This window comes from Triturus cristatus, chromosome 9 (assembly GCF_964204655.1).
Source record: "Triturus cristatus chromosome 9, aTriCri1.1, whole genome shotgun sequence".
Lineage (NCBI taxonomy): Eukaryota > Metazoa > Chordata > Amphibia > Caudata > Salamandridae > Triturus > Triturus cristatus.
In genome coordinates, this window is record NC_140592.1 from 395,393,158 (window position 1) to 395,465,246 (window position 72,089).

Below are 72,089 nucleotides of genomic sequence, written 5' to 3' on the forward strand. Positions count from 1 at the left end.
GTCAGTCGGTCAGTGTCAGTCAGTCACTGTCAGTCAATCAGTGTCAGTCATTGTCAGTCAGTCAGTGTCAGTCAATCAGTGTCAGTTAGTGTCAGTGTCAGTCAGTGTCAGTCAATCAGTGTCAGTCAGTGTCAATCAGTCAGTGTCAGTCAGTCAGTGTCAGTCAGTCTGCTGACCTGGTTCTCTCCCTCTAAAGCAGCTCTCCTGACCTGGTTTCTCTGGCTCTACAGCAGGTCTGCTGACCTGGTTCTCTAGCCCTAGAGCAGCTCTGCTGACCTAGTTCTTAGGCTACAGAGCAGCACTGCTGATCTGGTTCTCTGGCTCTACAACAGCTCTACTGACCTGGTTCTCTGGCTCTAAAGCAGCTCTGCTGACCCGGTTCTATGACTCTAAATCAGTTATGCTGACATGGTTCTCTGGCTCTAGAGCAGCTCTGCTGACCTGGTTCTCTCTCTCTAGAGCAGCTCTGCTGACCTGGTTCTCTCCCTCTAAAGCAGCTCTACTGACCTGGTTTCTCTGGCTCTACAGCAGCTCTGCTGACCTGGTTCTCTGGCTCTAGAGCAGCTCTGCTGACCTGGTTCTTAGGCTCTAGAGCAGCTCTGCAGACCTGGTTCTATGGCTCTAAAGCAGCTCTGCTGACTTGGTTCTCTGTCTCTAGAGCAGCTCTGCTGACCTGGTTCTCTGGCTCTAAAGCAGCTCTGCTGGCCTGGTTCTCTGGCTCTAAAGCAGCTCTGCTGGCCGGGTTCTCTGGCTCTAAAGCAGCTCTGCTGACCTGGTTCTCTCCCTCTAAAGCAGCTCTGCTGAACTGGTTTCTCTGGCTCTACAGCAACTCTGCTGACCTGGTTCTCTGGCTCTAGAGCAGCTCTGCTGACCTAGTTCTTAGGCTCTAGAGCAGCTCTGCTGACCTGGTTCTCTGGCTCTACAACGGCTCTGCTGACCTGGTTCTCTGGCTCTAAAGCAGCTCTACTGACCTGGTTCTCTCGCTCTAAAGCAGCTCTACTGGCCTGGTCCCTTGGCTCTAAAGCAGCTCTACTGACCTGGTTCTCTCGCTCTAAAGCAGCTCTACTGGCCTGGTTTCTCTGGCTCTACAGCAGCTCTGCTGACCTAGTTCTTAGGCTACAGAGCAGCACTGCTGATCTGGTTCTCTGGCTCTACAACAGCTCTGCTGACCTGGTTCTCTGGCTCTAAAGCAGCTCTGCTGACCCGGTTCTATGACTCTAAATCAGTTCTGCTGACATGGTTCTCTGGCTCTAGAGCAGCTCTGCTGACCTGGTTCTCTCTCTCTAGAGCAGCTCTGCTGACCTGGTTCTCTCCCTCTAAAGCAGCTCTACTGACCTGGTTTCTCTGGCTCTACAGCAGCTTTGCTGACCTGGTTCTCTGGCTCTAGAGCAGCTCTGCTGACCTGGTTCTTAGGCTCTATAGCAGCTCTGCTGACCTGGTTGTCTGGCTCTAAAGCAGCTCTGCTGGCCTGGTTGCATGGCTCTAAAGCAGCTCTGCTGACTTGGTTCTCTGGCTCTAGAGCAGCTCTGCTGACCTGGTTCTCTGGCTCTAAAGCAGCTCTGCTGGCCTGGTTCTCTGGCTCTAAAGCAGCTCTGCTGACCTGGTTCTCTCCCTCTAAAGCAGCTCTGTTGACCTAGTTCTTAGGCTCTAGAGCAGCTCTGCTGACCTGGTTCTCTGGCTCTACAACAGCTCTGCTGACCTGGTTCTCTGGCTCTAAAGCAGCTCTGCTGACCCGGTTCTATGGCTCTAAAGCAGTTCTGCTGACCTGGTTCTCTGGCTCTAGAGCAGCTCTGCTGACCTGGTCCCTTTGCTCTAAAGCAGCTCTACTGACCTGGTTCTCTCCCTCTAAAGCAGCTCTGCTGACCTGGTTCTCTCGCTCTAAAGCAGCTCTACTGACCTGGTTTCTCTGGCTCTACAGCAGCTCTGCTGACCTGGTATCTGGCTCTACAGCAGCTCTGCTGACCTGGTTCACTGGCTCTAAAGCAGCTCTGCTGACCTGGTTCTATGTCTCTAAAGCAGCTCTGCTGACCTGGTTCTCTGGCTCTAAAGCAGCTCTGCTGACCTGGTTCTTTGGCTCTAAAGCAGCTCTGCTGACCTGGTTCTCTGGCTCTAAAGCACCACTGCTGACCTCGTTCTCTCCCTCTGAAGCAGCTCTGCTGACCTGGTTTCTCTGACTCTACAGCAGCTCTGCTGACCTGGTTCTCTGGCTCTAGAATAGCTCTGCTGACCTAGTTCTTAGGCTCTAGAGCAGCTCTGCTGACCTCGTTCTCTGGCTCTACAACAGCTCTGCTGACCTGGTTCTCTCACTCTAGAGCAGCTCTGCTGACCAGGTTCTATGGCTCTAAAGCAGTTCTGCTGAACTGGTTATCTGGCTCTAGAGCAGCTCTACTGACCTGGCCCCTTGGCTCTAAAGCAGGTCTGCTGACATGGTTCTCTGCTTCTAAAGCAGCTCTGCTGATCTGGTTCTCTCGCTCTAAAGCAGCTCTGCTGACCTGGTTCTCTGGCTCTAAAGCAGGTCTGCTGACCTGATTCTCTGTCTCTAGAGCAGCTCTGCTGACCTGGTTCTCTGGCTCTAAAGCAGCTCTGCTGACTTGGTTCTCTCGCTCTAAATTAGCTCTACTGACCTGGTTCTCCGCGTCTAGAGCAGCTCTGCTGACCTGGTTCTGTGGCTCTAAAGCAGCTCTGCTGACCTGGTTCTCTGGCTCTAGAGCAGCTCTGCTGACCTGGTTCTCTGGCTCTAAAGCAGCTCTGCTGACCTGGTTCTCTGGCTCTAATACAGCTCTGCTGACCTGGTTTCTCTGGCTCTAGAGCAGCTCTGCTGACCTGGTTCTCTGGCTCTAAAGCAGCTCTGCTGACCTGGTTCTCTCTCTCTAAAGCAGCTCTCCTGACCTGGTTCTCTGCCTCTAGAGCAGCTCTGCTGACCTGGATCTCTGGCTCTAAATCAGCTCTGCTGACCTGGTTCTCTGGCTCTAGAGCTGGTCTGCTGACCTGGTTCTCTGGCTCTAAAACAGCTCTGCTGACTTGGTTCTCTCCCTCTAAAGAGCTCTGCTGGCCTGGCTCTCTGGCTCTAGAGCAGCTCTGCTGACCTGGTTCTCTGGCTCTAGAGCAGCTCTGCTGACCTGGTTTATCTGGCTCTAGAGCAGCTCTGCTGACCTGGTTCTCTGGCTCTAAAGCAGCTCTGCTGACCTGGTTCTCTCCCTCTAAAGCAGTTCTGCTGACCTGGTTCTCTGCCTCTAGAGCAGCTCTGCTGACCTGGTTCTCTGGCTCTAAAGCAGCTCTGCTGACCTGGTTCTATGGCTCTAAAGCAGCTCTGCTGACCTGGTTCTATGGCTCTAACGCAGCTCTGCTGACCTGGTTCTCTGGCTCTAGAGCAGCTCTGCTGACCTGGTTCTCTGGCTCTAAAGCAGTTCTGCTGACCTGGTTCTCTCCCTCTAAAGCAGCTCTGCTGACCTGGTTTCTCTGGCTCTACAGCAGCTCTACTGACCTGGTTCCAGGCCTCTAGAGCAGCTCTGCTGACATGGGTCTCTAGCTCTAGAGCAGCTCTGCTGACCTGGGTCCCTGGTTCTAGAGCAGCTCTGCTGACCTGCTTCTTAGGCTCTACAACAGCTCTGCTGACCTGGTTTCTCTGGCTCTACAGCAGCTCTGCTGACCTGGTTCTCTGCACTCACGATGCACGCACCCGACTTCGCGAAAATATATTTAAAAATAATATAAGTTTATTATAAGTACAAATATATAATTTTTATGAATATCTTAGATAATCTCTTGCCCTAATATGTATATTAAAGACACATACATATCAATTTGGAACATAAATGTTTTTTGCGGGAGTCGCGCACCCAGCGTACCCCAGCACGTATAGGACGTCACACAGGACCGGCAACCGCGCAAGCATCTCGTACCGTAATGTGCATGTGTCACTAATGCACGGGAGCAGGAGTCGCGGACTGGTCGCATACCAATTGCGCACATCACGTAATACTAAATGTATATGATGTAACTGAAAAACACGCAGCCGTCGCACACCGTACGCGGATCCTTCACGACTTTTCCTAAATGGTGGCTAGAATGCGCGCACCCACCATGATGTGTACGCTTTGAGTGCGCGAGAAAATAATATAAATCTATTAAAATATAAAATGAAAACAAGAAAATTAATCAATACTGCAGTTTCAATTTTAAATTTTTTTTTTTTTGCAATTTTCAGAAAAATATATAATGTTATTTAATGAATAAAACATTTATAAATAAACAGTTTAAAAACTGTAGAAAATCAGTACAAAAGAATAGGTATAACTACTATCACACTTAAAAATTAGCATTTAAAAAACCTTGGAAATTCACTGAAAAAAAACATAGGTTTCAGATACGTTATACTTAGAAATTAGCATTTAAAAAAGCTTTGAAATTCACTGAAAAAACCATAGCTTTCAGAGACGTTATAGTTAGAAATTAGCATTTAAAAAACCTTAGAAATTCAAAGAAAAAACCATAGGTTTCAGGGGTGTTATAGTTAGCTGGCCATTTCACTCGTACAAAACCATAGAAATTCCTCCGTTATAGTTAGTTCTGCTAACTATAACTCGCGTGCCCGGAATGCACTGCTGATGATGTCACATACTGCATCATTCATGACATGGTCAGTGATATCACTAATGACATCTCAAATGACATCACTGATGACATCATCCACGTGACAATCTGATACACCTCATCACACACTAGTATAACCTCTCATCACTCACTGTAAAATACATTGTACCATATTTGAAACCATTGACACACCAAAACCAGTTACTACATACTGACTCACTGATTCCTAAGTCTACACACACAACTACCCATTCAACAACAGAATCATTTATACATGCAGTCACTAATTAATAGAACACTATCAAATGCACTTATACACATATATAGACATTGACACATCAGCAGTCATCTTAGTCGGTTATGCAGTCATCCTACTCACTCATGAAAAAAATTATTCACACTTACATTTACTCACTAACACAATTATCCAACAACACCTCATTTAATTCAAACACATAGTAACTCATAGTTAATATGTTAAAAAATCACCATTACAATTATACACTCATTCATATAGTTACTCTCACAATCACTGACTCTTACACATACTTATTTATATACACCAACTCTCACATACAATGCCTTTTATTTTTTTACTGTGTTGAAAATTCGCTCACCAACACACAAATAAATACATTCATTCACCCAAACAACTGTTTCAACATGCACTCTTAAACCTATACACCTAGTCAATCAACCATTCACACATCTATGCATAGAGTTACACACACACCATCCAACCACACACAAACTCAGTGTCCCATACAAATACTCACCCAACCAATCAATAACTAATATACACACTCATGTAGTTAGTGACCAACTGATGCAGCATGTTACAACAACAGAGACAGTGATGCACACATTCACATAGTTTAGTTACTAATCCATGTATTAAGTGAGACACTTTTAATTACTCGCTTAAACAGACAGTTAGACAGCTACTAAATCCTCCATCCAGACAGTTATATATCCACTCAATCTTCAATGCAGATTGGTATATATATATATAATACATATTTACATTTCAAACTAAACCACATTCACTGGATGATGTCATCAGTGATGTCATCAGTGATGTCATTTGAGATGTCATCAGTGATGTCACTGACCATGTCATGAATGATGCAATATGTGACATCATCAGCAGTGCATTGCGGGCGTGCGAGTTATAGTTAGCAGAACTAACTATAACGGAGGAATTTCTATGGTTTTGTACAAGTGAAATGGCCAGCTAACTATAACACCCCTGAAACCTATGTTTTTTTCTGTGAATTTATATATATATATATATATATTACCTACTGGCGGTCGCCAGTAGGTAGTTATAGTTAGGACCCCTTTTCCATAGGAAATCCGCAACATTCTATTTTGAATAACTTTGGCGCCGGTCAATGAATCCTCGCGAATTTCTCAAAATAGGTGGGGCGCTACGCTCCGCTCCTACCCTGAAAGTCTCGGGGGGATCCGTCAAGCGGGGGCTGAGATAAAAGGGGGGTCCCAAAACACGTTTTTCCCATGCATTTTTCCATAGGACCTTTAGAACGAGCTACAGCCCGAACGGCTGAACAGAATTACTCGAAATTTGGCAGAGAGGTAGTCCCTAGGTCAAGGAAGTGCCTTTTGTAGGTTTGGTGTAAATCTGTTCAGTAGATTCTGAGAAAATAGCCTTTAAATCAATATATATATCTGAGCCCGCTTACGGTACGCTTACCGTACGCTTACCGTAAGCGTACGGTGGCGTGCGCGAGCGCGATTCTGATTGGCTCTTAGATCTTAGTAAACATTCGAATCGGCCGAAACCAGGAAGCGGCGGCCGCCATTTTGTGTATTTCACTCTGAAAAAAAAGAGTGAAAACAAGAAAAGGGGGCAATGAGGAGAGTTACAGACCCCCTAACATTTGTAAGGGGGTAAAAGAAGGACAGAAAAGTACAAAAAAAACATTTATTGATTTTTTAAAAAATCACGGGGTACGCGTACGGTAAGCTTACGGTAAGCGTACGGTAAAAAAAAAAAATAAATAAATAAATGAAATGCAGAATTAAGAGTTTAGATATTAGGGAGCTCTAAAAAGAGCTGTTGTGTTTATGAAGTCATTTTTTTTAGTGGTACCTACAAGTAAGTACCGATGCAGAGTCTAAGGTTCAAGAGGAAGACTCTGTTCCCTTCATCATTGAAGTGCACACCATCTCCTCTATAAATGTCTTGCATGTCATAACGCAAGTTGTTGTGGTAAATGGCACCCATACCATAGTCACGGAGGAAAGCAGAAACAGATTTGTTGACGTGCTTTCTTGCTTTGTCAATCTGTGGACAGAAATGATTGGACCAGTTCCATTTTTGCCTTTGGCATATGTTAGAAAACACAAAGGCAGTTTTAGGGAAAAGTGAAAACAGTTGTGCAAAGGTGTCCTTCATAAGCATTTCCAGACCTACCCCAGTCAAAGTGCCTAGGTCATTGCCACCACAGTGCACTATTATGAGGTCAGGGTGTTGGATTTGCATGAAGGATTTCACCAATGGCATCAACTGGTGCCACTTTAACCCTCTCTGACCAATCCATTTAATGTCTACATTTGGCAAAGCAAGGACATAGCTGTGCCCAACAATCCACACTGTGAACATCTTCAAAGGAGATCTGGATGCACTCAGGAGGTGTCTTTCAGTAGAATGGCAATATGAAAAGAAAGACAGTTTGGAAATGGAGGCATACATATTTTTTTCAAAACAAAAAGAACTGATTGGCTGTTTCATACCATTCTAGAATAAAAACTAGGCTGTATGTGTAAATTAATAGAAGCATGTTTTGTATTGGTACAAAAAAATGTGTAACCAAAGAACAGTACTATGGATTTGCTGTTAGGTTTGAAAAGTCAAGCACTCTTGCTCTGTGGAATTGAAACATTGTTTGGCGAACTTCTGACCTAACTCAACACAGCAGTGTTCCATGAGCTGTTGCTATGGTAGCAGGCAGAAGTCAAGTTGGGGGAAGGGTACTAGGCAGAAGTCAAGTTGGGGGAAGGGTACTTTTGGAAAAGGGTTGGTTTTCAACCAATAGAAATGTGTGATTACATTTGAAAAAAAGGGGGAAGCACTGAGATTTGAAACTTACATGTATATGTGTGGAAAAATAGAGGGAAAGTTTGCCATTATCTGGTTCTGCTGAGAGGAGAGAGGTGAACACAACAGAGATCCTGGCTCTGATAATCTGCTGTTTGAGTGTCACATTTCTTTCACAACTAACTAATTTTAAAGGTGAGTTTACAGTTCGAGAGGGGATGTATGTGGTAACTTAAGAAATGAATAATAGAAATGGAAATTGTTTTTGTTGTAGTTGCGTTTATCATTTTCTGTTTTGGGAGAAAATAAAATGTGAGGAACATGTAAAATAATATGGAGTATGTTTTCACAATAAATTAAGGTGTACTGGAAAAAAAAAGAATAGTTTAAGGGTTTGAGGTTGGACTCAGTAATGCAAATACATTCAGCATCACTAAGGCTGGTTGCCCTTGCTGGAGTGTAGGCAGCCACCCAGGTTACACATGGAGGTGGTCTGAAAAAGAAGTTTGGACATGTGCATTTAAGAAAATCGAAAAAAGTGGTTTCATAATGTGTCAGTCTGTAAAAGTGATTTTCACTTGCCCAAAAAAAAAAGAGCAGTAAGTGTGCTTTCAAATTGGCAAAGAAATTTCGTTTTGGGACTAATGTGAAAACATGACTCTGTGTGCAGAGAGGAATTATAGGCAGAGATTTATTGCGTATTGCTCTGGTGATTTCACAGTTGCATTAGATGGAAAGGGGGAGCGAATTTTTGGGGGAAGAAGCAGACTCTTAGCACACACCCATGTGCGCAGAGATTTATTGCGTATTGCTCTGGTGATTTCACAGTTGCATTAGATGGAAAGGGGGAGCGAATTTTTGGGGGAAGAGGCAGACTCTTAGCACACACCCATGTGCTTGCCATGTATAATCATGCACAGTATTTACAAGCGAGTGGGGGTTTCAGGTTTCAGTCTGTAATGCAAATACATTCAGCATCACTAAGGCTGGTTGCCCTTGCTGGAGTGTAGGCAGTCACCGAGAATACACATGGTGGTGGTCTGAAAAAACAGTTTGGACATGTGCATTTAAATAAATCCAAAAAAGTGGTTTCATAATGTGTCAGTCTGTAAAAGTGATTTTCACTTGCCCCGAAAAAAAAAAGAGCAGTAAGTGTGCTTTCAAATTGGCAAAGAAATTTCGTTTTGGGACTAATGTGAAAACATGACTCTGTGTGCAGAGAGGAATTATAGGCAGAGATTTATTGCGTATTGCTCTGGTGATTTCACAGTTGCATTAGATGGAAAGGGGGAGCGAATTTTTGGGGGAAGAAGCAGACTCTTAGCACACACCCATGTGCTTGCCATGTATAATCATGCACAGTATTTACAAGCGAGTGGGGTTTTCAGGTTACAGTCTGTAATGCAAATACATTCAGCATCACTAAGGCTGGTTGCCCTTGCTGGAGTGTAGGCAGTCACCGTGAATACACATGGTGGTGGTCTGAAAAAACAGTTTGGACATGTGCATTTAAATAAATCAAAAAAAGTGGTTTCATAATGTGTCAGTCTGTAAAAGTGATTTTCACTTGCCCCGAAAAAAAAAGAGCAGTAAGTGTGCTTTCAAATTGGCAAAGAAATTTCGTTTTGGGACTAATGTGAAAACATGACTCTGTGTGCAGAGAGGAATTATAGGCAGAGATTAATTGCGTATTGCTCTGGTGATTTCACAGTTGCATTAGATGGAAAGGGGGAGCGAATTTTTGGGGGAAGAAGCAGACTCTTAGCACACACCCATGTGCTTGCCATGTATAATCATGCACAGTATTTACAAGCGAGTGGGGTTTTCAGGTTTCAGTCTGTAATGCAAATACATTCAGCATCACTAAGGCTGGTTGCCCTTGCTGGAGTGTAGGCAGTCACCGAGAATACACATGGTGGTGGTCTGAAAAAACAGTTTGGACATGTGCATTTAAATAAATCAAAAAAAGTGGTTTCATAATGTGTCAGTCTGTAAAAGTGATTTTCACTTGCCCCGAAAAAAAAAAGAGCAGTAAGTGTGCTTTCAAATTGGCAAAGAAATTTCGTTTTGGGACTAATGTGAAAACATGACTCTGTGTGCAGAGAGGAATTATAGGCAGAGATTTATTGCGTATTGCTCTGGTGATTTCACAGTTGCATTAGATGGAAAGGGGGAGCGAATTTTTTGGGGAAGAAGCAGACTCTTAGCACACACCCATGTGCTTGCCATGTATAATCATGCACAGTATTTACAAGCGAGTGGGGTTTTCAGGTTTCAGTCTGTAATGCAAATACATTCAGCATCACTAAGGCTGGTTGCCCTTGCTGGAGTGTAGGCAGTCACCGAGAATACACATGGTGGTGGTCTGAAAAAACAGTTTGGACATGTGCATTTAAATAAATCAAAAAAAGTGGTTTCATAATGTGTCAGTCTGTAAAAGTGATTTTCACTTGCCCCGAAAAAAAAAAGAGCAGTAAGTGTGCTTTCAAATTGGCAAAGAAATTTCGTTTTGGGACTAATGTGAAAACATGACTCTGTGTGCAGAGAGGAATTATAGGCAGAGATTTATTGCGTATTGCTCTGGTGATTTCACAGTTGCATTAGATGGAAAGGGGGAGCGAATTTTTGGGGGAAGAAGCAGACTCTTAGCACACACCCATGTGCTTGCCATGTATAATCATGCACAGTATTTACAAGCGAGTGGGGTTTTCAGGTTTCAGTCTGTAATGCAAATACATTCAGCATCACTAAGGCTGGTTGCCCTTGCTGGAGTGTAGGCAGTCATCGAGAATACACATGGTGGTGGTCTGAAAAAACAGAGAATTATTGCGTATTGCTCTGGTGATTTCACAGTTGCATTAGATGGAAAGGGGGAGCGAATTTTTGGGGGAAGAAGCAGACTCTTAGCACACACCCATGTGCGCAGAGATTTATTGCGTATTGCTCTGGTGATTTCACAGTTGCATTAGATGGAAAGGGGGAGCGAATTTTTGGGGGAAGAGGCAGACTCTTAGCACACACCCATGTGCTTGCCATGTATAATCATGCACAGTATTTACAAGCGAGTGGGGTTTTCAGGTTTCAGTCTGTAATGCAAATACATTCAGCATCACTAAGGCTGGTTGCCCTTGCTGGAGTGTAGGCAGTCACCGAGAATACACATGGTGGTGGTCTGAAAAAACAGAGATTTATTGCGTATTGCTCTGGTGATTTCACAGTTGCATTAGATGGAAAGGGGGAGCGAATTTTTGGGGGAAGAAGCAGACTCTTAGCACACACCCATGTGCGCAGAGATTTATTGCGTATTGCTCTGGTGATTTCACAGTTGCATTAGATGGAAAGGGGGAGCGAATTTTTGGGGGAAGAGGCAGACTCTTAGCACACACCCATGTGCTTGCCATGTATAATCATGCACAGTATTTACAAGCGAGTGGGGTTTTCAGGTTTCAGTCTGTAATGCAAATACATTCAGCATCACTAAGGCTGGTTGCCCTTGCTGGAGTGTAGGCAGTCACCGAGAATACACATGGTGGTGGTCTGAAAAAACAGTTTGGACATGTGCATTTAAATAAATCAAAAAAAGTGGTTTCATAATGTGTCAGTCTGTAAAAGTGATTTTCACTTGCCCCGAAAAAAAAAAGAGCAGTAAGTGTGCTTTCAAATTGGCAAAGAAATTTCGTTTTGGGACTAATGTGAAAACATGACTCTGTGTGCAGAGAGGAATTATAGGCAGAGATTTATTGCGTATTGCTCTGGTGATTTCACAGTTGCATTAGATGGAAAGGGGGAGCGAATTTTTGGGGGAAGAAGCAGACTCTTAGCACACACCCATGTGCTTGCCATGTATAATCATGCACAGTATTTACAAGCGAGTGGGGTTTTCAGGTTACAGTCTGTAATGCAAATACATTCAGCATCACTAAGGCTGGTTGCCCTTGCTGGAGTGTAGGCAGTCACCGAGAATACACATGGTGGTGGTCTGAAAAAACAGTTTGGACATGTGCATTTAAATAAATCAAAAAAAGTGGTTTCATAATGTGTCAGTCTGTAAAAGTGATTTTCACTTGCCCCGAAAAAAAAAGAGCAGTAAGTGTGCTTTCAAATTGGCAAAGAAATTTCGTTTTGGGACTAATGTGAAAACATGACTCTGTGTGCAGAGAGGAATTATAGGCAGAGATTAATTGCGTATTGCTCTGGTGATTTCACAGTTGCATTAGATGGAAAGGGGGAGCGAATTTTTGGGGGAAGAAGCAGACTCTTAGCACACACCCATGTGCTTGCCATGTATAATCATGCACAGTATTTACAAGCGAGTGGGGTTTTCAGGTTTCAGTCTGTAATGCAAATACATTCAGCATCACTAAGGCTGGTTGCCCTTGCTGGAGTGTAGGCAGTCACCGAGAATACACATGGTGGTGGTCTGAAAAAACAGTTTGGACATGTGCATTTAAATAAATCAAAAAAAGTGGTTTCATAATGTGTCAGTCTGTAAAAGTGATTTTCACTTGCCCCGAAAAAAAAAAGAGCAGTAAGTGTGCTTTCAAATTGGCAAAGAAATTTCGTTTTGGGACTAATGTGAAAACATGACTCTGTGTGCAGAGAGGAATTATAGGCAGAGATTTATTGCGTATTGCTCTGGTGATTTCACAGTTGCATTAGATGGAAAGGGGGAGCGAATTTTTTGGGGAAGAAGCAGACTCTTAGCACACACCCATGTGCTTGCCATGTATAATCATGCACAGTATTTACAAGCGAGTGGGGTTTTCAGGTTTCAGTCTGTAATGCAAATACATTCAGCATCACTAAGGCTGGTTGCCCTTGCTGGAGTGTAGGCAGTCACCGAGAATACACATGGTGGTGGTCTGAAAAAACAGTTTGGACATGTGCATTTAAATAAATCAAAAAAAGTGGTTTCATAATGTGTCAGTCTGTAAAAGTGATTTTCACTTGCCCCGAAAAAAAAAAGAGCAGTAAGTGTGCTTTCAAATTGGCAAAGAAATTTCGTTTTGGGACTAATGTGAAAACATGACTCTGTGTGCAGAGAGGAATTATAGGCAGAGATTTATTGCGTATTGCTCTGGTGATTTCACAGTTGCATTAGATGGAAAGGGGGAGCGAATTTTTGGGGGAAGAAGCAGACTCTTAGCACACACCCATGTGCTTGCCATGTATAATCATGCACAGTATTTACAAGCGAGTGGGGTTTTCAGGTTTCAGTCTGTAATGCAAATACATTCAGCATCACTAAGGCTGGTTGCCCTTGTTGGAGTGTAGGCAGTCATCGAGAATACACATGGTGGTGGTCTGAAAAAACAGATATTTATTGCGTATTGCTCTGGTGATTTCACAGTTGCATTAGATGGAAAGGGGGAGCGAATTTTTGGGGGAAGAAGCAGACTCTTAGCACACACCCATGTGCGCAGAGATTTATTGCGTATTGCTCTGGTGATTTCACAGTTGCATTAGATGGAAAGGGGGAGCGAATTTTTGGGGGAAGAGGCAGACTCTTAGCACACACCCATGTGCTTGCCATGTATAATCATGCACAGTATTTACAAGCGAGTGGGGTTTTCAGGTTTCAGTCTGTAATGCAAATACATTCAGCATCACTAAGGCTGGTTGCCCTTGCTGGAGTGTAGGCAGTCACCGAGAATACACATGGTGGTGGTCTGAAAAAACAGAGATTTATTGCGTATTGCTCTGGTGATTTCACAGTTGCATTAGATGGAAAGGGGGAGCGAATTTTTGGGGGAAGAAGCAGACTCTTAGCACACACCCATGTGCGCAGAGATTTATTGCATATTGCTCTGGTGATTTCACAGTTGCATTAGATGGAAAGGGGGAGCGAATTTTTGGGGGAAGAGGCAGACTCTTAGCACACACCCATGTGCTTGCCATGTATAATCATGCACAGTATTTACAAGCGAGTGGGGGTTTCAGGTTTCAGTCTGTAATGCAAATACATTCAGCATCACTAAGGCTGGTTGCCCTTGCTGGAGTGTAGGCAGTCACCGAGAATACACATGGTGGTGGTCTGAAAAAACAGTTTGGACATGTGCATTTAAATAAATCAAAAAAAGTGGTTTCATAATGTGTCAGTCTGTAAAAGTGATTTTCACTTGCCCCGAAAAAAAAAAGAGCAGTAAGTGTGCTTTCAAATTGGCAAAGAAATTTCGTTTTGGGACTAATGTGAAAACATGACTCTGTGTGCAGAGAGGAATTATAGGCAGAGATTTATTGCGTATTGCTCTGGTGATTTCACAGTTGCATTAGATGGAAAGGGGGAGCGAATTTTTGGGGGAAGAAGCAGACTCTTAGCACACACCCATGTGCTTGCCATGTATAATCATGCACAGTATTTACAAGCGAGTGGGGTTTTCAGGTTACAGTCTGTAATGCAAATACATTCAGCATCACTAAGGCTGGTTGCCCTTGCTGGAGTGTAGGCAGTCACCGAGAATACACATGGTGGTGGTCTGAAAAAACAGTTTGGACATGTGCATTTAAATAAATCAATAAAAGTGGTTTCATAATGTGTCAGTCTGTAAAAGTGATTTTCACTTGCCCCGAAAAAAAAAGAGCAGTAAGTGTGCTTTCAAATTGGCAAAGAAATTTCGTTTTGGGACTAATGTGAAAACATGACTCTGTGTGCAGAGAGGAATTATAGGCAGAGATTTATTGCGTATTGCTCTGGTGATTTCACAGTTGCATTAGATGGAAAGGGGGAGCGAATTTTTGGGGGAAGAAGCAGACTCTTAGCACACACCCATGTGCTTGCCATGTATAATCATGCACAGTATTTACAAGCGAGTGGGGTTTTCAGGTTACAGTCTGTAATGCAAATACATTCAGCATCACTAAGGCTGGTTGCCCTTGCTGGAGTGTAGGCAGTCACCGAGAATACACATGGTGGTGGTCTGAAAAAACAGTTTGGACATGTGCATTTAAATAAATCAAAAAAAGTGGTTTCATAATGTGTCAGTCTGTAAAAGTGATTTTCACTTGCCCCGAAAAAAAAGAGCAGTAAGTGTGCTTTCAAATTGGCAAAGAAATTTCGTTTTGGGACTAATGTGAAAACATGACTCTGTGTGCAGAGAGGAATTATAGGCAGAGATTAATTGCGTATTGCTCTGGTGATTTCACAGTTGCATTAGATGGAAAGGGGGAGCGAATTTTTGGGGGAAGAAGCAGACTCTTAGCACACACCCATGTGCTTGCCATGTATAATCATGCACAGTATTTACAAGCGAGTGGGGTTTTCAGGTTTCAGTCTGTAATGAAAATACATTCAGCATCACTAAGGCTGGTTGCCCTTGCTGGAGTGTAGGCAGTCACCGAGAATACACATGGTGGTGGTCTGAAAAAACAGTTTGGACATGTGCATTTAAATAAATCAAAAAAAGTGGTTTCATAATGTGTCAGTCTGTAAAAGTGATTTTCACTTGCCCCGAAAAAAAAAAGAGCAGTAAGTGTGCTTTCAAATTGGCAAAGAAATTTCGTTTTGGGACTAATGTGAAAACATGACTCTGTGTGCAGAGAGGAATTATAGGCAGAGATTTATTGCGTATTGCTCTGGTGATTTCACAGTTGCATTAGATGGAAAGGGGGAGCGAATTTTTTGGGGAAGAAGCAGACTCTTAGCACACACCCATGTGCTTGCCATGTATAATCATGCACAGTATTTACAAGCGAGTGGGGTTTTCAGGTTTCAGTCTGTAATGCAAATACATTCAGCATCACTAAGGCTGGTTGCCCTTGCTGGAGTGTAGGCAGTCACCGAGAATACACATGGTGGTGGTCTGAAAAAACAGTTTGGACATGTGCATTTAAATAAATCAAAAAAAGTGGTTTCATAATGTGTCAGTCTGTAAAAGTGATTTTCACTTGCCCCGAAAAAAAAAAGAGCAGTAAGTGTGCTTTCAAATTGGCAAAGAAATTTCGTTTTGGGACTAATGTGAAAACATGACTCTGTGTGCAGAGAGGAATTATAGGCAGAGATTTATTGCGTATTGCTCTGGTGATTTCACAGTTGCATTAGATGGAAAGGGGGAGCGAATTTTTGGGGGAAGAAGCAGACTCTTAGCACACACCCATGTGCTTGCCATGTATAATCATGCACAGTATTTACAAGCGAGTGGGGTTTTCAGGTTTCAGTCTGTAATGCAAATACATTCAGCATCACTAAGGCTGGTTGCCCTTGCTGGAGTGTAGGCAGTCACCGAGAATACACATGGTGGTGGTCTGAAAAAACAGTTTGGACATGTGCATTTAAATAAATCAAAAAAAGTGGTTTCATAATGTGTCAGTCTGTAAAAGTGATTTTCACTTGCCCCGAAAAAAAAAAGAGCAGTAAGTGTGCTTTCAAATTGGCAAAGAAATTTCGTTTTGGGACTAATGTGAAAACATGACTCTGTGTGCAGAGAGGAATTATAGGCAGAGATTTATTGCGTATTGCTCTGGTGATTTCACAGTTGCATTAGATGGAAAGGGGGAGCGAATTTTTTGGGGAAGAAGCAGACTCTTAGCACACACCCATGTGCTTGCCATGTATAATCATGCACAGTATTTACAAGCGAGTGGGGTTTTCAGGTTTCAGTCTGTAATGCAAATACATTCAGCATCACTAAGGCTGGTTGCCCTTGCTGGAGTGTAGACAGTCACCGAGAATACACATGGTGGTGGTCTGAAAAAACAGTTTGGACATGTGCATTTAAATAAATCAAAAAAAGTGGTTTCATAATGTGTCAGTCTGTAAAAGTGATTTTCACTTGCCCCGAAAAAAAAAAGAGCAGTAAGTGTGCTTTCAAATTGGCAAAGAAATTTCGTTTTGGGACTAATGTGAAAACATGACTCTGTGTGCAGAGAGGAATTATAGGCAGAGATTTATTGCGTATTGCTCTGGTGATTTCACAGTTGCATTAGATGGAAAGGGGGAGCGAATTTTTGGGGGAAGAAGCAGACTCTTAGCACACACCCATGTGCTTGCCATGTATAATCATGCACAGTATTTACAAGCGAGTGGGGTTTTCAGGTTTCAGTCTGTAATGCAAATACATTCAGCATCACTAAGGCTGGTTGCCCTTGCTGGAGTGTAGGCAGTCATCGAGAATACACATGGTGTTGGTCTGAAAAAACAGAGATTTATTGCGTATTGCTCTGGTGATTTCACAGTTGCATTAGATGGAAAGGGGGAGCGAATTTTTGGGGGAAGAAGCAGACTCTTAGCACACACCCATGTGCGCAGAGATTTATTGCGTATTGCTCTGGTGATTTCACAGTTGCATTAGATGGAAAGGGGGAGCGAATTTTTGGGGGAAGAGGCAGACTCTTAGCACACACCCATGTGCTTGCCATGTATAATCATGCACAGTATTTACAAGCGAGTGGGGTTTTCAGGTTTCAGTCTGTAATGCAAATACATTCAGCATCACTAAGGCTGGTTGCCCTTGCTGGAGTGTAGGCAGTCACCGAGAATACACATGGTGGTGGTCTGAAAAAACAGAGATTTATTGCGTATTGCTCTGGTGATTTCACAGTTGCATTAGATGGAAAGGGGGAGCGAATTTTTGGGGGAAGAAGCAGACTCTTAGCACACACCCATGTGCGCAGAGATTTATTGCGTATTGCTCTGGTGATTTCACAGTTGCATTAGATGGAAAGGGGGAGCGAATTTTTGGGGGAAGAGGCAGACTCTTAGCACACACCCATGTGCTTGCCATGTATAATCATGCACAGTATTTACAAGCGAGTGGGGTTTTCAGGTTTCAGTCTGTAATGCAAATACATTCAGCATCACTAAGGCTGGTTGCCCTTGCTGGAGTGTAGGCAGTCACCGAGAATACACATGGTGGTGGTCTGAAAAAACAGTTTGGACATGTGCATTTAAATAAATCAAAAAAAGTGGTTTCATAATGTGTCAGTCTGTAAAAGTGATTTTCACTTGCCCCGAAAAAAAAAAGAGCAGTAAGTGTGCTTTCAAATTGGCAAAGAAATTTCGTTTTGGGACTAATGTGAAAACATGACTCTGTGTGCAGAGAGGAATTATAGGCAGAGATTTATTGCGTATTGCTCTGGTGATTTCACAGTTGCATTAGATGGAAAGGGGGAGCGAATTTTTGGGGGAAGAAGCAGACTCTTAGCACACACCCATGTGCTTGCCATGTATAATCATGCACAGTATTTACAAGCGAGTGGGGTTTTCAGGTTACAGTCTGTAATGCAAATACATTCAGCATCACTAAGGCTGGTTGCCCTTGCTGGAGTGTAGGCAGTCACCGAGAATACACATGGTGGTGGTCTGAAAAAACAGTTTGGACATGTGCATTTAAATAAATCAAAAAAAGTGGTTTCATAATGTGTCAGTCTGTAAAAGTGATTTTCACTTGCCCCGAAAAAAAAAGAGCAGTAAGTGTGCTTTCAAATTGGCAAAGAAATTTCGTTTTGGGACTAATGTGAAAACATGACTCTGTGTGCAGAGAGGAATTATAGGCAGAGATTTATTGCGTATTGCTCTGGTGATTTCACAGTTGCATTAGATGGAAAGGGGGAGCGAATTTTTGGGGGAAGAAGCAGACTCTTAGCACACACCCATGTGCGCAGAGATTTATTGCGTATTGCTCTGGTGATTTCACAGTTGCATTAGATGGAAAGGGGGAGCGAATTTTTGGGGGAAGAGGCAGACTCTTAGCACACACCCATGTGCTTGCCATGTATAATCATGCACAGTATTTACAAGCGAGTGGGGTTTTCAGGTTTCAGTCTGTAATGCAAATACATTCAGCATCACTAAGGCTGGTTGCCCTTGCTGGAGTGTAGGCAGTCACCGAGAATACACATGGTGGTGGTCTGAAAAAACAGAGATTTATTGCGTATTGCTCTGGTGATTTCACAGTTGCATTAGATGGAAAGGGGGAGCGAATTTTTGGGGGAAGAAGCAGACTCTTAGCACACACCCATGTGCGCAGAGATTTATTGCGTATTGCTCTGGTGATTTCACAGTTGCATTAGATGGAAAGGGGGAGCGAATTTTTGGGGGAAGAGGCAGACTCTTAGCACACACCCATGTGCTTGCCATGTATAATCATGCACAGTATTTACAAGCGAGTGGGGTTTTCAGGTTTCAGTCTGTAATGCAAATACATTCAGCATCACTAAGGCTGGTTGCCCTTGCTGGAGTGTAGGCAGTCACCGAGAATACACATGGTGGTGGTCTGAAAAAACAGTTTGGACATGTGCATTTAAATAAATCAAAAAAAGTGGTTTCATAATGTGTCAGTCTGTAAAAGTGATTTTCACTTGCCCCGAAAAAAAAAAGAGCAGTAAGTGTGCTTTCAAATTGGCAAAGAAATTTCGTTTTGGGACTAATGTGAAAACATGACTCTGTGTGCAGAGAGGAATTATAGGCAGAGATTTATTGCGTATTGCTCTGGTGATTTCACAGTTGCATTAGATGGAAAGGGGGAGCGAATTTTTGGGGGAAGAAGCAGACTCTTAGCACACACCCATGTGCTTGCCATGTATAATCATGCACAGTATTTACAAGCGAGTGGGGTTTTCAGGTTACAGTCTGTAATGCAAATACATTCAGCATCACTAAGGCTGGTTGCCCTTGCTGGAGTGTAGGCAGTCACCGAGAATACACATGGTGGTGGTCTGAAAAAACAGTTTGGACATGTGCATTTAAATAAATCAAAAAAAGTGGTTTCATAATGTGTCAGTCTGTAAAAGTGATTTTCACTTGCCCCGAAAAAAAAAGAGCAGTAAGTGTGCTTTCAAATTGGCAAAGAAATTTCGTTTTGGGACTAATGTGAAAACATGACTCTGTGTGCAGAGAGGAATTATAGGCAGAGATTTATTGCGTATTGCTCTGGTGATTTCACAGTTGCATTAGATGGAAAGGGGGAGCGAATTTTTGGGGGAAGAAGCAGACTCTTAGCACACACCCATGTGCTTGCCATGTATAATCATGCACAGTATTTACAAGCGAGTGGGGTTTTCAGGTTTCAGTCTGTAATGCAAATACATTCAGCATCACTAAGGCTGGTTGCCCTTGCTGTAGTGTAGCAGTCTGGACATGGGCTTTTCAAAAAATCTGAAAAGTGGTTTCATAATGTGACAGTTTGTAAAAGTGATTTTCACTTGCCCAAAAAAAAGAGCAGTTAGTGTGCATTCAAATTGGCATAGAAATTTCATTTTGTGACTATTGTGAAAAGAAATGTAGTAATATATTTAAATACAATAAAGGATTTTTTTTTTAGTTTTTTTCAGGTATTGCTGAAGAGCAGTGAACAAAATTTAAGATGCCTACAAAATCCAGAGTTCAAAAAACGCTAAAAAAAAAACTATATTTGAAGACAACTGGAGGACCAAAGTTAGTAGAAGATGCTCATGTTGGGAAAAAGAAAAAATCTTCTGGTAAGCAGAAAAAACAATTTCTTAAAAATATATTCAAAACAAGGAAAAATGTACAAAATGTCTGTACTGGAAAGAATGTTACGAAACGAACAGAACAGGAAAAAATTGAGAATTTAGTTAATGCAAATATACCTTCTGCAACTGAAAAGATTTACATAAACAGAAAAACAGCGTTTAAAGAGATACGTAGAAAAATGTTTCAGAGAAGAGTTATGTCCAATTTGATAAAGGATGTGAAGAAATATAAGCAAAAGGCAAAATATTACAAGAGAAAAAAAGAAATTGAAGCCATTGCAGCAAAGGCATTAGAAATAAAAAGGAAACTATTCATATTAATTTTGAATAGGATGCGTACATTAGACAAAATGGTTAATGTACTGAAATCACATAGCAAAAGGAAAAGAGTAGTGAACAGAACAAACTTTTGTAAAGTGTTTTTAGGAAAGTGGATGCATAGTTCAAGTAGTGAACCTTTTTTTAATGAAGAGAGCTATTTTCAAAGTAATAGTTTGCTGCATGCAGTTGACACCAGAGGTCGTGCTTACGAAGTGAAAAATGGTTGCATAATGGAGAAGGAGATAATGGTTCCAAGAGATGAGGTACAAGTGATGGCGGATGAGGCTATGGGGAGACGTCCTAAAGCCCCAGTGTACACTTGGAATTGTAGTAGTATTTGCACTGTGCGTCAGGAATCTATTGACAAATTTCGAGAGTTTCTAAGAGAATATAGTAAAAAAAGTGTAAAACAGAAGATTAAGGTGCTTCAAAGTCTGGATCCATGCAGAGTGAGAGAGAATACTGGTTTGCAGGGTCATTCTCTGGCTTGTCTATCTAGAAAAGTGTGCAATAGTGTTTTCCATCATTTTAGGATGCTGGCTGTTCATCATACTGGAATGAGAAAGTTTGTGAGACGGTTGTATTTTGCCAAAAGTCCAGCAATAAAGTTAAATGAATTGAATAGGGCTCTGTTCCGAGGAACAGTATCAGATGTAGAGAAGGTTGTTGATGAAATTCAGTTTTGTTACTTTGGTCCTGAACAAAACAGTGCAGAGAAGGACACAGTAAATGAGGAAGAAGTGGAAGAGAATGTAGAACCCTCTGTAAGTAACACATTTAATGATCACATAACAAAATTTGCAATAGTCTCTAATGAAAGACCAAATTTTACTTGTATTTGTTGCCGCAGAACTCATTATAGAAAACAAACTAGGAATGTTGATCTCTACAGAAAGAGTGAAAATGAAGATAATTATAAGTGGAAGGATTTTGCCACATATATATTTCTAGAAAATTGTTTTGAATTGGGTGAAGATCAGCGTATTTGTAAATACTGTTACAACAAGTTAGAGGAAAATAGAATGCCGACCAGAGCTGTACATAATAATTTAGAATTGGATGCTATTCCTGCTGAACTTTCTGAATTAAATACATATGAGTCTATACTCATTCAATGTGTTCATCCGTTCCAGACCATAGTACGTATGGAGCCCAAAACTGGTAAATTACCACCTTCAGATTTACTGAGAGGTTTAAAAGGTAGAGTGGTGTATTTGCCCTTGGATTTGAAAAAAAATATGGAAACTATTGATGCGGATACTTTGGAAACTGAACCATTAATTATTCTGGTTAATTAATGGTGTACCTACAAAGAATAAGAAGATTTGGCAGGAGCTGGTAGATGTGCGGAAAGTACAAAGAGCAAATTTGTATTTGAAAAAAAATAACAAATGGTATGAATCAATTTATATAGAAGAAGAAGAAGAAGAAGAAGATTTACAAGAAGACACAGAAATACCAACTGGACAAATTGAAAAAGTGGACAAGTCAAAGGAAGAAGAAATTTATGAACATTTTAGCATACATCCTCTTCATTCGAAAGAAGTTATGGGAGACAATATTGATCTCTTTCAGATGAAGAAAGCAAAAGGAACTCCCGTGAGTGTATGGGAGGAGAGCTTGGAAGCTCGATGTTTTCCCCAGCTGTTTCCTAAAGGAAAAGGAGGACGATACGATGAACGTCCAGAACAGATTCCAGCTTCTGAGTATCGGACTACAAGACTATATGCTGAAGATCCCAGATTTCGACAAAGTATTCCTTATTTGTTCCATCTTTTATTTGAAAGCGACTTGTCTGCACTATCTTATGCAGTAAATCACATTTTAAAAAGTGGAGTACATTTACAAAATGTGTCTGCTAAGGATTTTATGGAGAAAGTGCAGCACCGAGATGATCATTTGGAAACACAACTGATCAATCTGATGGCTTGTCAGCATGGGACAAATGAATATTGGTACCGACGCCATGGTGAACTAAAATGCATGTTACGGAATTTAGGAACACCAACATGGTTCCTTACCCTAAGCTGTGCCGAGTACGCTTGGGATGATTTACTGGATTTTCTACGAGAGGCCAATTCAAACATTAAAAACATCGAATACAAGACAGCAGGAGAACTGTGCTCATTGGATCCGGTTAATGTTTGCAGATATTTCAATCATAGATTTGAGGCTATGATGTCCTTCATCTGCAATAAAAAAAATCCACCCCTTGGAGAAGTGGTGGATTTCTTTTGGAGAAAAGAGTACCAGGCAAGAGGTGCTCCTCATATTCATATGCTATTGTGGATCAAGGATGCCCCAAAGTTTGGAACAGATGCTGATGAAGCAGTGTTATCTTACATTGAAGAATATGCAACATGTGCTATACCAAAAAGCACAGAAGAGAACAAGTTAAAGGAGCAAGTTTTACGTTTCCAAAGTCATCGGTGTGGAAAATACTGTCGACGGAAATACAAGAGCAAAGAAAAATACTACACTAAATGTCGATTTGGATTTCCTAGACCTGTTCTTTCAAATGGAAGAGTCAACAGTTTTATGTCAGCTGTGAGACATACTATCACAAGAAAATCACCTAAGAATACCTACAACCTAAAAAGAAAAGAAGAATCAAAAAATATAAATGACTACAACCCAGTCATTTTATCCATGTGGAACGCTAACATGGATATACAGTATGTAGCTGACAATTCCATTGCTGTTGCTCGATATGTAACGTCTTACATTACGAAATCAGAAAAAACAGATTTGAAGGAAATGTGGGAAGAGATTTCTCACGAGAAGACTGTCAGTAAGAAGCTGTACAGTTTCAGTTTGAAGATGTTATCGCATCGAGAAATTGGATCCTACGAATGTTCAGATAGGTTATCTTCTGCAAGTCTCTACTCGAAGTCAAGAAGAATAATTTGGGCAAGTTTAGGCCTTGCAGCAATGAGAAATCGGGTACTGAAATCTGTAGGAGAAATTGAATATTTGGCCGAGAATGACCCAGAAAGTACAGATATTTTGAAAACAAACATGTTGGACACATATTATCCCAAGAGAAGTCAACATCTGGAGAACATGTGTCTCTATGAAGTGCTGCAGAACTACATTTATTCACGGAAAGCCACAGAAGACATCAATAATGGAAAATATAAAGTCGTTGGTGAAGAAGGATGTTTGGTGAAGCAAACAAAAGGAAGTTTGATAAATCACCGGAAGCTGAGTTGCGACACTACTGACAAGAAGGAATTTTACTACTTGGCTCTTTTACAGTTGTTTAAACCATGGCGTACAGAGGATGAACTACTGGGAGAATTCCAGAGCTATGAAGATTCTTTTAATGCTTGCAAAGACAGCATACAATGCAGTACATTCTCAACTTATCTGCAAATGTTAAATGAAGAAATTGATCAGGAAACTACAATTGCAGCAGAAATCGCTAGAGATAGTTCTCAGGACAGCCAAAGTTCAGGAACACTCAGTCAAGATCCCCTAGGACAACCAATCATTGAAAATGAAGCATCAATAGCCATGAATGAAGTGGAAACGGCTATGAATCAAGCTCAAGAAGAATTTATAGACTTAGAAAATTTGGAAAGACAACTGAATCAAGAGCAGCAACAAATTTATGAAGAGATCAAAAACAAAATTGATCACGGATTTCTACATGAAAAAAAAGAGTGCTCATGCACATCATTTCATCCAATCAGGATGTATGTAAGCGGACAAGCTGGAACTGGAAAAAGTTTCCTAATAAAAGTCATCAGAAGCTACCTAAAGCAAAAAACGGATTCTACTTTGTCTTGTGTGGTTACTGCTCCAACTGGGTTAGCAGCATATAACATAAAAGGAATCACTTTACATCGTTTGCTAATGTTACCAGTGGAGCATGAGAACAAAATACAATTCAACAAGCTAACTGGAGAAGCATCCTTGGAAGTTTCAAGAGTATTGAAGAAGATGCAAGTTCTCATTATTGATGAGGTGAGCATGGTATCAAACTTAATGCTTGCCTTTGTGCATTTAAGAATGCAGCAAATTTTGAAGACAGACTATGACATGTTATTTGGTGGAAAACACGTCACAGTTTTTGGAGATCTTCTGCAGCTTACTCCAGTTAAAGGACAACCAGTGTTTAATACTGTCACACATGAAGACACGAAGAAGTCATTGGGAAGCATCGGAAATACAAATATTTGGTCCTTCTTTGAGTACAAGGAACTTACTACTAATATGAGGCAAGCAAGCGATGAAGAATATGGAAGTATTCTGAAAGATATCAGGATTGGACTACTCACAGAAGTTGGCAAAAAAACATTACAGAGTCGGCTGCTACATAATTTATTTCCAAAGGAAGAAATAGTTGCAGAGAAGATATACAAGAACATTGCAGAAAACAAAAGTGTCATCTGCTTAATGCCAACTCTACGTGAATGCTCAATATTCAATGAGGAGCTTTTGAAATTGGAAAAGGAAGAGATCAGGAAATTGGAAGCAGTGGACAAAATTGAGGATGGAAGAATTAGTGTCACAGTAACAGGCAAACTGAAAAATAAATTGGACTCACTAGAGAAGAACATCTCCAAAACAGCTGGATTAGAAAAAAATCTATATGTTTGCATGAACTGTAGAGTATTTTTAAGGAGAAATTTGGATGTTGAAAAAGGTTTAGTTAATGGAGCGATGGGAAGAGTTGTGGGTTTTATTAATTACCAGAAAAAAGAAGGAGTTGAATGTTTAAAAATAAAATTTGATCAGATAGAAGAAGTTAAAGATATTTGTCGTTGTACAGTACGTTTTATGCTTGTGAAAGACTTATATGTACGTAGGAAGCAGTTTCCGTTTTCTCTAGCATATGCTGTAACTATTCACAAGTCTCAAGGATTGACTGTAGATTGTGCATTTGTGAACATTGGTTCAACTGTGTTCAAAGAAGGTATGGCATATGTAGCTTTGTCACGAGTGAAAACATTATCAGGTTTATTCATGATAGACTTTGATGACTCAAAAGTTAGTGCTGATACAAACTGTGTAAAGGAGTATAATAGATTAAGAAGAAGCTATGCTCCTCATTTAGGTCAGTATCCTGTGTTGGAGAAACGTGTAGTTTCTCGTAAAAGAAAAAATGAGAATATCTGTAATGAAGATGTAGAGAAGAGGAAAAAAAAGAGGAGTGATGTAATTGCAAGCAAAAAGAAAAAGGAAAATGAAGAACAGGTTGTAGGATGTCATTTTGAAAATAGCTCTGGTGTCAACTGCTACGCAAATGTAGTGCTGAATGTTGCATTTTATCTGAAAAGTTTGCAAGAGCAGATAATAGTAAATCAGGGAAAAAGATTATGTTCAGAGCTGAGTCTCCTTTTTCAAAAGCTGAGTAAAGATAAAACTCAAATAGAAAGTGCTACTGAAATTAGAACACTTTTAGATGTATGTTCAGGACGAACACAGTTTTCTCAAAATGAACAGCAAGATGCACATGAATTTTTGATGTATTTTCTTCAGGTAGTGGAAGAAGAAGGAGTTCCCATTGACATTTTTTTTGGTCTCTCTTATAAATGGGAACATAGTTGTGATAATTGTTATAATATATGTGGCTCTATTGTTGATAATGAAAGATTTATTTATTTGACATTGCCAGAGAGTAAAACAGTCACTTTTGCAAAATTAGTTAAAGATGCTAATCATAGCATGAAATGTAGTGAGTGTAATTCTGACATGTTTTCAACATTAATTTTAAAGGAATACGGACAGTATGTAATTTTAATGATGCAACGATGTAGAGCTGATGGTTCAAAATTGGATACTTTAATAAAGAAGTTTACAGGACAGCAATTATCAATTTCAGGAAAAACTTTTGTAACTGTTGCAATAATTTTCCATGATGGACCTACTGTTACTTCTGGACATTACACAGTTTATCTTAAATGTGAAAAAGGCTGGACACTGTGTAATGATTCCCAATTGATTTTCAAACAACGTTTGCCTTTTGATTTAGCAAATTCCTATCTAATCTTCCTGAAACCTAAATTTTAGACAGATTTGGCAAGATCTCGACAAAATAATTTTACCATTTTACTGGATTACCATTACAATTTTGTAGAAAAAAGATTTTTTAAATTATCATTTGGCCTAATGGAAAGATAACCAATTGTAATGTGGACTTTTTAAATTTTTAATGAAACTTTGAAAAACCAATAATTTAGAGATTATCGGTAACTTCTGCACATTTTAAATTTTGGAATGTTATTGGACTGCCATTGGAAATTTTTTCAAAAATGATTTAAAAAATTACTATTTGGCCATGCGGAAAAGTAACCAATTCTATTGTGGACTTAATAAATTATTCAAAAAATTTTCGAGAACCAAAATGTTACAGAGAATCGGTGAGATCTGGACAAATTAAACTTTAGAATTTTATTGGATTACCGTTGGAAATTTATTCCAAAAAAAAATTTAAAATTACTATTTGGTCTAAAGGAAATGAAATCAGATGTATTTTGGAGTTATTTGAGATATAATATTGTGATTATACTTCTGAAACAAACATATCAGACGGTATTTTAAAGAAATAAGCATTGGTATTAGATGATATTTTTTTAGAATATTATGCATTTCTATAATGTTAAGTTTAAGTAAAAAGAGATTCTGGGCTTTTTTATTACAATCTTTGTGATTGTTCTTTTTTTTTGCCCGCTGTAAAATGATGAATGCAATTGCTTTCACAATTTATAGTGAAATGCAATATATTCTGAAAACAGCAAAAATAAGGCAAAAATATTTTTGGGAAAAAAATGTAAATATGTGTACTGTATTATAAAATGTTTTAAAAATATTAATACTTTTTTCTTTTTTTTCAGATTCATATAGAAAATTTTCGAAAACTAGAACCATTTTTAAAGCTATTTTTAAAAAAAACAAATGAATAAATATTTTTTTGAGTGAGTATGGTAAGTCAATAATAATAATTGTAGTCTCTCAAGGACCTTGTAATGTGTTTATTGATTTTTAGTGTTTTTAAAAAAAAAAAAAAAAAAAGTACGCGCACCGTACGCGTACGGTAAAAAAAAAAAAAAAGTTTTTAAAAACATATGTAAAAAAAAGATGAAAGATAAGGTTGGCTCTTAAAAGAACCGTTGTGTTCATGCAGGGACAGAGGAAAGGAAGCATGGGAAAATTATTCAAAGCGACAAATGTGCTGATCTATTTTGTTGTTCACTAGGGAAACACTGGTCTCCCTATAGCAAATTAGATCTTGACAAAATGTGCATCGAATATCAACCTTCCGAAATCGAGGGTTGATTTCCAGAGGGCCAGCAAAAGGAGATTCTCCCCCCACAGATGAAGGGCTCACCTGACCTGCAGAAGAAGGAGTCAGCCCTGCAGATGATGGTTCAGGCTGAGCTGCTGTGGATGTACTGGCTTGTCTTTCTGAAGAGTTACCTCCAAAAAGATGACCATGTGTCCTTCTGTGTACATCCTGGAGGTGTCTCTTCATGGTGTGATTCCCAAAGGAATACTTCCTGTTAGGATTACCTCTAGAAAGTACACGCTTACACAGCTTACAAGTCACTAAGGGTGCATTTACCTTTTGCTGGCCTTCAGGAAAAGTAAAATAATCCCATACATAAGAGGGCTTTTGTTTCCTCGATCTCTGCCTCAAGACAGTGCTGCTAGTGCTAGCCTCACTCTCAGAAGAGCTCTGCTGTTCTGCCATCGTATCCCAAAGACAAACCAGCTCCTTCTCCCAAGGGATCACAAGCAGAAATGAGGGGAATGGGTGTGGTGTAGGAGAGTTCTAGAACTGAAAGTAGTTTCAACCAATCAAAAGTTGTGTTTCATGATCACATGACCTACCGTACGCTTACGGTACGCTTACGGTACGCTTACGGCAAAAGTGCGCATGCGCGTAAAAAAGACACGCGCTTGCGCGCATGCGCATAACAGTCACTCCCGGCACTTCCGCGTAACGTGCGCGTGTAGCGTACACGCGTACGCGTCCCACGCGGAGGACGCGCGGCTACGCAAATTGCGTAACTATACGCAAACAGCGTAGAAAAATTACGGACGTTGCGTAAACCGTACGCTTACCGTGAGCTTACGGTACGCGTACTAAAAAAAATAAAAAAAAAATAGAAAAAAAGTACTGCAAATAAATTTTACATGTTTATTTTAAAAAATATATAAAAAATAACATATTAAAGAATTTTAAAAATTTAATCATAGTCTTTATAAAAGGTACGAAAATTAAAATAAAAATATGTTAGAAAAAATAGAAGAAAAAAAAAAAATTAGCATTTAAAAAACCTTGCAAATTCACTGAAAAAACCATGGGTTTCACACACGTTATAGTTAGGAATTAGCATTTAAAAAACCTTTGAAATTCACTGAAAAAACCATGGGTTTCACACACGTTATAGTTAGGAATTAGCATTTAAAAAACCTTAGAAATTCAGTGAAAAAACCATAGGTTTCACACACGTTATAGTTAGGAATTAGCATTTAAAAAACCTTAGAAATTCAGTGAAAAAACCATAGGTTTCACACATGTTATAGTTAGCTGGACATTTTACTCGTAAAAAAACAATGAAATTCCCCCGTTATAGTTAGTTCAGCTAACTATAACTCGCGCGCCCGCAATGCACTGCTGATGACGTCACATATTACATCACTCATGACATGGTCAGTGACATCACTCATGACATCACTGATGACATCTCAAATGACATCACTGATGACCTCACTGATTACATCATCCTTGTGATAGAGTGGCAGACCTCCTCTTCCCCTAATAAAACCTTTGATACACACATTCAAAAATAGAGACTAAAATTTACAAAACAATGGACATACCAATAACAGTTACAACAACCTCTTCAGTAATTCTAAGATCCACATACACATCCACTCATTCACCAACAGTCCAATACAGTCACTCATACATGTACTCACTTATCATATGTACTCATACACCTATACATCCTGTTACACAATGCCACTCATCCATAGAGCTACTCACACACATAGTCACTCATGCTAATAAAGAATCAAACATACATTTACTTGCATATACAGTTATACACACACCACCACACTTACTTCTACGGAAACTTACACATACTTAGTCTTTTAAACAATTACTTATAGAAATACATACTTATTCATACAGGAACTCTTTCAATCTCTCACTCTCACATATACTCACATATATAAACCAATAGTCACATATACTAGTTTTAAACATATGTAGTTACTCATAAAGACACTATTGAGACAGTCATTCACTCACTAACACACCCATACACACACTCATCCACCCATGCAGTCCTGCACACATGCTCTGTTCAACACATACAAACAGTGAGTCACTCATTCATGCACCTATGCACTACGTCATACCCCCCACCGAACCATGCAGACACTCATACTGATACTCAAAAAACCAACTAATAACCTATATAGACACCCATGTAGCTACTCTCCAACCCATGCAGCCACTTATACACAAAGTGAGAGACTGATACAGATATTTATATATTTAAACATTACTCACTAAGCCATGTATTCACTATGATACACTTAATCAGTCAGTTACACAATCAATTTTTCAAAAAGAAATCATCCATTTAGACAGTAATATACCCATTTATTCTTCCATCGACCTTGAGATATACATATATAAAACATATTTAATTTTCAGAAAAACACACATTCACTGGATGATGTCATCAGTGAGGTCATCAGTGATGTCATTTGAGATGTCATCAGTGATGTCATGAGTGATGTCACTGACCATGTCATGAGTGATGTAATATGTGACGTCATCAGCAGTGCATTGCGGGCGCGCGAGTTATAGTTAGCTGAACTAACTATAACGGGGGAATTTCATTTGTTTTTTACGAGTAAAATGTCCAGCTAACTATAACATGTGTGAAACCTATGGTTTTTTCACTGAATTTCTAAGGTTTTTTAAATGCTAATTCCTAACTATAACGTGTGTGAAACCTATGGTTTTTTCACTGAATATATATATATATATATATATATATATATATATATATATATATATATATATATATATATATTCACTGCCTCATTCGTGCATCGTTTTTATCGGGAGACCCAGGGGAACGCTGGGTGATAGGAAATTTGTGTGAGCCCGGTGATGCCACAACTTTCCCACACAAAAATGTGTGAAAAAGGTGATTTTTTCAGCTAAATTTGAGGTTTGCAGGGCATTCTGGGTAAGGAAACTTTGGGGGATCCACGCAAGCCATACCTCCCTGGAATCCCCCAGGTGTCTAGTTTTCAGAAATGTGTGGGTTTGGTAGGTTCCCCTAGGTGGCCGCCGAGCAGCGGGCCAAAAACCCAGGTGACCCCCCTTGCAAAACCAGGTCGTTTTGAGGTAGGCAATTTTCATGTTGCCTCAATACGTTTTGGGCCCTTGCCTGTCGCGGGTACTTGGGCCTCCCATATGAGTGAGGCACCGTTTTTATCGGGAGACCCGGGAGAACGCTGGGTGGTAGGAAATTTGTGTCAGCCCGGTGATGCCACAACTTTGCCACACAACAATGTGTGAAAAAGGTGACTTTTTCAGCTAAATTTGAAGTTTGCAGGGCTTTCTGGGTAAGGAAACGTTGGGGGATCCACGCAAGCCATACCTCCCTGGAATCCCCCGGGTGTCTAGTTTTCAGAAATGTGTGGGTTTGGTAGGTTCCCCTAGGTGGCCGCTGAGCACTGGGCCAAAAACCCAGGTGACCCCCCTTGCAAAACCAGGTCGTTTTGAGATAGGCAAATTTCATGTCGCCTCACTACGTTGTGGGCCCTTGCCTGTCGCGGGTACTTGGGCCTCCCACACAAGTGAGGCACCGTTTTTATCGGGAGACCTGGGGGAACGCTCGGTGGTAGGAAATTTGTGTCAGCCCGGTGATGCCACAACTTTCCCCCACAAAAAAGTGTGAAAAAGGTGATTTTTTCAGCTAAATTTGAGGTTTGCAGGGCATTCTGGGTAAGGAAACTTTGGGGTATCCACGCAAGCCATACCTCCCTGGAATCCCCTGGGTGTCTAGTTTTCAGAAATGTGTGGGTTTGGTAGGTTTCCCTAGGTTCCGGCAGAGCTAGGGTTCAAAAACTACAGCTAGGCACTTTGCCAAAAAAGGGTCATTTTTCATAGCGAAATTGAGATGTGTTTACGTTGTGTTTTGCGCCGTTTCCTGTCGCGGGCACTAGGCCGACCCACACAAGTGAGGTACCATTTTTCTCGGAAGACTTTGGGGAACGCGGGTTAGGTGGAAATTTGTGGATCCACGCAGATTCCAGAACTTTCCACCAGAGAAATGTGGAGAAAATTTGTTTTTTTTGGCAATTTGTTAGGTGTACAAGGGATTCTGGGTAACAGAACCTGGTGGGAGTCAGTCAAGTCACCCCTTCCTGGATTCCCCTGGGTGTCTAGTTTTCAAAAATGTATAGGTTTGCTAGGTTTCCCTAGGTGACGGCAGAGCTATGGTTAAAAAACTACAGCTAGGCACTTTGCCAAAAAAGGGTCATTTTTCGCTGTGAAATTGAGGTGTGTCCACGTTACGTTTTGCGCCATTTCCTGTCGCGGGCACTAGGCTGACCCACACAAGTGAGGTACCATTTTTCTCGGAATACTGTGGGGAATGCGGGGTGGGTGGAAATTTGTGGATCCACGCAGATTCCAGAACTTTCCACCAGAGAAATGTGGGGAAAATGCGTTTTTTTGGCAATTTTTTAGGTTTGCAAGGGATTCTGGGTAACAGAACCTGGTGGGAGGCAGTCAAGTCACCCCATCCTGGATTCCCCTGGGTGTGTAGTTTTCAAAAATGTATAGGCTTGCTAGGTTTCCCTAGGTGCCGGCAGAGCTAGGGTTCAAAAACTACAGCTAGGCACTTTGCCAAAAAAGGGTCATTTTTCATAGCGAAATTGAGGTGTGTTTACGTTGCGTTTTGCGCCGTTTCCTGTCGCGGGCACTAGGCCGACCCACACAAGTGAGGTACCATTTTTCTCGGAAGACTTTGGGGAACGCGGGGTGGGTGGAAATTTGTGGATCCACGCAGATTCCAGAACTTTCCACCAGAGAAATGTGGAGAAAATGTGTTTTTTTTGGCAATTTTTTAGGTGTACAAGGGATTCTGGGTAACAGAACCTGGTGGGAGGCAGTCAAGTCACCCCTTCCTGGATTCCCCTGGGTGTCTAGTTTTCAAAAATGTATAGGTTTGCTAGGTTTCCCTAGGTGACGGCAGAGCTATGGTTAAAAAACTACAGCTAGGCACTTTGCCAAAAAAGGGTCATTTTTCGCTGTGAAATTGTGGTGTGTCCACGTTACGTTTTGCGCCATTTCCTGTCGCGGGCACTAGGCTGACCCACACAAGTGAGGTACCATTTTTCTCGGAATACTTTGGGGAATGCGGGGTGGGTGGAAATTTGTGGATCCACGCAGATTCCAGAACTTTCCACCAGAGAAATGTGGGGAAAATGCGTTTTTTTGGCAATTTTTTAGGTTTGCAAGGGATTCTGGGTAACAGAACCTGGTGGGAGGCAGTCAAGTCACCCCATCCTGGATTCCCCTGGGTGTCTAGTTTTCAAAAATGTATAGGTTTGCTAGGTTTCCCTAGGTGCCGGCAGAGCTATGGTTCAAAAACTACAGCTAGGCACTTTGCCAAAAAAGGGTCATTTTTTGCTACGAAATTGAGGTGTGTTCACCTTACATTTTGCGCCGTTTCCTGTCGCGGGCACTAGGCTGACCCACACAAGTGAGGTACCATTTTTCTCGGAAGACTTTGGGGAACGCGGGGTGGGTGAAAATTTGTGGATCCACGCAGATTCCAGAACTTTCCACCAGAGAAATGTGGGGAATTTTTTTTTTTTTTGGCAATTTTTTAGGTTTGCAAGGGATTCTGGGTAACAGAACCTGGTGGGAGGCAGTCAAGTCACCACATCCTGGATTCCCCTGGGGTTCTAGTTTTCAAAAACGTATAGGTTTGCTAGGTTTCCCTAGGTGCCGGCAGAGCTAGGGTTAAAAAAACTACAGCTAGGCACTTTGCTAAAAAAGGGTAATTTCGCATTGTGCATTTCGATGCATTTCTGCCTTCCAAATGAAAGACATTGTGTAAAAAAGAAGTCATTCTAAAAAATGACTGATAATTCTCATGCTAGTATGAGTATTCCCAATTTCGGAAATGTGCAAATATCTACTGTTTCTAAACTCTATATTTTGTTCCTATTTCAGAAATACATAGGTGTCTTTCATACCGATTTTTCCATGTACACATTTTTACAGAATAATTACTATATACCCGGTACATAATAAAAAACCATTGCAAGTTGCTGCTCAGTTTTTGGCTCTGGGTTTGTCGGGTTCTTGGTGAACCTACAAGTCCTATATATCCCCACAACCAGTAATGTCCAGCGGATGTAACTGTATATTGCTTTCAAAGAGCTGTCAAAATTAGAAGAAGTTACAGGTGAAAACGTTGACACAAAAGGCGCTTTTTTTCAACAAACTTTCAATTTATCCTACATTTAACTGTTAGTTTCTATAAAGAAACCTTGATGGATCTACACAAATGACCCCTTGCTGAATTCAGAATGTTGTCTACTTCTCTAAAATGTATAGCTCTCCAGGATCCATTATTGCTTTTGTACCCATTTCTACCATTAACTGGAAGGAGGTTGAAAGCACAAAAAATTTCAAAAATAGGCTATGTCCCTGACAAATGCCAAAACTGTGTAAAAAATGTTGGGTTTCTGACAAAAGTCTGGTATCCCCAAAAAGCTGGGAAAATGGTGATTTCAGCCCCACAGACCCTTTTTTGATAACATTTGCAGGGAAAAACCCAGATGCTTTCATTTGCAGCCCGTTTTTCCCATTTTTCAAAAAAAAACTTAAATTTTGCTGTATTTTGACTAATTTCTGTGACCCCTCCAGGGGAACTCACAAACCCTGAGTACCTTCAGAATCCCCATGATGTTGGAAGAGAAGGACGCAAATTTGGCGTGGATACCTTATGTGGTCAAAAAGTTACAGGGGCCTCAGCACGCACTACCCCAAATAGCCAAAAAAGGGCGTGGCACAGGAGGGGGAAAAGGCCTGGCAGCGAAGGAGTTAAGTAGTTATGTGTCTGCAAACACATGAAATACCCAAATCCTTCTCTTAGTACAGTTTCTAAATGCACGCAGACTCACAGTGTGATTCTAGAAAACAAACAGTATCCCTTGGATTTTACAAAAACACATTTACTATTCTTGAAGAGGTAATGTGACTGCACACATTCCACATATTTTACTACTGCTCATTAGTGTATAAGCCTGACTCATTTTACAAACACATAAACAATAAATAGTTTTATTTCTACCAAAATGTAAGAACAGGATAGGTTTTTAAGCACTTATGTGTCTGCAAAAACATGAAACACCCAAATGCTTCTCACATTGGGTCCCAAATGCACACAGACTCACAGTGTGATTCTAGACAAACAACACTATTCCTTGTACTTTACCAAAACACATTCACTAGCGTGGAAGGGGTGAAGTGACTGCAGAGATTCTACATATTTCAATACTGCACACTACTGTGAAAGCCTGACTCATTTTGTGAATGCATAAGCAATGACTATCTTCTAATACTACTAAAACTTGACAACATGACCGATTTTAAAACAATTATCTCTCAGCAAATACCCGATGTAACCAAATGCTTCTCTCACAATGGTTGCGCAAATGCACACAGACTCACAGTGTGATTCTAGACAAGCAACACTATCCCTTGCATTTTACCAAAACACATTTAGTAGTCTACAAGACGTTAGGTGACTGCACACATTCCACAAAAAATTTCTAAAACACGTTTGCATAGAGTGCTTCTGTCAGAATGATTCCTAAATGCACACAGACTCACTGTGTGATTCTAAACAACAACACTATCCCTTGCAATTTACAAAAAGAAATTTACTAGTCTACAAGATGTAAGGTGACCCATTGCACAAAATGTTCTACTACACATTATTACCAAAATGTTTCTCTCAAAATGATTCCTAAATGCACTCAGACTCACCGTGTGATTCTAGACAAACAACACTATCCCTTGCATTTTACCAAAACACATTTCATAATCTAGAAGGAGTACTGCATTTTAGTGTAGAAACTTGACTCATTTTGCAAATACATAAACAATGACTGGTTTCTAATTCTACCAAAACATGAAAACTGCACAGTTATCTGTCTGCAAACACATAAAAAAGACAAATGCTTATCACAGGATGGTTTCTAAATGCACACACACTGACAACAAGATTCTAGATAAAAAAAAGTACTCCCTACACTTTAGCAGGAGAAACACATTAGTCTGATTAAAATCAAAATGGACCACATACATCCCCTCACAATTAAAAAACTCACCTTTCAAGTTGTTTTGTAGATTAAGAAGTATGTCAGTCACACACAAGATTTTCTTATACAGAATCTCTGTACTGTGCACCTGTCAGCAAAACCAAAGAATGGCAATGTTTCCCTCTCATTTTGCACACATATACATGTAAACATCAAATCACATTCCTTCCCACATTTATTTAAAATCAAACACACATTTCTATTGGTTACACATTTCAACCCTTTCCAAATGACATAAATTTGAACCCTACCCCCAATCTGCCTTCTGCCTGTTACCATAGAAACAGTTTATGGAACACTTAACTGAGCACACAGGCCACAAGTTCAGCACACAATTTTGCTAATCAAAACAGCAAGTGTGCTTGACTTTTCAACATATCAGCTTATCCTATATAATGTTCCTTTCAATCAGTTTTTGTTAACCAATAAGAATCATGCGTTTAAAAAACAGAAACATGCACCCTGGTTTTCAGTGTAGAATGTTGTCAAACAACCAATCATTTCTTTTCTTTTTGCAAAACTGCATCTTATCCACCATTTTAGAAAAATCTTACTTTTCAAACTGCCATTTCATTTACAGAGACCATCTGACTGCATCCAGACCTCCCTTCAAGATGCTTAGAGTGTGGTTTGTGGGACACAGCTATATTTTCTGGAGCCAAATGTATGTAGAAAAGAAAGGCATTCACAAAGACCTAGGTTTGTCAAACGTAGACATTAAATGGATTGGACAGAGAGGGTTAAAGTGGCACCAATTGATGCCATTGGTAAAATCCTTTTTGCAACTCCAACACCCTGACCTCATAATTGTGCACTGTGGTGGCAATGACCTACGCACTTTGACTGGGGTAGGTCTGGAAATGCTTATCAAGGACACCTTTGCAGAATTGATTTCACTTTTCCCCCAAACTGCCTTTGTCTATTCTAACATTTGCCAAAGGCAGGAATGGAACTGGTCCAATCATTTTTTCCACAGATTGAGAAAGCTAGGAAACATGTGAATAAATCTGTTTCTGCTTTTCTCCGAGACTATAGAATGGGGTCCATTTACAACAACAATCTGTGTTTTACTATGCAAGACATCTATAGGAGAGATGGTGTACATTTTACTGATGAGGGTAGCAAAGTCTTCCTCAACAACCTTAGACCCTGTATAGGTACTTACTTATAAGTACCAAAAACTCTCAATGAACACAATGGCTCTTTTTAGAGCCACTCAAGATCGAAACACATAAGCTTGATGTTTATCTAAAAAAAAAATCATTTTTTTTTTGCTTGGAGTCGCGCACCCAACGTGTTAGAAATCGTGCACCCTACGCGAGAGGAATCGCGCACCCAACGCGGACACACCAGGAACTGCAAGCGGAATTGTGCACCCAACGCGATAGGAGTCGTGCACCCAACGTGTGCACACCAGGGGGCCGCGCTGAGATCCGCGCTGGATGCGCGAATCCTAATTTTACCATTATAAAAAAATAGCCCCTATCACTAATTTTTATTATCCCCCGGGGCTTATAAAAAACGTTGGGGACCGTGGGGGGAGCCCCAACGCCCTACGGTCCCAGCCGGCTCCCCGCATCCTTTGGGAGCCGGCATTGCTTTTCCACATGGGGAGCTGCTGACATGCAGCTCCCCGTGTGGAAAAGCAATATGGTTTGGATTTTGAAAGAGAGAGCAGGTTTCCCTTCTCTCTCTTTCAAAATCCAAACGAAGTTTGCTATGGGAGTGCGGGAGACTCCCGCCCTCTCATAGCACACAACAGTGTCCTGGGGGTGGGCACCCCAGGACACTGCAGGAGCCGGCTCTGGGGGGGTGGCGGTCCCCAGGGCCCTTGAGGGCTCCAGGAGGGGGGCCATGCAGCCCCCCTCCCTCAATACATAAAGCCCCAGGGGTGGTGGTCCCCGGGGCTTGGGGGGCCATTGAGCCCCACCCACCCATTTAATTTGTAGCCCCGGGGGGTAGCGGTCCCCGGAACTGGGAGGCCCCCCTGGGCCCCCATTAAATTTTAATGTTTTTGCTCCCGGGATTTGGCCCCCCCGGGGGCTAAATATTAAAGAAGCGCTGGAGCCCGCGCTTGGTTTTTTTTTTTACGGCCGGATCAGCGCAACCAGCGTGCATTTTGCCGTTTAAAAAAAAAAAAGGGGCCCTGGGAGTCCTTCTGGGACCCCCTAAGCAGGTCTAGAGGGTCAGAGTATTTCTACCCTGCACCCTTTATATGTTTTACACACTTATTCCACAGACTTCTTCAGCCTCGCTTCTACCGAGGCACAAAATGGCTGCCAACAGTTCCTGGTTTCGAATGTTGACAACCACTTGACAGCCAATTAGCATTCAGCTCGTGATCGGGAGGGTGCGCGCAGGGTGCTTGGATCCTCCAAGGCCATAGATATATATGTACTTTTAACTGTAATTTTCTCAGGAACTACTCAACAGATTGACACCATTTAAGCAAAAGGCACGAGTCTGAACCGAGGACTACCTCTTTGCCAAATTTGGTGTAATTCCGTTAAGCAGTTCGGGCTGTAGCTGCGGCTAAATGTCCTATGGGAAATTGGATGGGGCAAACACGTTTTGGGACCCCCCTTTTTTCTCGGCCCCCGCTTGATGAATCACCCCGAGACTTTCAGGGTAGGAGCGGACCAGAGCTGGCCAAAAGTTCGGAAAATTTCACGAAGATTCGTCAACCGGCACCAGACTTATTGGGAATAGAATGTTGCGGATTTCCTATGGAAAATAGGTCCTAACTATATACATATATATATATATATATATATATATATATATATATATATATAATAAATATATATTACCTACTGGCGGTCGCCAACAGGTAGTTATAGTTAGGACCTTGTTTCTATTCAAAAAGCGTTTTTTGATTTGCGAATATCTTTGGCGCCGTTTGAAGAATCTTCGCAAAATTATAAGAACTAATGGGGCGCTCCGGTCAGCTCCTGTGTTTAAAGTTCCAGGGTGATTCGTCAAGTGGAGCTGAGAAAAAAAGAAGAGGTTCCCAAAACGCACTTTCCCCATGTTAATTTCCATAGGAAAAATTTGAACAGGCTACAGTCCGAACTGCAGAAAGGAATTACACCAAATTTGGCAAAAAGGTAGGTCTTGGTTCAGAAAGCAACCTTTTTTTAAATGTTGTAAATCCATTCGGTAGTTCCCGAGAAATTAAAAAAAGAAAACTTTTGATATCTGAGCACCGAGGAGGGTTCACGAACCCTCCCGAGCACAAGCTCAATTCTGAGTGGCTGCCAACACTCCAAACCAGAATGTGTTGGCAGCCATCTTGTGACTCCGTAACCGAGTCACAAGAAAAAGAGTGAAAAAAGTTTGAAAAACAAGAAAAGGGGGCAGGATAGAAACACCCTGACCGCCTAGGCCTGCTCAGGGGTTCCCACAGGGACCCCCAGGCCCAAAAAAAGGCTGAATTCGCACTGGGTGCGCAAATCCGGATGAGAAAAATAAAAATAAAAAAGCGCGGACTTCTGCACTTCGTTTTCTGTAAGCCTCCAGGTGGGCCAGGTCCCGGGGGCAATCACCATTTAATATACGGGGGCCCGTGGGGGTCCCCGCAGACCCGGAGACCGCCACCTCCCCGGAGCTTGATGTATAAATGCATGGGGAGTTCCCAACCCCCCACACTGCCCTGTGGACCACCACCTCCCCGGGCTTTTAATAATTATAAGTGGGGGCCTCACGCCCCCCCCAAGCCCTGGAGATCGCCACCTCCCCGGGGCTTAAATAGAATAAAAAAGTGTGTGGGGGCTCCTGCCCCTCCCCACACTGCCCCGGGGACCACCACCTCCTCAGGGCATTTAATAGGCCCCCCTCCTGTTTTTCTTTATTTAAAAAAAATAAAAAATACTCAGGCCCTGAGGGATAGGGTCCCCCGGGCCCAAAAATAATAAAGGGAAGGGGGGGCCACACGGACCCCCTTCCAAAAAACAAAATTTTTAAAAAGCTGGCATTTCGCCGGAGGTCTCGCCCCCTCCCTGCACCACTCTGCAAACACGTGCCCTGGCACGTTGTAATTTGGAGAATTAATTCCCCTTAAACACTGAGGGTCACTGGTGGCCAACTAGCCCACCAGGGGGCATATTATCAAGCCAGGCGATATAACTATCGCCGCTTTAAGGCAGAAAACTGCCGCTACAACGGCGATAATGGGCTTGATAATATGCTCTATGGAATTCCAATTGAAGCCCATGTTAGACGTCCTTCACATTTAACATGGGCTTCAATTGGAATTCCATATAGCATATTATCAAGCCCATTATCGCCGTTTTAGCGGCAGTTTTCTGCCGCCAAAGCGGCGATAATGTTATCGCCTGGCTTGATAACATGCCCCCAGGTACCTCCAGTAAGCGCCACAGAGCTGGATTTCAGAGAGGTGGTCTGAGGCCATGCCCCTTTTTACACCACTCTGCAAACACGGCTCCTGGCGCACTGCTGTTGGGGTATGAGGTCCTCTTGTGTCCTGAGGACCTCAGGACACAAGTGGACTTCATCCACCGAGCAGCAGTGCACCAGGAGCCGTGTTTGCAGAGTGGTGTAAAAAGGGGGCGTGGCCTTGGACCACCTCTCTGCTATCCAGCTGTGTGGCGCTTACTGGAGGTACCTGGTGGGCTAGTTGGTCCCCAGGGACCATCAGTATTCAAGGGGACTTAATCCTCCAACTTAGAACGTGCCAGAGGGCACGTTTGCAGAGTGGTGGAGAAAGGGGGCGTGGCCTTCTATGAGCACTTAGCAATCCTGCTGTGTGGTACTTACTGGAGGTAATAGGAGGGGTAGTTGGCCCCCAAGGATGTCTTTGGGGGCCAAGTACCCCTCTTTGCCTCTAGTAAGTCCCACACAGTGGGATTGCTAAGTCGTCTTCGGAGACCATGTCCCTTTTCTCCACCACTCTGCAAACCGCCTCCTGGCCTACTATGGAATGGGGGATGAAGTCCACTTTACTCCTGAGGGACTTTGGAGGCCAAGAAGCCCTTCTGGTACCTCCTGTAAATCCTATGCAGCGGAATTCTTGAGCGCTGGTCGGAGGCCCAGCACCCTTTCTCCACCACACTGCAAACATGACTACTACTTAAAGAAGCATCTTTCTGCACCTCTGACTTAGAGGTAGTTTTAATCCCCCTGCCCTATTATGTACTAGGACCTTATAGGGGAGGTCATGCCAATCACAGGGGTACCCCAACCCATAGTGTACCCTAGTTTATGTAGGTGTTTTCACAGTATTCTAAGTGTCTTTTAGCATAGGCTGTATCATAGCGCTTATTTAAGGTGGGTGCAGGAGCATTTCGCTCCTAATATTGCTTGCTCATAGCGCTACCTGGCAGACGCTGTTACTATTTTAACTGCCCTCGTTTTGTCGTTTAATTTAATTATTATTAGATTCACTTTGACCCTGATTTTAACAGTTCACAATTGCGCAAAATAGCCTATCGTTGTCCCTACCTGTGCTCTTACTCCCGGACCGCATCCTTGCATTTTAAAATTTGGCTGCTTTCACCGCCATTTCGGCGGCCCGGTCCCCGCGCTTTGTTTATCTGGGACGCCATCTTGAGTTGGGGTGGGAAGCACTCTGCAGCCATTCGCTGGCACCGTCACGTGATCGGGCCAGAGGCTGTATCATAGCGCTTATTTAAGGTGGGTGCAGGAGCATTTCGCTCCTAATATTGCTTGCTCATAGCGCTACCTGGCAGACGCTGTTACTATTTTAACTGCCCTCGTTTTGTCGTTTAATTTAATTATTATTAGATTCACTTTGACCCTGATTTTAACAGTTCACAATTGCGCAAAATAGCCTATCGTTGTCCCTACCTGTGCTCTTACTCCCGGACCGCATCCTTGCATTTTAAAATTTGGCTGCTTTCACCGCCATTTCGGCGGCCCGGTCCCCGCGCTTTGTTTATCTGGGACACCATCTTGAGTTGGGGTGGGAAGCACTCTGCAGCCATTCGCTGGCACCGTCACGTGATCGGGCTAGAACGCTATTTGACTGACTGGCCATGACGCGCAGCGTGTACGCGCATCAGGGACGCCATAGTGACGCCGGAGTCACGCCAGAGTCCAGCCCGTCTGCGCCCGTCCGCGCTGAGGACGCGCTGGACGGCTGGACTCTGGATGTGAACGGGGTTGAGGCTTCCTCACGGAGATATACACGTCAGGAGATGCTGCGCCTGAAACCTCGTTATAAGAGATGTTCACACATCTATGAACCAGACGAGTTTCTTTGCCCTTTACCTTGCGATTGTCAGTATACGTGTTCATTGGGCAAACTCGCCTCCTTCCCCTGCCGCCCCCCTTGTAATCCCCCTGTCGTTAATGGCCCTAGGACAGTGGGAGAAGATGGCATACTGATCAATAGTCGCTCTTTGGTCAAGAATAAAATAATGTTCAGAGAGATGGTTTTGGATAGAAAGCCGGCATTAGTATTTATTACTGAAACCTGGGCTAAAGATTCATCTGGCCCCGACCTGATTGAAGCGGTCCCGGAAGGATATTGCCTGGCTAGATTAGATAGACAGGGACGAACGGGAGGGGGGATAGCCATTCTTTATCAGGATCACCTGCAATGTCACACTGTGCCTGTACCGGATCTTCTGGATGGTGTTCAGGCTTTCTTCTTTGGGATAAAGGAAGGGCGCTACCCCCTTTTCAACGGAATATTACTGTACCGACCTCCTGGCCCTAGGGCCAACTTTTTGTGTAATCTCCTGCGCTATTTGGAGCCTTATTTTGGTCGAGAAAATTTTTCCATTCTTGGGGACTTTAACTACCACTTAGAAAGGTATGATTTAACAGATACTTCCTGTCTCATTGATGCCCTGGCGTCGTGTGGACTCACGCAGCGAGTCCGCGGGGCTATCCATCATGCAGGCCATATTCTAGATGGTATTTTCGCCAATGACCCCCGTCTGATCGTTAAGGATCCGGTACATCTGTCCTGGTCTGATCATCTTGCGGTCCCGTTCCTGCTGGAATACCCTCAGAATGAGGGTAGTAAAGCAGGGAAACACACCATGGGGACTAGCAGAAACCTCAGAAACATCAGGCCTGACTCCTTTATTCCCTGGGCTGGTAGTCTCTCCACCGCGGACCTGGATAGTGTTCAGACTGCGGTTGGGCATTTTGGACGAGTTATTACGGAGGCCTTGAATGAACTGGCCCCACTACAGACTCGTCGTCGAGCCAGGAAGAGACCCTCTGCCCCATGGTACTCAGACTCCCTTAGACTTCTTAGACAAGAAGTTAGGAGGATGGAGAGGCTTTGGCATGCTAGCTGGGATCTTAATAATAAGGAAGCTCATAGGATCCTGGTCAGGAAATATAAGGCTGAGATAGCGGAGGCCAAACAAAACTATTTCGTGGCCATAACAACTTCCCTTTCCTCGCCAAAGGAGCTTTTAAGAATTGTTGACTCTCTGGTCAACCTTCAAACATCTGATCCAGTTATTCCCTCGCAAGATCTGTGCGATAAAATTGCTTCCTTTTTTCATACAAAAATACAAGATATCCATCTAGCTCTTGAGTTACAAAAAGCTTCGATCAGTGGGCCCTCTGGATTGGCTGAGGGGGACAACACTACATCTGGCATCTCCCCTCTGAGTACTTTCGACTCCTTTCCCTCGCTGGCCCTACAAGATCTGGAGATTCTGCTCGACAAAACCAACTCTGGCTCCCCATTAGACATCTGCCCTCTGAAGATCATTAAGCAGTGTAGGGAATCTCTCTTACCACCTTTACTAGAAATTATGAATCGGTGTATGCGAGAGGGCATCTTCCCCTTGGAGTGGAAGAGTGCAGTAGTCAAACCTCTGCTAAAGAAAGCTTCCCTTGATCCGGAGGTCCTAAAAAACTTCCGTCCGATCTCCCTGCTCCCCGCCCCTGCGAAGATGCTTGAGGCACATCTTAACAAGCATCTCGCTGCCTTTGTGGAAGGCTCGGGCTGCTTAGACTTCTGATTCGTTGGGACTATGCCCTGCCCCCACGATATCTGCCAGAAATCTGGGGGTGATGATAGATCCTGCCCTTAGCATGGGCGGACAGGTCAGTAGAACCATTTCTACCTGTTGGGGCTTAATTTATACCCTACGAAGAATTAGGAAGTATCTCTCCCTTCAGTCCAGAAAGCAAGTAGTGGTCGCCCTTATCGGCTCACGACTGGACTACTGTAATGCGCTGTATGCAGGGCTGAACAGAGGCCTGCTGCAGCGCTTGCAGGTGGTCCAGAATGCTGCCGCCAGATTTGTTCTGGATGTTCCTAGACGCTCCTCGGCCACTTTGGCGAGGAGAACATTGCATTGGCTACCGGTTGAATACCGGATACGGTTTAAAGTCTTGTGTATGACTTACAGAGCCATTGCAAGGAATAATGATATGGGAGTTGGTTCTATCATCTCTCACTACACTCCTGGAAGGGACTTGCGTTCCTCCAGGAAATTGCTTCTCACAGTCCCCCGTATAAGAAAAGCCAAATGGGGTGGTAGGGCTTTCTCTACTCTGGCTCCTAAATGGTGGAATGATTTATCTTTGGATCTCAGGTCATTGCCCTCCTTACAGAGATTCCGAGGTGCCCTCAAAACCTGCCTCTTCCTGCAAGCCTATGCGTAAGGTGATATATTGATATTTTTACCTCTTTGATAGGTGCCTTGATACCTGCGGGTTATTGTTTTGCGCAATATAAATTTTCTTCAAATCAAATCAAATCTTAGCACGGACTCCGTGCCTGGTCATTCAGAGTCAGTTATCACCAGTACCAGTCAGCAAAAAGTTGAAGGACACAGGATGACTTTGCAACAAGGCCTCTTTATGCACCTCTGTTGGTTCTTTCTGCATATCTCTTGCTTCTTTCTGCACCTTTCTTCCTCTTTCTGGACTTATGTTGCCTCCTTCTGCATTTCTCTTGCTTCTTTCTGCGCTTTTCTGCTTCTTTTTGCACATGTCCTATGTCTGTAGACATAGTTAGACATTAGCATTTAAAAAACCTTAGGAATTCACTGAAAAAACCATAGGCTTCAGGGATGTTATAGTTAGAAATTGGCATTTAAAAAACCTTTGAAATTCACTGAAGAAAATATAGGTTTCAGGGACGTTATAGTTAGAAATTAGCATTTAAAAAACCTTTGAAAATCACTGAAAAAATCATAGGTTTCAGGGACGTTATAGTTAGAAATTAGCATTTAAAAAACCTTTGAAATTCACTGAAAAAACATTTGGTTTCAGGGACGTTATAGTTAGTTTGACATTTCATTCGTACAAAACCAGAGAAATTCGGCCGTTATAGTTAGTTCAGCTAACTATAACTAACGCCCCCGCAATGCACTGCTGATGACATCACATATTACATCATTCATGGCATGGTCAGTGACATCACTGATGACATCACTGATGACATCTCAAATTGCATCACTGATGACATCATCCACATGAAAATCTGATGCACCTTCTCACACCCTAATATAACCTTTGATACACCCACTCTAAAAAACAGACTACCATTTTCAAAACCATAGACAATACCAGTTACTACATACCCACTCACTGATTACTGGGTCTACACACACATCCACTCATTCACCTATACAGACACTCACACACCGCCACTCACCCATTGAGTTACTCACACACCTAGTCAGTCATGCAAAGAATCAAGCACACTCCCATTTACTCACCTATACAGTTATACACACACCACCTCACTTATTCATATAGATACTAACACATACATACTCTCTTATACAATCACTGATACAAGCACACACTCATCCATGCAACCACTCTCACAATCACTCACTCTCACATATAGTCATTTACATACTCCAACACTCACATATACAGCCTTTTACATATGTAGTTACTCACACATGTACCACTGAGACATCCATTCACTCACTCACCCATACACACACTCACCCACCCATACAGTCCATCACAGATGCACTCTTGAACCCATACACCCAGTGAATCACCCACTCATACATCCATGCAGGTAGTCACACACCCCCACCCACCCACACAGACACTCAGGCACCCATACAAATATTCAGACAACCAATCAATAACCCATATAGACACTCATATAGCTACTCACCAACTCATGCAACTGCTTACACACCAACTGACAGACTGATACAGACATTCACACAGTTTAGTCACTAACTCGTGCATTCAGTAACACATGTTTAATCACTCACTTATACAGTCAGTCACGCACCTACTAAATCTTCCATACAGACACTCATACATCAACTCATTCTTCAATACACCTTGACATATATATATATATATAAAACAAATTTGAACTTTACAGAAACACACAGTCACTGGATGATGTTATCAGTGATGTCATCAGTGATGTCACTGAGCATGTCATGAATGATGTAATATGTGACATCATCAGCAGTGCATTGCGGGGGCATGAGTTATAGTTGGCTGATCTAACTATAGCAGCCGAATTTCTCTGGTTTTGTACGAATGAAATGTCAAACTAACTATAACGTCCCTGAAACCTATATTTTTTTCAGTGAAAATATATATATCTCACTGCAATTAGGTCCAGACTTGGCGAGCTGAACTGCCGGTGCTGGCCAAGGACTGAACCTTAGAGCCCACATTTCCTTCTTATATACAAACACGCAGCACTCAGTGAATCCTTTGTATTTCTTTAATGGTGAACACCACTACTCCACCAATGCGTTTCGACCTCAAAGAGTCTTTCTCACTGTAGGTCTACATATATATGCTGAAAATAAGCAGGTAGTTCCCAAGTTTAGGTGGAGAGCACCTCCTTTATAAAAGACCCTACAACACCGGCGACACTCTGAATTTGCTAATCTCAAATGTCTGATTTTCTATCAAACTTTTTAAGCATAGTATTGGTACAGTGCCATCCATGCCAAGATGGAAAGGGACAAATTATTTTGCCATGTCTACAGTAAAGTCTATAAGCATCAGATTAGCACAGTGCTATCCATGCAGAGCTGTAAAATGACAAAAGCCTTTTACCACTCCAGGCACAGTATTACAGCTTTGGATTGATAAAATACCATCCAAGCCAACCTGAAATGAATAAAAGCAACCCCTGACCCTGAAGATTAAAAACATTTTAGAAAATGAACAAAAAGTATTAAAAGATAATATTTAACCAATCTTAGGAATCGTAGTGGAGTCTGAAAAAAATAGATATACTATTCCCACTCCAGTTAATGCACCAGTAGTGAAACTGTGGATCTTCAGAGGAGTTACATTTACTATTCCCACTCCAAACAGCACAACAGTAGGGAAAGGGTTGGACTTCAGAGGGGTTATATTTACTATTCCTACTCCAAACAGTGCAATAGTAGTGAATGCGTTGGACTTCAGAGGGGTAACATTTACTGCTCCCACTACAATCTGTGCAACAGTAGGGAAAGTGTTGGACTTTGGAGGGGCAACATTTATCAATCCCACTCCAGTCCGTGCAACAGTAAGCAAAGCCCTAGAATTCAGAGGGATAAAATTTACCATTCTCACTCCAGTCTGTGGACTTCGGAGACCTTAGATTTACTATTCCCACTCAAAATAGTGTAATAGTAGGAAAACTGTTCAGAGGGGTAAAATGTAATTTTCCCACTCCAGTCTGTGCAACAGTAGGGAAACAATTGGACTTCAGAGGGGTAATATTTACTGTTTCCACTTCATTCTAAGCAACAATAGGGAAAACACTTCACTTGAAACACACTACACATTTGGATAAACCTATTGATTTAGCAAAAAATAAAAATACTAATGTACACATTCTTATCAGAAATATATATAATATTAAATAAAAAACAATTAAACAATTTACATAATTAATGAGCAATGTAATAATTAATTATCAATTTAAAAATATCTCAATATAACTAAATAAGTATAGCTCAATTTACACATTTGATAATCAACTAAATACTGAATTAACAATTAATAATTCATTGTTAATTAATTATTACTTAAATATTTTCCCACACTATACCTCTACAAACCCAGCAGCTCGCACCTAAAATATAATTAAACTGTACCATTAATATACAATTTGTATAATTAATAATAAATAATAAATACATTAATAATTTGGAGATGTCAATTCCCGCTTCGCCCATGAGCCAACGCATCCATCTAGATAAAGTAGCTGGAGTCACTGGGCGAAATGGCTTCTGCAGAGCAATAAGCAACTGTCCTTGCATATTAGTACGAAATTCTTCGGTACTTACCTCGTAATCCTTAATACATTGCACTACGCACAATTTAGGATTAGTAGGAAAACTTGGATATGTGACTGAAGTGGTGTTGCACTTGGCTCTTCTGGATAGAATGAAATGCACACCGTCCGGGGTAAATCTACGCCCCGCCAAATCCAGTGCCCGTACATCCGATACCCGTTTGCAAGAAACCAAACATAGGAGCATAGTTAACTTGGCCGAAAGCTGTTTCCGAGATAAGAATCTGTTGGAAGGCCAGGCTTCAAGAAATCTAAGGACCACCGAGACATCCCAGAGATGAGAATACTTTGGGCAAGGAGGTTTCACCATCCTGACCCCTCTAAGCAATTTACATACCAGAGGATGTTCCCCTATGGGTTTACCGTCTAAAGGTAGATGTCCTGCCGATATCGCGGACCGGAAGTTGTTGACCGTCCTGTACGCTAAACCGGAGGAAGCCATGGAGGCTAGGAAGTTGACCACTAAAGAGACATGTGCCTTAGCGGGATCCACGTCCCGTTGAGCGCACCAATCACACCATCTCCTCCAAGATGAGGAATATCTCTTATGGGTGTTGGCCGACCAGGCCTCTTTGATGAAGTTGCTAGCTTCGCGTGAAAGGCCTGGGACACTCCATCTGTCCCTGAAACCCGCCAAGCAACGAGTGGGAGCTGGCCCGATGCCACCAAGGGATGAGGATTCTGAAGAGGGTCCAGCAATAGGTTCTGCACCCGCGGAAGAAGGATCGGAATCGCACAACTCATGGCTAACAATACTGGAAACCATGCCTGAGCCCTCCACAAAGGGGTGATCAATATGAGTTCCGCGCGAAAAGTCCTGACTCGCGCCAGGACCCTGAGAAACGGAGGGAACGCATAGCAGAGAGATGTCGGCCATTCCTGTAGGAAGGCATCCGTGGCTATCGCCTCTGGATCCGGCCTCCAACTGAAGAATTGGGGAACTTGCTTGTTCAGTCGAGATGCAAATAAGTCTATCAGGCAAGGACGCCAAACCTGTGTCAGGCGTCGAAACACCGTGGGTAACAACCTCCAATCGCTGGAGTCCTGCAGATGGCGGGAATTCCAATCTGCTACCTGGTTGCTGGAGCCGGGAAGGTATTCCTCAACCACCAAAATTCTGTTCTGTAGACAGAAATGCCAAAAATCTTTGCCGATCTCCGCCAACATCTTCGACTTCGTACCACCCAACTTGTTGACGTAGCGTACCGCCAATATATTGTCCATCCGGAGGAGGATACAACAATCTGCCTTCTGTGGCGAAAGGCATCTGATCGCAAAGGAACCGGCCAATAGTTCTAGGCAATTGATATGTAAGCGCAATTCCTCCGAAGACCAGCGACCACCCGTGGTCAATGTGTCGCAACGGGCTCCCCAACCCCATCGGCTGGCATCCGATTCGATTATCACATCCGGTGCCGCTCCAAATAGCGCTCGGCCGTTCCAGGCCTCCATGTGATTTAACCACCATTCCATCTCCAGCCTCGCCTCTTCTGAGAGAGGGATCTGTTCTGAGTAGCTGAGACCTTTTCGGAGATGTCGGATCTTGAGCCGCTGGAGGGCCCGGTAGTGAAGGGGGCCCGGGAAGATCGCCTGGATGGAGGAAGACAGTAGGCCCACCACGCGGGCCAACGATCTCAGGGAAGTTGTTTGCTTGCGAAGGACAAGTCGCAGTTCCCTCTTGATTGACTTTATCTTTGTCATTGGCAGCAAGAGCTGGCATGATAGAGAATTTATCAAGAACCCTAGAAACTCGATGGATTGCGAGGGAACCAACATCGACTTTTGTGGGTTGACGATGAACCCCAAACTCTGCAGCAGATGTATCGCCCAGTTGAGGTGTGTTTGGACTGTCTGAGGGGAGGACGCCAAAATTATTATGTCGTCCAGATATATTATGAGGCGGACTCCTCGAGCCCTGAGAGACTCCACCACCGGTCTCAGAAGCTTCGTGAAGCACCACGGTGCTGACGAGAGGCCGAATGGAAGGACTTTGTACTCGTAACAAACTGTCTCCCAGATAAACTGAAGAAACCTCCTGTGGGGGGGAAAATGGGAATGGATAGATACGCGTCCTTGAGGTCCAACCGGACCATCCAATCTCCTTCCTGGAGGAGATCACGTAATAGATGGATGCCTTCCATCTTGAAATGCCTGTAAACAATCCAGGAGTTGAACTCTTTGAGGTTCAGCACTAACCTGGATCCGCCTCCTTTCTTGTCCACCAGAAAAACTGTGCTCAGGAAGCCATGAGGGTGCACCACGGAAGGCGCAATCGCGCCTTTCCGTAACAAGCAGTTGATTTCTTCCGTGATGAAAGCGCGATCTTGTTGGGAAAAAGACAGCGGGGGCGGGCGGAACTCTTGCGAAGGGGAGTTGTACATTTCTAACCTGTAACCCTGTACAGTCTGCAACACCCATGCATCTTGCGAAATTTCGCGCCATTTGTCTAGAAAAGATGCCACTCTGCCCCCCAAAAGCACTTCCGAAAAAGGAACCAGGCTCACCTGAGTTTGCGGCATCATGCTGGTTGTTGGAGTTCCCTCCAAATCTGCCACCTTTGCGGAATCTGTTCCTTGAACGGCGGGAAGGGTAGAAATTGGAGGTATTGGCAGAATTGTCCTGGTAACCTCCTCTTTGCTGACCACGCTGGGCGCCTTGATTGTAGCCCCGGCCGAACGAGCGCCCACGAAAGCGTCCGGCCCTGCCGAAAACCGGGCGGAAAGCCCGCTTCAAAGAACCTTGGGCCTTGTCCAGCCCACTGAAGGTGGCCACGAACTTTGTGAGTTCCTTTAAAAAAGGTTGGCCAAACAAAAGACCTTGGGCCAGCGGACCTGATTCGGATGTGGCCAATTCAGCTAAACTGGGATCTAATTTCATGAGGATGGACCGGCGCCGCTCCGTCAATAGCGCACAATTAGCGTTGCCTAGTTGGCACACTGCCCGCTGTGCCCAGCCAATCAGCTCGTCCGGATTAATCAAGAGGGCCAACTCTTTGGCCCGAAAACCCATCTCTAAAATCTTCGTCAGGGGACCAATAACGTCCAGCAGTTTATCCTGGCAGGACCGCCATGACCTATCTAGGCCTTTCTTGGGATCTTTAGAATATTTTTTCAAATATGTCAACATTGACGGGTCCACTTCTGGGGTAGCCGCCACTTTGTCCGCCAGGTCTGGCCTAGGGCATTCCGACCTCAGCCGAGTTCGCACATCGGTATCAAATGCCTGGCGCAAATGAGACTGGACATAGTCCGCCACTTCCTGTGACGGCAACCAGGACGTAGAGTTAGGGTGGATAATATCCGCCGGTTCAAAGGTGAGAACCTTGGGTGACGTGGACGGACCGGCATGCTTTTCTTTCCGTGCCTTCTTGGCTGGTCGAGGGGATTCTTCTTCGTCAGAAGTAGGATCCGGGGAAGTATCGTGGCCATCATCTTCCTGGGAAATTTCAGTAATCGTAGCTTCCCTAGAAGCTGAGCGTTCTTGCTCCGCCATTGACTTGGCCAATTTAGCGAAATCCGCGGCGTGTGGGTTCGCCCGTCCTTTACCCCCAGATTTAATGCGGGAGCCAGACGCCAGCAGCCAACCCTGTTGCAGTGCATAAGAGCAAAGGTGGCGTTTTAGGGGCGCAATCGCCCTCACCAAAGCCGAGTTCACTGACTGCTGGACACCCGCGTCCAATGCCTCAACGAGGTCATATTCCATCGACCCAGAGGGTTCCTCATCATAGTAATAGTATTCCTCCTCATAGTACTCAGACATGATTTCAGCACAAGTGCAGTAAATGACCCTGGAGGAAAGTGAGTGACTTTATTCACCACCAATAATCAGAGGAGCAAAAACGAGCCTTTTAGGAGTCAAAACGCTATAATCCCGGGTCAGAAGCATGTAAAAACGCTGCTCCGGCGTTCATTGAAGTCCAAATGTGGACAAATATGGCCGCCGCGCATGCGCGCTGGCCGAGGCTCGTAGAAGCTGAAAGGGGACTGCGCGTCAAACCGATGCGCATCCCCGCTCCCCGACCTCCCGCTCCACTATTACCGGCGATGCGAGGGAAACCCCGCTGACACACACACGCGCGCGAATGCAAATATGGAAAACAGTGACAAGAGGAGAAGCCGGTAGGCGCGTGCAGCGAGACGCGCAGAAACAGAGTGACACTCTCACCAGAGGACAACGTCTAGATCGCAGTAGCGCGTAAAAGACAGCGCAATGCTAACAATAACGCTTAGCAATAAAGGCAACTTGCGATCATACAGTCATCAAGAGAAAATTTGAAATGCACTTAACTAGCTGCGGAGCAGCAAAGAAAGAGGACTCTATGGGCTGGCAGGGACCTTATATAGCAGAGACTCTATGGTTGTCACATGGTTTATTTCTGTGTTTTCATTGGCTGCTGTGAGCTTCTAGTAAAGATTGAGAAGCATAATCGGAGCCTCCGGTCCTGACATAGAATTGGTCTGTACCATATCCGAATCCAGAAGAGAGCAAGTAAACAGAATTCAGTATTATCAGAAGAAAAAAGCTGTAGCTGAATTATGAAAGAAATAACTTCAAACGTCTTTAAGAAAGCTAACTGTGCACACAATATAAACATTGCCAGGTGAAACCTGGAACATTTTCACAGAAGAATGCTGCTAGCACACACAATGAATAAAGAACCTAAATAATTAGCACACAAAAATACATAAATAGGCTAAAACACAAAGCTACACATTCATGTCAACAAAAAGCACTAAGGGAACTATGAACTGAATATATTATAATAAAGACTGTATTCTTGGTATTTAATCTATACCAGAATTTCTATACGGTATTCCAGTTACTAGTGAGTGGAATTTAAATTTCTGCAGAATAATTTGGTGACGTTTACACATTTCGCACTATTCTAAGATTGCGACATGTTTGTAAACTTCACAATGCTTGACTGGGGGTAAAAAGACTTGCAAGCAATGAATTTGCTCACGAATGTTTCAGTGGAAACTTTTTATTTAAGGGATTTTTCCTAGGCAAGGTTGGTTTTGCTCCTATTGTTTTCACAAAGCTACTTTTTGGAAGCTTTTTGTTTCATAATTTTTTCAAAACTGGTAACCTTATTAAAGTTGGTAACGCTTTAAAAGTTTAGAACACTATTTAACATAATTTAGAAAGGAAAAACATAGCTGATATTTGAGTGACTCTCAAATCAATTTAGAGTTTAATATTTTCTAATGTTGATCTAATGTTGAATCGTCCCCAACTGAAGGACTTTAAACCCCTAAGCCACCCTTCCCAATTTAGCAAATGGGCCAACTGACAATAAACAAGATAATTAAAATATCTCTAGCCTCCAGGCGCCAATAGTCTAAGGGCCTTATTACGAGTTTGTCAATCCTGCTGTCGGCCCGTCACCGTCGTGCCTACAGAACGACTGCCAAGTCCGCAGTGCACCTGCCCACCGGATTGCGTGTGTAATCGATGGTGGGCGGTGCTGCGGCAGTCTCACAGCAGGGGTCTGTTAGGCTCATGCAGACCACCGCTGTGTGAGCACCAACTGCAGGTTCCTGCACAGTGTGGGATGCACCATGTCGTGCATGCCACACTGTACAGGAACAGTGGTGCAATTCCAGGGGGGCACAACCTGCATGCACCCCCAGGAGTGACGGGGGTCCTGTTAAGGCCCCCTTAGTTTCCTCTCTGCCACCCTTTTTATGGCGGGCTCCCCGACATGAAATCGGCGGTGGACATGCAACTCATAAAATGCTAGGCATTGCCACAGCAGCACCGCCGGCATTTTACTGCTACTGACCGCTGTGCCACTGCCGTGGGATTGTGGGTCATGGTGGAGTCTGCAATCCTGTGGTGGTCTGGCGATCACACTCAGAATACTGCTTGCAGGCCCGCAGTGGTGATGGTGATCGGACCGCCACTGCAAGTATGGTGGCCCTGTGGACCGCCCTACTCATAAGAAGGCCCTTACATGATTTTTATACTTTTTTCTCCACCTATATAACATCTGTTAAGCAAACATATTCACCTCCTTTGGCCAGTTACATTCTTCTAGCAAATAGAAATAAAGATACTAGATAAAGAGGCATTTGAATAATAACTTGCTTTTACGTAATATTTTTTTTTATAATAGAATAGTGCTCCATAGCACACCTCCTCCATTTGTAAGCACTGTGAATAACACGTTTTACTATTACTCCATTTAAGGATATTCAATTTAATAACCACAAGAGGATGGAAGGCTGTCTGTTTTGCAAGGATTCAAACTCATTCACTTCAGGCCACTACAATTGTTTTGTTAGCAGCTTCATCACTGAATCATATTCCTAGCTCCAGCCAAAAGTTATGCCGATGCCTTTGACTGTCACAAATACGAAACTTCTGTGCAACTACAGAGGATAGATTTGTTGAAGTTTCATTAAGAAAATTATTATTTTTTTTTTTAAAGACATAACACGTTAACATGTATTGTGTGTATGCAGAATAAAATGAAGATCACTAAGTTAGGGAAAAAGCAAATGTACACAATGGTGTGGATCCTAAAAAAGCATTTGAGGATATTCAGCACTACCATTTCTTCACAATATCAAAGGGAAATAAACTTTGATCGTCACTTTATTAACATATATATTTTTATTTGGGGAATGGGGAAAACGAAATACAAGTTATTGGGCAACTTTCTGCAAACTTACCTAGTGCCAGCAATGCTAAATATAAAATTTCCACAGTGTCAGCAATAATAAATATAAAAGACAATTTATGAGCTATGAAATTAGCTACTTCAAATCCTGGTCATTTCTGGTTGGGAGTTATTGCTAAGATTTCAGTGCATCGTGTTTTAAATTAAAAACAGCTATATTACTAATCAAGGAATACTTGCTACAGAAATTCCAAGTCAAAAGTGTAAAATTAGCTTTAAATTATTGCCTCCAGCTTTAGCTGATGTGATATAATGCTGGGAAAAATTATATGGATTGTGTAGGAATCAATTAACATAAATGCTTTAGATGACAATGCAAAATAAATTATGTGGAACAAAAATTGTTTTCCCAATGCAACATTTGTGAAACCTGGGATCAAGTGGTGCTCAACGGAATCCTGGTAAACATGGAAGCCTGAGACTTCGAAAGTAAGCTGAAAAATGAAGAAAAATATTGTTGGGTGAAGACACCAGCTCCATAGACGTTACAAAAGTATCATGCAGAGAGAGAGTTACAAACCCAGATGGACATGAACCCAGGATCGATGGCGATCTCTGACTCATTCGGTTCCTGAGACAGATGCCTGAGGCTGACACTGGGCATCCTGTAACCATGGACCCTGGACCTTGATTTACCAAAATCCCAGAGGTAGCGAAAGTGACATCTCCCGCCCTTGAAATCAGAAGACATCATAAATTTGATGCTTTTTTCACACCTGGCTCCTCAACATCTTTCTGTTTGTTGCTGACGAAACAGGGGAAGAACAGAGAGTATAAACTATTAAAAATAACAAGCATTGGTAGTGCCAATATGTTTAGCTTTAAATGAATGTTGTATGTTAACGGGAAGCATTTCAAGTAAATAGCATGGTAAACTATATTTATTTGTGTGGAAGAAAAGAACTGTAGACTAATATTGGTGTAGGTTTAAAGATCAAGTAATAGTTCCACTGTCAAGACAGACGTAAAAATCCATGTAGTTTAATGACTGCCTCCTCCCATCTGTGTTGCCTCCATAGAAAAATGACATGAATTATCTAGTTATCTAAGACACTTTAATCTCATTCAAATGCCATGTGTATGCCCCTGAAAGTTCAAGCTTAGGCAGATGAATAAATAAAATGATTGCAGCTCTGTGGAGAGAAAGCACTTTTTGTGGAAGCGCACAATTTCTGCCCAATTAAAACATGCCCTCCTGACTTCCAACGTGGTGGGCCGAAGCCCCTCTCTAGTGATGCTCACAGCGCTGTCAAGCCAAACCATTAAATTGGCCCATAATGCCTCTTTAATTACGTTCTGTTCTGGTTGCTGCCTTAATGACCTGAGTCCATTGGTACCAAGTTCTGTTCCAAAGGTACCAGGGACAAGCCAGCGGTATCAAATGCTACTCCTTGAGACCCTTAATTGGTGTCTATGTAGTATCATAGTAAGCTGCACATTCACCCTCTGACTTATTGACAGGAGAAATGTGGTATGTTTAAAGGGGGTATCCAGTGAAGAGAAAAGCACAGATCTCTTAACCAAGTCCGGCATCACTAGCACTCACGAACAAAAAGCAATCTAAAATTTGACATTAATTAATAACGCTCACTTTAGTTTTAAGATTTATTAAGACATCATTCACTGGTTGGTCGTTTAAGGCCAAGGCTAGTATACAGAAACTCATTAAAGCTGAGCTAAGTACATCAGTCTTGCAGATTTTTTTGGGCTCCTTCCCAGATTTGCCATTAGTGGTAGACCTGGGAATATGTCAAAATGCTACGCCTCCCCAGTTGAGGCATAAAAAAGAAACATATCTTAATTTCACCTCGTTTTTTCCCTCTTTGTATCTGTGCTGCACTCTGCAGCACACATAGAATTAGGAAAGTGCCTCTCAGTATTGTTTTTGTGCAGGATTAGATACCTTCCTGCACAGAACAATCCTGCCTACAACTCAGGCACCCTTGCACCAAGATGTAAGGGTGCCTGCATTGGTGCTGGCAACCAAAAGTGCGCCAACCATAGGAAAGGACAGGAATGCGCTGTATAATGTTAGAAACTGTGTATTGCTGTCCTTTTATGCAGCGATGCAAGGAGGCTTGCTGCCTTGCGCTGCGTAAAGAAATTACAAATATGGGCCTAAGAGTCTATTAAGGATCACCGTTCCCACAACTTTCACAATTGTATCCATCAAAGAGATGGGGCGATAGCATTGAGGAGCTGCTTTATCGCCCTTTTTAAAAATAGGGACGATGACAGAGGTGGGCCACGACTATGGTGGGCTCACCCTCACTGCTGCATTGATGCTATGAACCAGGATTGGGGACCATAAACCTGGATCACTCAAAAAGAGATGAGACGGAATCCCATAAGGGCCTGCTGCCTTGTTTCATGAAAGGGTTGAAATTGCCCTATTTACCTCTTGTATAGCCACTGACAAGGTAGTAATACCCTATTGACTTGTTATTTTTAATAGTGCATCATCAGCTGGATTACAAGAGATACCCATTCATCTGGTGGAATGGCGGACGTGGCTGAGCCCTTATCTAAGGTGCTGAAGAGGGCACGGTTAATAACTGCCCAAAGTTCAGCCCAATTTATTTACTCAGATATACGGCCAGTAAGTCCTGGCAAGCCTTATCCTTCATTTCCTTTTTCCCCCTAAGGATTTGGACTTTGTAATCCTTCCTGGAACTAGCAATCAGGTTTTTACCTCAAGGATTAGTTCTCAATGCTTTGCACAGTGCTCTATGAGCCATAGAACACTGACTATGAAACCATCTGGGTAACAGGGCGGCCCACCAGGGTGGAAGTGACATATAAAGAATGAGCCACCTTTGCAATCACAATAAAGACCCCTCAAATCTCAATGTCATGATTGGATGCTCTCATACCTAATTCTAATTCATGGACACAATTGTCCTATATTTGTGCATATACCTTGGCCAAGACCAGTTACAACCATCTTATCATTCATCCTTGGTTATTCAGTGTGATATCTAAAATATTGAACTAAAGGCGTCCCTTTCTAAAGTTAGGGACCATTCCAATTTCAGAGTTATGGGCTTGTGATCACTAAAGCTCAAAGGGTGGACCTTCACACCTTCAAAATAACTAAACAAATTACAAAAAACTAAAATAAAATGAATGGTTCTCAACCTTTCCCTTCCCGTAAATGTAGAAGGAAAGGAGTTAGGCTCCCTCAAATCAAGCCTAGCGAATGAGGGGATCAAATTAAATTCAGAAACTAAGGGGCATATCACCAAGGGCTTTATCTCTGCTTTTTTGGCTTTAAAAGCCAAAAAAGCAGAGATAAAACTAGCGCCCTATCAACAACAGGGTGCTAACACGCAAATTTGCATGCTAGCACCCTTTTACTCTACGCTTCCCCTTGCATCTCTAATGAGATGCAAAGGGGGCGTTCCTTAGTAAAATAATAGGAGAAATGTCGCTAAGCGACATTTCTCCTATTATCAAGAATGTCGCTAACCCTGTTAGAGACAAAAAAAGCAGCGCTAACCGCGGTTGACGCTGCTTTTTTACGTCTGCTAATTTTCAGACTTAGCCATGATATCCTATGGAAGGAGGATATCATGGCTAAGTTTGCCTGTCCCTATCAACAAGGTAACGTGTGATTATCGCTGGGTTTCCAGCGATAATCTCACGTTAGCCTGTTAGCGTGAGGATTTTTATCGCTATTGAGATAAGCGTTGCTAATAGCACGCTATCTCAGCGATAAAAATTCACGCTAGCCGGCGATAATTATCCTCACGCTAAGAGCGCTGAGCGATAATTATCGCCGGTTGTTGTTGATATGCCCCTAACACTTTTAAAAAGTCCCCCAATTTAAAATGTTTGAAAAGAGACTTGAGAACCTGCGAGGATGTCAATGTCATTCAAAACCGATTGCGGACAGTCATGATGACTGTCAATTCTAGGATTGCATTCACTGTACAAAATGTATTTGTAAAGCAGAAAGTACTGATGCCCTCATAATTTGTGTATGCAGTCGCCAATTTTTGTTGTAAAGTTTTTGAGTAGATTATTGCATCAACTGCAATGGTTTGTGTGGGATTGAGGTCTAGGGCAGAGGATCCATCCTTTCATCCTGCCGACTTGAGAAAATCACTACTATCTAAGGAGGTGGAAGTGTCCGGATTAGTTTTGAAACCCGCACTCACTTTCTGAGGCTCGCACTGCCGCCTTTTGTTGATCTTTTCACAAACTTCTCTGATGCTCACATTGCAAGGTTGCCAATTATCCTGTTCACCACAGGATTATTTCCATCTGCCTGCCCCTTGATGCCTACCAAATAAGCAGCCATCAGCTAGCCACCAGCTTCCAGCCTACTGGTACCTGCAATGTGGAGAATTAAAACGAAGGGCAAAGTGAGGGAGTAGATAAAACTAGTTTGAGCGCTAAGGTGAGGGTGATGTGAGTAGAGTACTACAAGAAGGGGGAGAGAAGAGAAAGAAGCTGGTCGTTCATGGTGGGTTTATCCTCCTAGTTACTATTTCAATGCTACTATTGCATGGGACCCGGAATACAGACATATTCAGGAGTCATTGCAGTTATAGTGCACCATTGGTTAGGCACCACTGAGGAGGTACAGTAGAGGGTCCATAAAAGATCATAGCCAGTGAAGTGCTGTGGTAAAAAGATTTATGAGTTGCATCACATTTTTATGCCAGCCTTTCAGTAGGATCCTCTCCAGAATCTCACCATAAAATGCATCTGAAGGCTGACACAGGGACGCAAAAGTACCGGTAGGGCGTCATAAATGAGGCCCTTTGAATTTGGTGAGAATCGCACAGTGATGTAAGGAGCTTCAGCTGCACAATTTTCTGCATCACATGGCCACTGGAGACTAAAGGCACGGGATAACTGTAACCACGGAGTGCAAGAGCTCCACACTATGACACCCACCCGGCAGGCCTTCTAGGTACAGCACCTATCAAGGCAGCGAGAATGCAGCTCCAGCATGGCACCATGCATTGACACACACACATAACATCAAAGGAAAAGAATGGTGGCCATCTTTGAGCAGTGCAAACAACCATGCTACATATACAAAAGACTGACAGGAATTCATCAAACAAGGGCCATCTTAGAAGGAGTTTATTGGACACGCCGTGGGCAAGCAGAGGTAATAGGAATAGATGAACATCTTGTAGCGCTGTTAATTCAAATGTACTATAAACCAGTTAAAAAAAATATGCCTTGAAAATTGTTGCTACTTATCTTAATTGCACACATATTTAAAAAGGACAATGTAAATAAATACACAACAATATTAAATTAAAATTTGAGTATAAGTTACCAACTCATCCAAGGGTATACTGGGTGCCAAAGGAACATAAATACACTGCAAAAAAGACCAGGGGACATATTTATGAAATATTACTCAATGTATCATAGCAAGACACCAGAATGTAGGTTACATAGAAAGAGGAAGTAACGAGGAGAAATAAAGATATGTTTCCTCGTCATGCCTCTCCTAGAGAGGCATAGTATTTTGGTGCATCCCAAGTTCTACCAGTAATGGTAAATCTGGGAAAGCGCCAAAATCCATGGGTGGATGTGTGGGATGCTGCTGCTGATCCTAGGGGGATGTGGGCAATTGCTCAGCTTCTGATTTATGGTCAGAAATATGTTCTCTGCATGGTATATGGCTCGAACACAGATAAACCGGGGATGTTTGACCTGCTCAGCTTAGAGCTGTTAGATTGGGTTGGGGACTTCATACTAATGGGTGATTTTAATTGTATAATGGATTATGGGATAGATAATACCAATCTCTCTGCTTTGCTCACCCCCCACATGGCCAAAACAAGGGCATCTATTTTAGAAATTTCCCAATTGCATGGTTTGATTGAAGTATGGAGGGCTCTCTACCTTCTTAGGCTAGGGTATAGCTTTTTACTCCTCTCCTCATAAGCACTGCTCCAAAATCAATATGGTTTTTGCTGGGTCACGGCTAGTTCTAGCCACAAAAATGGAAGTCTGCCCCAAGATCACTTCAGACCATAATCTGGTACTGCTTACGCTCCCATTAAATACATGTGGAAGAGAAAGAAGTCAGTAATCTTTTCCTCTGTATATTCTCTCCAACCCTGCTTGTTGAACCTATCTATCTGGGCTACTTAGGAAGTTTTTAATGCCAAATTTTGGAACAGCTTCTCTCCACTTTGTGTGGGGCGCCATGAATGCATTTATTATAATTATTGAAGCTTGTAGAGTGCACGGCTACCTCCAACGGAAGTGTCCCGGCGCCAGCATCCTACCTGAGAGAAGAAGAGACCAGAATATACCAAAGACTCTAGGGCAGGCCGACAAGCCATGTCTTTAATGCTCTCCTGAACATGATTTCCGAGTCAATTTTTCTCAGATGGTTAGGCATCGAATTCCATAGGGTAGCAGCTTGCACTGAGAGAGCACGGCCTTCGCGAAAGAGGAATGACCAAAAGATTCCGACTATTAGATCTGAGTGCCCTGGTTTGGTTAAATTTCATAAGTCTCCGCTTCAGATATTGAGGGCCGGTCCCTCTAATTGTTCTATGTGCGAGTACCAGAGCTTTAAACTGCACTCTTCTCCTAACTGGGAACCAATGTAGGCTGTGCAAGTGGGGGGTAATATGGTGTCGCAGTGGCACATTCCTGATCAACCTGGCTGCCGCATTTTGTATAAGCTGTAGTCTCTTCATCAAGTACTCCGGAGGACCAAGGTAAAGGCTATTGGCATAGTCAAGTTGTGAAGTGACTAGAACATGCACTATTGACTTCCTGCAATCCATAGGCAGGAAGTGAAGAAATCTACACAAAGCCTTCAGTTTCCAGAAGCACCGAGAAGAGACATGAGCAACTTGTGCCTTGCCAGTGAGTTGGGAGTCAAACTTGAAACCCAAATTCCTGGCAGAGGGAACTGGTAGCGGAGGCGAATTTAACTCAGTTGGCCACCACAGCGAAGAGCAGGGTGGAGTAGGTTGATTAAAAAACAAGACCTCCGTCTTATCAGTATTCAATTTTAGGCAGCTGTCCGTCATCCATGATGAGATATTTAAAAGACACTGTCTAAAATTGACGAAGGCTGTCTCGTTGTGTTCTCTAAAAGAGAACACCAGTTGTGTATCATCTGCATACGAGACAACTTTCACCCCACATTGCTCAACAATTGCCACAAGGGGAGTCAGGTAAACATTAAAAAGTGTGGAGCTCAGAGCCGAGCCCTGAGGAACACCACATAACATGGGGCAAGAACTGGAGACATGGGGATGAAGAATCACTTGTTGAGAACGACCCTCAAGAAATGAACGAAACCATGCCAATACTGTATCTGTTACTCCTAAATAGTGGAGTCTATTCAAAAGGATCCTGTGCGAAACCGTGTCAAAGGCTGCGGACAAATCCAGCAGCACCAACATTGCACAGCTTCTCTGTTCTAAGGTTTCACGGATCGATTTGGCCACTCCGAGTAAGGCCGTCTCCGTACTGTAACCTGACCTAAATTCAGACTGAGAATCATGAAGATGGTTATTTGATTCTAGGAAGTCTAAGAGTTGTCTCTGGACTTCTTTTCCCAGAATTTTGTCCGGGGCCGGAAGAAGAGAAATAGGCCTAATTTTTTTTTAGCTCTGCTGGGTCAGCATCCTCTTTCTTGAGGATAGGCTGGACATAAGCTTTTTTCCAGCTAGTTGGATAGACCCCAGTCTCAAGATAGAATTCAAAATATCATTAAGCCAAGGGGTTAATAGCTTAAAAAGTCTGGCCGGGCAGGGGTCCAGTGGGGAACCTGATTTTATTTTTTTTAGTTCTCCCAGTGACACCTCAATCTCAAACGGGCGGAAAGCCGACTATCTATCTAATGGGGAATGAATTGCTATATCGGATATTCCCGATAATGGAAAAGAGGAATAAATAGTTACAATTTTATTCTGGAAGAAAGTAGCTAGTTCTTCACAGAGACCCAAAGAAGGGGGGATAGTGCTCTTCGGGGCTTGTGGTTTCATAAAGCCTTGGACTATCTTAAAGACTTCTTTTGCGGAGTTGCCCGAGGCCTTAATCTGCTTTGCAACGTAATCCCTGATGAGTTTACAATTCAGACTATGAAATTTCCTCCATGCTGCTTTATATTCACATTTGGCTGAAAGTTCATAGTTTTTTCTCCAGACACGCTCCAGCCTCTTGCATAGGCTTTTCTCCGTACGAAGCTCCATGGTGAACCAGGGAGCCGAAGGTTTATTCCTGGCCAATTTAATAGTCTTAGTGGGAGCTATTTTATCAAGGGCTGAGTTGACCCATTCATTAAAAACAGAAGCATCGAGGTTCGGGTCACCAGTGTGTTCAGGGGAGGTGTAATGTAGCTCACAGCCCATTGATTCAGGTGTGATCTTCCTCCAGCTTCTCCTATCGTCCGTAGTAGACCTCGTATAGTTGTAACAAACCTTCCAAGTAAACTTGAAAGGGAACAACCAATGGTCCGACCAGGTCACCGGTGAGGGATCCTCTACCTGTATAGTGTGATCATTAGTAAAAAGTAAATCTAGAGTATGGCCAGCTGCGTGAGTGGGAAGTATTACCTTTTGAATCAGGTTTAACCCTTTAAGGGTATCTCCTAATTGAACCGCTAAAGGGCAGTTCGCATTATCCATGTGGACATTAAAATCACCAAGAACGGTGAAATTAGTATGCCTCAGGGAGATATTGGCAATACAATTATACAGTTTCTGCCAGTGAGCGGACACAGCATTCGGGGGTCCATAGACCAAAAGTCCTGCCATAGAGAAGGTTGTGGAAAATTCAATGCAAAAAGACATGGCCTCTATTGGCCCAATGTCTTCAATTTTCTTGTATGAAATTTCCCAGCCTTCCCTCATAATTACGGCCAGGCCGCCGCCAAGTCTATTATCTGTCCTATCAACCTTAGCTATTCTATAGCCTATAGGGATGGCCAGGGAGATGTCTGGATTCGAGCTCTCTCTCAGCCAGGTTTCCATAATAAACAAGACATCCCAATCATAAGTCTTTAACGAGAGCCAGATATCAGATGCATGTTTAGGGAGAGATCTACAGTTGATCAGGCATGCCCTGATAGGCAAACTGGGACTGGATCTACAAAAGGGTCCTAAGGTTAATGCATCCGCTGGATTATGGATATCTTCCCCCCCTTTCCGAAATACCACGTCCAAATTAAAGGTACAGGACCTACAGTGAAACTCATTGTGGCCACATTCCTCATCCTCCTCTAGACCAGGATCAAAACACGTAAACCTTATGCAGTCTGACTTTGAAATCGCAAGTAACTGTTCTCTAGTCCAAGCAATTCTAACCTGAGGGGAGCTACAGGAAACATGGCTGGCGCTGGACACGATCCGGACGTGGACGGGCTTGCCTTAGGCACGCCTTCGGCGCGCCAGTGGCATGCCCACTGCACGCTAGCGCCAGTCTCCCTTTATATAGTGTAGATGTCCGATCAACTAGCCCGCTACCTGCCCTTCCTAAAATGGCGGCCGGGTGTATCAAGCTACAATCGTGAAGCGCATGTGCAGGAGCGCAATCACCTAGCAGCATGAAAGTAAGTATAATAAAAACGGTTCCCACAAAAAGTGCACGTTTTTGAGCAGCCCCTTAAAATGAATTAAAACAGAGTAAAACTAATGTGCAAATTTGGCAATTCCCAAATTCCGCGTCTCTCCCTGCTCAGACCTCAGGAGGATGCAGTTGTATTTATTTGTTGCATTTATGCGCAGGGTCACCCTACAGTTTATTCTTAATAATAATAATGATAAGTCAGAGCAGGAGGGGTAATCAAGTTACCTCAACAAATAAGGGAGTTAGAGCTTCGGCATGCCCAAGTAATCTTAGTTAGAAACCCGGGAAGTCTGCTATCCATCTCGAGTTAGTAGCAAGCTGGTGTCTCCTAGATCAAGGATTTAGGGAAAGGGTTGCTGCCAACTATCATAAAATAAAACACTCCAATATGAGTATGGCGAGAGTGTTGGCCGAATACTAGCCCATCAGATTTCTGAGAGATCTAGGTGCGGAATTTAAAACATTATAGGCAATGATGGTCTCTTAGAATATTTACAGGGATGGTGTCTACCCCATTTAGAAGATAATCAGTTGTCAGCTGTTTACATGGAGACATTTCAGTGTCTGAGGCAGTAATTAGGGCTCTGCGATCTGTAAAAGCAGCTGCAGAAGATACTATCCCGCTTAACTTTTAATACATTTTCCTCGATATTCTTCTCCCGGAATTGATGCATCTGGTAGATCACATCGATAGGGGTGGAGAGATTCCAACCTCATAGAATCTTACTAATATCGCTGTCTTTTGAAGAAATACAACAAACCGGAGGACAGATGTTCTTATTTGCCTTTCTCCCTGATTAATTCTGATGCTAAGATTTTTACAAACATATTAGCCTGTTTGCTGGCTCCATTAGTCCAGTATTTGGTTTCACTGTAACAGCACGGCTTCCTGTCTGATAGGGATACTACAAGTCACATAAACACGGCGATTGCCGTATGTGATGTTGCAGAAAGGTTGGGCTAAAGGGTCTGCATGATTCCGTCGGCCACTAAGAAGGCTTTTGACCAGAGTCATATGGGAATTTCTGTGGGTAACGATGAGAGTTCTTGGTATTGGTGGAAGATTCATTAAGTGGGTACAACTTCTCTATAAAAATCCTTTTGGTAAACTAGTTTATGGTGGGAATAGATCTTCACCAATCAGGATCTTTAGAGGCACCCGATAGGGATACCTGCTTTCCCCTCTTTTGTTCGCCCTCTCTATCGAGCCTTATTTAAGGTCCCTCCTACTCAACCCGGGGATTCTGCCTGTGCTATCCAATGGCTTTGAGCTCAAAATTACAGTTTACACCGATGAAGTGGCCATTTTTGCATCAGATCCACTTGCAACTATTGACTTAGTTTCATACGAGGCCATTAGGTTCGGAACCTTTTCCAGGTCTCAATTAAATCTAACTAAAACACACGTATTTCTGAATTTTTAATCAGTGAATCCAATCCCGGGGACAGTATCAACGGCTACTTACTTAGGAGTTAGGCTGGGTAGCCAGATGGATGGTATTTTTAAACTGTACTATGAACCACTCCTGCAGTCATTGCTAAGTTGCGCTTATGGAATCGATTCCCAATCAGTATATAGGCCGCTGTAACATCATGATAATTAATGTTTTACCTAAATTCTTATATCAATTCTGAGCAATACCACTTCGGGTCCCAGGCCCTTTCTTTTAGCACCTTGAGGATGCTATTGGCAGATTTATATGGGGTTACAGGAGAGCCAGGCGAGCTATTCGTTTTTGAAACTTTCAATCAAACGGGGTGGGGGACTTCAAGCTTTACTTTTGGGAAGCCTTTGCAGGCCGTATATGGACGTGACCTGGATCTGTCCATTCTAGGCTATCAACTCGCTCTGAGGTCAGATGCTAGGTTCTTCTTTCATAGACTGTCAGATCCAAATTATTACAAGCAGGTCCTGTTTAACATTATTAATGATATAATTCGTATTGGGAGTGAAATATGCTTGAATTACTCCTTACCTACCTTGCATAAACATGCACCACTCAGGGGGAACTCGGCATTTCCTTTTGTTTTTCACGATTCAGTGGTCAAGGCTTGGGCAATGCTAGGGGTGAAGCCTGGTTGGAAGCTGTATGATAGTAAGGGGTTGTGTTCATTTGCTTCTCTTCAGACTTCTTTTGAACTTCCTCATCTTTTTTTAATACTTACAGCTGCGCGTTTTTTTTTTGCATGGGTGTAAGGATCATATCACTCTGGAAGATTCTGACATCTTGTCTCATCCAAAAGACACACACAATTGATGGACGGAATGCATCGCAAATCAAAACATTCACCCCCAGTCAAGAGATCTGGGTTAAATCCATCATTATTTTGCTCGCCATGCCACCCCAGTTTAGACCTGGCCATATGCAAATCAGTCTTGACCCTGTGCCTCATGGGAAAAGTCCAGCCCGAACTGCCAATCTTTTTGCATCTTGTGTTACCCATACAGGGCACAGGGAAAGGCTTTGATTAGTTCACTATACCAGATTCTTGGTGCTCACAGCATTGAGGATAGTTCACTCCTGGCCTCCAAATCACGTGGGATACTCAATTTGGACATTTTCCCAGATGAGATTGTGAGTGCTGTAGAGATTGTTGATCATTCTGTTAGTTCTATTAGTATATAGTTTCAGCAGTTCAAGACTATTTGTATGCTTTATTATACCCCTGACAGTATTTCTAAATGGGCTACAAGCTATGGATCGGGCAAGACTTGCTGTTCAAAGTGCGGATTCCCCGCAGCAGATAGCGTACACATGTTTGCCAGCTGTCCTGCACTTCAGGGATTTTGGTTAGTGGTGGTTCATCTGTCAATATGCCGTTTGGGATATGATTTCCACTTTTCTATCTAGGGTGAGTATGTTTTCTGTATTGTCGTGATTGTTGTCTGACAAAATTGAGCATAACCCGAGCTGCAGTTCCCTGATGTTGATCATAATTATTACTACCCAGCTATGTATTTCTAGGTCGTGGATAAGTCCCTCTCCTCCAAAGGTGTCGAAGTGGTGGGCACTTATCTGTCAGATATTTGAATTTGAATTGGCTATTTCTAAAGATAGAGGCTCCAATGCCCTTGAACGTTTTTGAAGCATCTGGACCTGCCCTAATTGATGTTGAATCTTCCTCTCCTATAACTGGTTACTTTGTTCCCATCCTTATTGTTTTATTATCTCTTTTCTTTTTTTCTCTGACATATTCTGTTGCTCTTATGATTTTCCATTGTCTTGATACTTTTTTTTGTAATAAGTCTTTAACGTTATTTTTGTGATCATGACTGACTCTCAATAAAAATCGAATAAAAAAAAATATTGTCAACAGGAAAAATGAACGCTCACTTAGGACATAGTCTGAAAGTGGCCATGTGATCAAGACCACTAGTAGGTCAGAACGTGTCATGAGCTTTGTGCAGTAATCTACACTAAATTCAGACTGTGTCCTGAGTGAGCTTTAATTTTCCCTGTTGCCGATTTTCACACTGGTGCTCTCCACTCTCATTACGCTTCACCCCTCACACGGTCCTGGGCTCCAGGAGGAGCTGCTCTATTTTCAATATATATAGAAATATATATATTTATATAAATATAAACACATATATATATATATATGCGTTTGTGGTTTTATATTAGTACATATTTATATATAGTGTTAAATATTAGAGAATATATTTTATTTACATTATACCAAAATTATCAATTAAAATATTAAATATTTCCTACTTGAAACTTTATTTATATATTTATGGAAGATATTAGTGTCAGCATTATTTTGTTTTTGATATTTTGTACTCACCTTTATAAGTATATATATTGTTGTAAATTATATTTTTGACTCAATATTTTGTCAACCATGTAGGAGCAAGCGTGAATAGTGCCAAATAACTAACGACCAGAGGGTCAATCCCTCATAAAAGAGGGACATACTGTGCAACTAATTCAATAACTAGTGTAAACTGTAAATACTGACAACAAAGATATATGGATTATTGCAAGTGATCACATTCCACAAACTTACATGTATGTATTTATTGATAATTACATAGCAAAAACCTATCTAGAAAGCAGTAGAGTAATGTACATTATATGGGGGGGTGGGTTGACGATCTACAAGCTTGTATACATTGAGTGGGGATTATTCAAATACACATCACATGTTTAAACACAGGGAGATTAAACTAATTGCTCAGAATCACACAATGTTGTACTAAGTGCTAAGACTGTGATTCAAACCTGGATCCCAAGGACCTAAAGGCAGTAGCTCTAGCCACTTAGTCACATTTCACCCCTCATGTTCCAACACATGTCAACCATTTAGTGTAGGTGTTAGAAATTGGGCCGCTAGTTGGCAGAGGTATGAACCCTGTCCAAGTAGGGACCATGATCCTAGTCAGGGTAAGTCACAACACAAGCCTAAATTATCCTGTGCGCATCCCCTGGTAGCTTGGCACAGAACAGGCAGGCTTAACTCAGATGGCAATGTGAAAATTGCTTGTGCAATAACTCATACAATGGCACAGTACATATACCAAAAAAGACTCCACAAAAGTTTATAGAGATATAGAAAATATTTATCTGAGTAAAACAAGACCAAAATTATCAAAATCCATCAAGTGGAAGTCAAGTTATTTATGGTAGCAGAAATAAATGCAATAAAGCGCTTAGAAGCAGGTAGCGCTAACAAAGTTAATTCAGTTTGCAAGAGATCGGTGCAAATCCAGAGTTCAGGCTGACAGGGATGGAGTGCAGACCAACTACAGGGACCGACTTGGGCCAACTGAACACAGTACCTTGGTTCCTGGGACACAGTCTGCGCGGCGAGGTTGTGCGTTGTCCTGCATTGGTTCCGAGAGGATGTTCAGCAAAGCTTTGCTAAGCTTTGTGCTGCTTATGTCAGACTTGGCAGAAACTAAGCTGCAAAAACCCCTTCAGAAACCCAAAACTTGGAGGTGTCCAGGGACATCTTAAGGATTTTGTGGGCCCTGGGCCAAACGTATTTTGGGGGTCCCTTTTTGGAACAGCTTCGAATTTATGATCCAATTTCAACTCTTTCATGCCCTCTTTGGCCAGGTCACTGACAGAGCACAGTCACAGTTCTCCAAATTCTACATATGTTTACATCTAATTTTCAGGGATAGTGACAGGTGTTTTCAATATTATACCACAGCAGCACCTCATTAATATTACTGCAAATAATCTCTGTGACGCCCTCCCATTTCTCATATATAATTTTCTGTTTTGAGCAAAAAAGAAAAACAACTTTTTATGGATGTTGCATGAAACAAACAACATTTCTCTGCAAAATGTCTGTAATAGACTAACACGTCACCCACATTCAAAATGAATTAAAGGAAAACAGTATTTAAAACAATCTGTTTAAGAATTATACAAGGTCATCACATCAAGACTTTCTGCAGAACAACGCTGGCTCTATTAGGGCCCCCCAAAAGGCTGGGGCCCCGGGGCAGAGACCACTTTGCCCAGGCTTTAAAATGTCTCTGAGGGGGGCTCTCAGGCAAAAGTAGTACTCACAGTAGGCAGAGTCCGGCATTGCCAGCAAAACTGCAGGAAGTCATTTGTGTCCCTGAGACTTCGGAAACAGGAGGCAAGCTAACAAGCCCTTGGAGATTAATTTGGCAGGAAGGCAGAGTCCAGCTCTCCTTCCAGCTGAGTCAGAGAGTAGCAGGCCGCATGGCAACAAGCAGAGCTGCAGTCCTTCCATAAAAACTGTCCAATTGAGTCCTTTGATCAGCATTGCAGTTCTTCTGACAGAGATCAGTGTAGGCCCAGAAGTGTCTGATTTGATGGGACCAGTGACCCAGCACATATACCCTAATGTGCCTTTTATGTGAGTGAAACTCCAAAGAGTGGTTTTGAAGTGCACCAGTATTCCTTTCAATCCCAGCCCTCACTCCAGAATACCAGTGGGGTGTTAGAAGTCCTTTGTATGGGTTCTGGCCACTACCTTTTGAATGGTAAGGGTGAGCACCTTCCACCCATCTGCCAGGAACACCCATCGGAATGCAGATAAATTTGGATGGGTGCTAAATCACACCCAGTCCTTGCCTGTGATTGTAGCTGTCTATAAGGAATGCACAAAGAGAACTGCCCCTAGCTCTGACGTGGATTAGAGGGAGGCTGCAAGGCACACAGAGCAGTCTAAGCAGAGAAATGTCCACTTTCTAAAAGTAGCATTTCTAAAATAGTAATGTTAAATTCGGCAGTACCAGTAAAGAGGATTTATCATTTCCATTCCAAAGATAGGAAACATGAAAAAGTTGCTCCTTTCTGATCAGGTATTACAGCTTAAAGGTATTTTAAGGAGTTTCCAGTTCTAGCCTATGAGAGGAGAGGGCCTCATAGCAGTGAAAATCTAATTTAGCTGTTTGTCACCACCAGCACATGTGAACCATAGAAATGCATGCCGTTCCTTTTACTTGCATAGCACACTGCCCTTTGGGTTAAATGCCAAGTCAAAGTGGCATTAAACTGCACATAAAAACAGGCATTGCAGTGGCAGGCCTGAGACATGTTTAAGGGGCTACATATGTGGGTGTCACAAACAGTGCTGCAGGTCCACTAGTAGCATTTAATTTACACACCCTAGGCACATGTAGAGCACTTAACTAGAGACTTAGGAGCAAGTTAATGATGCCAATTGGGTATGAGTCAATGTTACCATGTTTAGGGTAGAGAGCACAAGCTTTTTAACACTGGTTAGCAGTCGTAAAGTGTGCAGAGTCCTAAGGCCAGCAAAAACGAGTACAGAAAAATAGAAGAAGTCAGGCAAAAAGTTGGGGGAAGGCTACCCTAAGACTGTCAGCTCTAACAGTAGGGTAATATAAATACCAACACAATGCCAACTGCTGTAAATACATCCCTTGTCAGAAACCGTTTCATAGGGTCATGGAGAAAGCAGGGGGTTAATGGGCCCCAACTATGAAGTTTGAGGGCTTTTTCTCTTGATGTCCTGGGACCTAACCTACCATGTATTCTTGGCTACTGGGCCAAGTACTCCTGCCACACTTGGCTCTCAGCAACAGTGTGGTGCTAGCAATTCAAGGCTCCCTTGGGGAGAGGGAAAGGTGTGGATACATGGCAGTGGACACCTCACAAATCAAAATGCATGCAGCAGCAGCATTAAATCACTGACTGACCAAATACTCACTGTTATGAAAAAAAACGTATTTTATTTCTACCGCTACTAACAGAAATATGACATTCATAAACAAGTACACAGTTCCCCTGAGGTCAGAGCTCTAGTGTTTCTTTAGGCCGTCCCCCAGGTCCCATTACCTCCTCGCTCCTAGTGATAGTGGTTATTCCCTATTCATTATAGGCAACATCTAGGGCAAGCGCCACTTGTAGTCTAGTCTCAAAAGCCCACTCTTACTCTATATTAAAGTCAACAGTATTCCAGCGCCGCAGCATAATTAGCAAGCAAGTCCCCCAGGGCTGGCTGGCATAAAATCCAAAATTAGTCTTATCAACGCCTACAGGCTTGGAGTGTCAGGAGTTCCTGAGTACACTCCATCTGTGGGTGCCTGGAGCTGCAGTAGCAAAATCAGGTGAGTTTCTCCATAAGCGACCCAGTTGTGCTGCAGAGTTACTCACACACGGTCGCGCCACCAAAACAACCAGTGGTTCTCTGCAGATCCTCGTTGCAGGGTAAATCTCTGATCTGCTCCCCTGACAGGGTGGAAAGGGTTATGTGGTGATCCTGAAGCAGGTCCCACACCTTGATGATGGTGCAAAGGTACTCCCAAAGTGGCATCACTTCTCCAGTGGTGAAGTGTAGACCAG